Genomic DNA, 72,089 nt, shown 5'->3' on the forward strand with positions numbered 1-72,089 from the left:
TGCTGCCTTCGGCCTATTCGGAAATCGGTCCGCTACTGACGCCCTCTCACAGGCCAACGGTGCGCCCCACGCCGACTTTCAGCATTGTAGGATGGCCACACCAGTGCGGCAACTTGCTAGACACCACCTCGTTGCCATCCGGATCTTGGCGCGTTGCGCTGCCTTCGGCCTATTCGCACATCGGTCCGCTACTGACGCAATCTCACAGGCCAACGGTGTGCCCCACGCCGACTTTCAGCATTGTAGGATGGCCACACCAGTGCGGCAACTTGCTAGACACCACCTCGGTGCCATCCGGATCTTGGCGCGTTGTGCTGCCTTCGGCCTATTCGCACATCGGTCCGCTACTGACGCGAACTCACAGGCCAACGGGGCGCCCCACGCCGACTTTCAGCATTGTAGGATGGCCACACCAGTGCGGCAACTTGCTAGACACCACCTCGGTGCCATCCGGATCTTGGCGCGTTGTGCTGCCTTCGGCCTATTCGCACATCGGTCCGCTACTGACGCCGCCTCACGTGCCAACGGATTTTCTACGCTTTTTTATACCCTATGCCGCATAACAGGTCATGTGACTTCTTTATAAAACTTTTCATTGGTTCATTTCACTTTTGGTTTCCTAATGATGGAAGGCTTGATCATATGACCTAAAAATAAAACTTTTTTTTTCTCCCAAACGATGAAAGCCCCACCTTGTTTCTGGATGTTTCAGACTGAAGCTGGCGTCAGCATGAGAGCACCACCATCTCGTGGCTCCGTCGTGGTCATTCCGCGAGCAATCATGGCAGCCGCTTCCCACCGGAAGCCTGCAGGAGTCGGGGGCCCCCAAGACTTTTGTAGAATCCTCAAGGCTGAGGGGACGCTTTCGAGAATGGGGTCCAAGACCTAGCAGACAAGCGTCCGATTTCCAAGGTGTCCCAGGGCCATTTCAGTGGACCAGGCCCAAAAAGGAAAGAGCCTGCCGCCATTTTGAGAGTCCTGTGGCAGCCGCCTATCGCTGCACCGCAAGAGTGGGCGCAACTCAGCTGAATGGCGGATTTTGACACAGTGTACCAAAAGCGGGCGTAATGGCAACTGAAACAGTAAAGGGGCGCCCCACTACAGCAGACGAGCCTCCACATGGGGAGGCCCGTTCACGCCGCCTCACCCCCCCCCCCCCCCCGGGGCGCCCCACACCGTTATTCGGAGCAGCATTGTGGGATAACAAAACCAGTGCAGCAACTTACTTGACATCACCTGGGTGCCATCCACATCTCAGCGCGTTCTGCTGCCTTGGGACTATTCGCACAACAGACCGCTACTGACGAGCCACCCCCCGGGACGCCCCACGCCGTTATTCGGAGCAGCATTGTAGGATTCCCAAAACCAGTGCGGCACCCAGGCAACATCACCTGGGTGCCGTCCAGAACTCAGGACGTTGTGCTGCCTTGGGACTATTCGCACAACCGACCGCTACTGACCATTGTTCCTTTTTTCCTAAAAATATTTAAATGTTTTTACTGTTTTTGTTGCGTTGTTTATATTTATAAGTTATTAAAGTTTTATAATCCTACTACTTTGTTGGAGTGCTATATATTTTTAATGTGACACATAATTGTAAAAACTTTGATGTACAAAGAGGCATCCCTGGAATCTTCCGCTTCAGGCTCGGTCCCCTCCCCAATCACAATACAGGATGGTTTTCAGATAGTAGGAACGCGTGTGGTGTAACGGATCTCATCGGGTGGGGGCCTTGATCTACTGTAACTCCTTTGAAGAGGGGTGATTCTTTACAGCTGGGTCCATAAAGTACATCTGCAGGGCTACCTGATAGCCTGGGACCGGCCTGGACAATCGGACACAGAGGAAGAGGAGTGTCAGAGGGTGCGGTAGTGAATAGGGCGAAAGGGAGGTGTCGGGCGGGCACAGAGTGTGATTCTCAGGGAAGAACAGCGCAGATGGGGGGAGGTTTATTGCCCATGCATAAGACAGAGAGCGGGGGTGACCAGTGCCTGGGGGAGATGCTTGTGAGGGTGGGGAGCCATGCTAAGGATCGACAGCGTGCAGAGAGTGGGTCTGGTCAAGGCATCTAAAATGGCTGCCGTGCACGACAAAAGTGTGGCATTTGAAAAAAGGCAAGATGGCGCAGACAATTTTTTTCAACACTTCCTGATTTCCTTCGAATCGAACGTTAACAGACGTTATCTCTCTCACACTACCGGTCCCCCTGGGCTTAAACGCCGAGATGGTAGGGACTGCATCCCGTGGAGATAGGCCGAGACGTCACTCAGCAGAAAAAAAAGTTTTAAAAAAGTCTATAAACATACAATAAGTTAAAAGTCAATCATTCTTGTTTCCTTGTAGTACGCTCCCCAGTCCGCTTCCCGTTACGCTAACCGGGCGCACCCCACCAAAAAAAACGATTTTTTTTTTTTTTGTTGCCTCGCGGAGCCCTTTTAAAGCCTCCACATCAAACCTATGGGGTCAGGGAGGATCTACTATGCCCCCTTATGGTCATTTGCCCCTTCGCTTTGGCCTCCTCTTGTCTCTCGATCCTACCGAGAGACAAGATGGCGGCCGCTCCGTACTGTTTGGAATGTTTACAGACACCGGAGAGCCAATCAGCTTCGCTTTGCAAAGCTCCGTAACGCGAAAAGTACGCGACCCGGATCGCTACCCGGGACGCTGTCACAGATATATATATTTTTTTGAACGTTAATTTCTCAAAATCCACTGCAGCACATATATTGAGACCTAGCAAAGGCACATCGGGCTACCAGTCCCTACAATTTTGCCAAGTTTCGTGCAAATCCATTCAGTCGTTCGGGCTAAAAGTGAGGCCAACAGCCCAATGGAAATTAACATGGGAAAAACGCGTTTTGGGACCCCCCTTTTTTCTCGGCCCCCCCTTGACGAACCCCCCCAAATTTTCAGGGGCTGCTCAGAAACAAAATGTTCCATTTTCCTGAAAATTTCAGCCAATTCCGTCCACAAACGCCAAAGTTATTAGACATGGAATTTTCAAAAATCCCATAGAGAAAAAATCCTAACTATATATACCTACTGGCGACAGGGTCGCCGAAACGCGTCCGGTCTATGGCACTTCTGCTGCACTTTATGAAGAAAAGAAAATAAAGAGACACTGTTTACGCTACCCAAGGTTGTTGTCCGTTTTTCTCCGTGAGGGTGCTGTGTTCTGCGGTATCCTTTGGAGCGGTGGTTCATATATATATGTATATATATATATGTATATATACTTGAAGAAGAAGGATCACAAGAAAACAACAGCCAGCCAGGGCAAAAATCTGGATCCCAAAAGATACAATGAGTCACAAAGAAATAAAATATATAAGAAAGAAGTGACTCAAACAGATAGATTCACCAAAGAACAAAAATATATTTCCATTACAACGTTTCAGCTTCCGCCTTCCTCAGGTAGTTTCAAGATGGTAAGCTCAGTGGCTGCACAGATGACACAGCTGAATTTTCAAAAAGCATCATGAGTGAAGATTCCATTTGGAATGTGGAATAAATGCAGCCCTGAGAGTTCTTGAGATATGCATTAATCAGGTTGTATTGTCAGTAATGTTCAGTCCATCTGGATGCAATGATTTTAAACTGTACATCCAGAAGTTTTCCTTGGAGTCCAGTAGTTCTTCCTTTGAGACATGTTCTACGGGGAAAATCTTCAAATCTGATAGTGAATGATCCACAAGGTTAAAATGGTTGGCTACAGGCTGGTCAATTTTCTTATTAATTATTGCTGATTTGTGGTTCCTGAATCGTGTGCGGAGGTCATTCACTGTTTGGCATACATATTGTTTTTTACAGCTTTGCCGTTGGCACTGAATCACATAAATAATGCATGTTGAGCGACATGTTAGATGCTGCCTTATTGCATAGGTTCTTCTGGTAACATAACTAGTAACTGATGATGTTTGTAAAAGGTATTCACACGTGATGCATCTTTTAGAGTCACAGCAATGAACCCCTGCATTTGTTACAGCTTGCTTGATTTCAGCTCTCACAATAAGAGATCGTAAATTTGGAGCTCTGCGGTAAGCAATGACTGGCGGTTTTGGAAAAACCTTTTGCAATTTTTCACAAGTGGACAGTAAGGGAAATGTTTTTTGCATTATATTTCTGTAGTTGGGAGCTGATGGATGATAGTCAACTACAAATGGAGTTCTGTCACTTTTGTTTCTGGCGCTGGTATTCCAAATAAGTGCTTCTCTGGGTAACTGCAAAGACTTGTCAATTTGTTGCTGTATGATATGCAGAGGATAGCCTCGCCTTCTAAATAATGTAGCAAGCTCCTGTAGATGGTCTTTACAGGTTTCCTCATTGCTGCAGATGCGTCTTATTCTGAGTGCTTGGCTGTAGATGATGCTCAGTTTAGTGTGATGAGGGTGACATGAAGTCCAGTTTAGATACAAATGAGCATCTGTAGGCTTGTGGTACAGATCAGTTGTTATTTTGTGTTCATGAATGGTGACTAGCACATCCAGAAAAGGGAGATGATGCTTCTGTTTGGTATGGCTGCTGGTAAATTTGATGGTAGGATGGATATTGTTGATATTAGCTGTAAATTGTTCCAATGTTCTACTTCCTGCATTCCATATTATAAATATGTCATCAATGTATCTTAGCCATACCAGTGGTTTGATGCTAGAAGTAGCAAGTATACTGTTCTCTAGTTTGCCCATGAAGATATTTGCATAGGATGGAGCCATCCGAGTACCCATGGAAGTACCTTGTATCTGCAGATAGTGTTTTCCATTGAATGTAAAATTGTTGGATTTAAGGATGAGTCTAGCAAAGTTGGTGAGTACATTTGTTGATGGTTTTTTCACAGTTCTTTTATTAAGAGCTTCAGATAACGCCATAAGCCCATCCTCATGTGGTATATTGGTGTATAATGATGTAACATCAAATGTAGCCAGAAGAGTATCATCATCAAATGTGTAGGTTTGGTTTAATTTTTCAATAATCTGAAGGAAGTGACTGGTATCTTTAACAAATGATGGAAGTTCCTGTACAATGGGCTGGAGGTGCAGGTCAACAAATAAAGATAGTCTCTCAGTGGCGGTGTCATTGCCAGAGATGATGGGACGGCCAGGATTGTTTATTTTGTGAATTTTGGGAAGCATATAAAATCTCCCAGGTCTTGGTTGGGGATGAACAAGTTTATCTGCTGTTGTTTCATCAATGAGGTTTAAGCACCTGTACTTTACAATCATGTTTTTAATTTCTTTGTTCAAATCTTCAGTGGGATCCGTTTCTAAAGGTTTGTAAGTGTTGGTATCCATTAGTTGTCTCGTTCCTTCCTCAATATAATCACTTACTTTCATGGCAACCACTGCACCACCTTTGTCTGCCGGTTTTATAATGACATCCATTCTCTGTTGAAGGAGGTGGAGAGCTTTTCTTTCTTCTTTGCTAATGTTATCAAAAATCCTTTTAGGTGTTGATTCCTTGATGTGTTTGTTGATGGATAAAATATATGTATCAAGGACAGGATTTCTACCACATTGAGGAGTCCATGATTTGGGATGACGGAACTTCTTAAATGGATCTGGAAGGTAGCTTGGCTGACCAACATTAGAATTATTGTAAAAGTATTCTGCGAGTCTGCATCTTCTCTCAAAGGTTTTTAGGTCTCTCATCATGTTGGCTGCATTATGGTCCTTCGGTACAGGACAGAAATAGAGGGCTTTGCTCAAGAGGTTCAATTCACCTGGTGATAGGAGCCCTCCAGTCAAGTCAATAACTGAGTCAGATGTCTGGAAGGGTTGAAGTTGGCTGATGCTTTGCAGTCTTTTTTGTCTTATAAATCTTCTGTTCTTTTTATGCTGTTTATTCACAGGGTTTACACTGACAAGAAAATCTCCAAAAACAGAATGATTTACGAAGTGGTTAGTTGGAAGAGGAGGTATATGAAATCTTAACATATCTCTTTTTAGTTTTTCAGATTTAATTTTAATAGAATTCCTGGCAGTCATATTTTTTACTACTGCAATCCTCTGTAGTATGTGTGCCACTTCAGAGTCACTTTTTGTGTTCTTTAAAAGTTCCAGTTCTTTTTGTAGCTTGGCTTTAAGCATCTGCATTTTTTTAATGGTTATTTTAATAGATACCAATAGTAGGGCCATTGATGAGTTATGGAGTACAATATTCCATGTAGCGGACCATTCACAACTAGTTAGTTTAAAAGGTGGCTTAGACTTAATCTCTAACCCCATAGGATAGATGTTAAGTTTTTTATGGATTTGTAAATGTGCTATTGTAAATTGGCACTTACTGATTTTCTCCTGGATGAACAGCGCATATCTAGGATGTAGATTTGTTCTTGACAAATCCCAAAAATAGTATACTTGAAGATGAAGGATCACAAGAAAACAACAGCCAGCCAGGGCAAAAATCTGGATCCCAAAGGATACAATGAGTCACAAAGAAATAAAATATCTAAGAAAGAAGTGACTCAAACAGATAGATTCACCAAAGAACAAAAATATATTTCCACTACAACGTTTCAGCTTCCGCCTTCCTCAGGTAGTTTCAAGATGGTAAGCTCAGTGGCTGCACAGATGACACAGCTGAATTTTCAAAAAGCATCATGAGTGAAGATTCCATTTGGAATGTGGAATCAATGCAGCCCTGAGAGTTCTTGAGATATGCATGAATCAGGTTGTATTGTCAGTAATGTTCAGTCCATCTGGATGCAATGATTTTAAACGGTACATCCAGAAGTTTTCCTTGGAGTCCAGTAGTTCTTCCTTTGAGACATGTTCTACGGGGAAAATCTTCAAATCTGATAGTGAATGATCCACAAGGTTAAAATGATTGGCTACAGGCTGGTCAATTTTCTTATGAATTATTGCTGATTTGTGGTTCCTGAATCGTGTGCGGAGGTCATTCACTGTTTGGCCTACATATTGTTTTTTACAGCTTTGCCGTTGGCACTGAATCACATAAATAATGCATGTTGAGCGACATGTTAGATGCTGCCTTATTGCATAGGTTCTTCTGGTAACATAACTAGTAACTGATGATGTTTGTAAAAGGTATTCACACGTGATGCATCTTTTAGAGTCACAGCAATGAACCCCTGCATTTGTTACAGCTTGCTTGATTTCAGCTCTCACAATAAGAGATCGTAAATTTGGAGCTCTGCGGTAAGCAATGACTGGCGGTTTTGGAAAAACCTTTTGCAATTTTTCACAAGTGGACAGTAAGGGAAATGTTTTTTGCATTATATTTCTGTAGTTGGGAGCTGATGGATGATAGTCAACTACAAATGGAGCTCTGTCACTTTTGTTTCTGGCGCTGGTATTCCAAATAAGTGCTTCTCTGGGTAACTGCAAAGACTTGTCAATTTGTTGCTGTATGATATGCAGAGGATAGCCTTGCCTTCTAAATAATGTAGCAAGCTCCTGTAGATGGTCTTTACAGGTTTCCTCATTGCTGCAGATGCATCTTATTCGGAGTGCTTGGCTGTAGATGATGCTCAGTTTAGTGTGATGAGGGTGACATGAAGTCCAGTTTAGATACAAATGAGCATCTGTAGGCTTGTGGTACAGATCAGTTGTAATTTTGTGTGCATGAATGGTGACTAGCACATCCAGAAAAGGGAGATGATGCTTCTGTTTGGTATGGCTGCTGGTAAATTTGATGGTAGGATGGATATTGTTGATATTAGCTGTAAATTGTTCCAATGTTCTACTTCCTGCATTCCATATTATAAATATGTCATCAATGTATCTTAGCCATACCAGTGGTTTGATGCTAGAAGTGGCAAGTATACTGTTCTCTAGTTTGCCCATGAAGATATTTGCATAGGATGGAGCCATCCGAGTACCCGCGGAAGTACCTTGTATCTGCAGATAGTGTTTTCCATTGAATGTAAAATTGTTGGATTTAAGGATGACTCTAGCAAAGTTGGTGAGTACATTTGTTGATGGTTTTTTCACAGTTCTTTTATTAAGAGCTTCAGATAACGCCATAAGCCCATCCTCATGTGGTATATTGGTGTATAATGATGTAACATCAAATGTAGCCAGAAGAGTATCATCATCAAATGTGTAGGTTTGGTTTAATTTTTCAATAATCTGAAGGAAGTGACTGGTATCTTTAACAAATGATGGAAGTTCCTGTACAATGGGCTGGAGGTGCAGGTCAACAAATAAAGATAGTCTCTCAGTGGCGGTGTCATTGCCAGAGATGATGGGGCGGCCAGGATTGTTTATTTTGTGAATTTTGGGAAGCATATAAAATCTCCCAGGTCTTGGTTGGGGATGAACAAGTATATCTGCTGTTGTTTCATCAATGAGGTTTAAGCACCTGTACTTTACAATCATGTTTTTAATTTAATTTTAAAATGCCGTCCCATCATTCACTATCAGATTTGAAGATTTTCCCCGTAGAACATGTCTCAAAGGAAGAACTACTGGACTCCAAGGAAAACTTCTGGATGTACCGTTTAAAATCATTGCATCCAGATGGACTGAACATTACTGACAATACAACCTGATTAATGCATATCTCAAGAACTCTTTGGGCTGCATTGATTCCACATTCCAAATGGAATCTTCACTCATGATGCTTTTTGAAAATTCAGCTGTGTCATCTGTGCAGCCACTGAGCTTACCATCTTGAAACTACCTGAGGAAGGCGGAAGCTGAAACGTTGTAGTGGAAATATATTTTTGTTCTTTGGTGAATCTATCTGTTTGAGTCACTTCTTTCTTATATATATATGTATATATATATATATATATATATATATATATATATATATATATATATATATATATATATATATATATAAAATGTTGACTCAAAGGGGTAAAGGGGTTACTCAATAAGGTGTTTTGTGTGTTGCAAAGCTACAAAACCCTAATACATAGCTTAAAGGTTCAGTATCTGAAAGGGGCACCCTTAACACTCCCCTTTTAAATACTGAATCTGCAATTTTTCCCAAATCCAATTAGTGATTCAGTAAGATTCGGTAACATGTTACTGACTCTCTGTTTGGGTTTGATTAATACAAAAATGCCATTTTACGTTTGTAAAGGCTCTGATTTTCGGATTCGGTGCCTAACTAACCATAAAATGGTTTAGTACCTGAGGGCCTAAATTCCTTTTGATAATTATATAACCTGATATGATTTCCTCATGCCATTTTCAGAGAATAAAGTAAACTCTCTATTAATGGTATTGCTAAAACAAGAGCAAAAGAGGCCTCTATCCCTGGGGGTATTTTTACCCAGTATATTGAAAAGATTGCAAAATCACCCAACAAACAATAAGCCAATTAGTTTGATCAATATTCTACAAAAAAGCGTTGCTGAAACTATTGCCAACATGCTCCAATTTTGTCATCTCATGATCCAGTTGTGGATACTATTTCAGATGAAGTGTGCGGCCTTTAACCTTTTCATGTGTACAACTAATTAAAAATTACAACAAATTGAAGACCGCTGGATTGGTATGGAGCGTAAGATTCCTGAGAGGGAACGGCGGGTCAGTGATCTTCAGGACATGGCTACTAAAATAAAATGTTGAACAAGAAATTCAAAGTCTTAAACTACACACTGAAGAACTTGAAAACCGAAACAGAAGGAACAGCCTTCACCTTTATGGTCTTCCAGAGAACCATGAAGGTCCCGATGTTTTGTCCTTCCTGAAGGACTTTCTACCTGGCCTTCTTGGTCTTCAACCTGCACCATCTTTCAATATTTAATGAGCACATTATTTGGGCTGTCTTCACCCTCATTCCACTAAACGATATGGCATTATAATGCTCTTTTTGGAATTCACTGACTTGATGTGTGTTGCAAAGATTGCTAAGGAAAAACGTTTTCTGGTCTCGTCTGGCCATAACTTATTCATCTCTCAAAATATTTCTAACGAACCAATGCTCATCGGAAAGAATGTCTTGCCCTTTGACCCAAGGTGAGACAACTGAGCATTCTTTATGGTATTCTACACCCCTGCCTCTGTAAAATCACCCATGAAGGTGTTTCACAATCTTTTATGGTCCCAGATCAGCTAAAGACTTTTTTGCTAAATATTACAAGTCAGAATAGGGAGGCTGAAGCTTGATGTTGGTAAATATTCTTATCTTTACGTTTGGTCTTTCTTATCTTACTCTTTGAGTCTATATTTCTTTAAGACTATTGCAATTGTCCTTTTTTCATATTCTTGTGTCTTTTTCTCTGTTGTCATTCGTACTCTTGGCACTAACATGCCCTTTATTCATCTTTCATTCTCTTCACTTCAGGTCTCATTTTTTATCCTTGATCTGTCTTCTATTTTTCTTTTTCTTATTCGCTCTCTTTCTCTTATTTGGCATTTTCTCCCTTTTACTTGTTTCTTCCTCTTATTTCTCCTATAGTCAAATGAGTGTTTATTATATTTTTATTTGCACAAGGCTCTGCTGGGAACTGTGCACAAACAAACAACAGGACAACACTGTCAACCATTTTGTTTGCACAGGCACACTCCCTCACAGGGAAGCAGAGTCAAAAGGAAGGAAGTATGGGCATGCTGGGAAGGGGGTGTAGCCAAGAGCATGATGGGAGTTGCAGGCACAGACAATACTCACCCACCTACATGGCCCAGCAAGCTCACACTGAACCATGCTTACCTCACAGGGAGTGGAAATGGACTGACAAAATGTCTGACACTGGGATCTGTTGTGGGGAGCACTTGGCCCTGCTGGGAACTGTGCACCAACAAACAACAGGACAACACTGTGAGCCATCTTGTTAGCACAGGCACACTCCCTCAGAGGGAAGCAGAGTCAAAAGGAAGGAAGTATGGGTATGCTGGGTAGGGGGTGTAGCCAAGAGCATGATGAGAGTTGCAGTCACAGACAATACTCACCTTCCTACATGGCCCAGCAAGCTCACACTGAACCATGCTCACCTCACAGGGAGTGGAAATGGACTGACAAGATGTCTGAACTGTGCACCAACAAACAACAGGACAACACTGTCTGACATCCCGAAAGTTAACCTGCACCCACTGCAATGGTGGCATGTTTCATGGTGGGATTACTGGCGTGGGGGGAGAAGGAGGGCCTGATTTAAAACAAATACCACTGATGCCAGCCATAAACACACCTTCTCTGCTAAAACACGTTGCACACGTGGTACCATTCACTCACAAAGTAAATGCCCAGGCAAATGGCTGACACATGGGCCTGATAAATGATGTTGCTGCAAATCACACCGATGTACTGTCCAACCCAAACACGTTCGCATTCATGGCTATTATAACTATATGTTTAAACTCACTGTCTTGGGCTGCAGTGTCCAGGGGTTCCCCCTAGCCTGGCTGTGACGGTGTGTCTTGCAGATGACAAGTGTGGAGATCCAAATATAGTCCATAGCACAAAACGCATATGAACTCACACATACATCATTGACGGGAGACACCTGACAGTGAATGGAATGGACACACCAATATACCTGACAGTGTAGCATGGTCTCATTCACACTAGGTGCTGTTGTGAGCTGCATTCAACTCCTACATCATTCTTCAACATATGCATCCTTCACACAACACACCACTCACTGTCATAGACACTGTAGACACAGGGACTAACCTGAACTGCATTGGAGGAGACATGGTACTCACAGCAGCAAAACCATAACAAACACAACACTGGCTATCACTGTCATGAGCATGGAAAACCCAGAGAGTTGCTGTGCTCAATCCATATCACCATGGAGAACATTGACAAGATAAATCATTTTTGCACATACAAAATTCAGCACCAGCATCATTAGCTACGGGAACATCATCACTTATATGAAATGAGATGGGAACTAGGAACACAGAAAAAAAACTGATTCTCCCAAGAGATCTCAGGCATACCGGACTGTAACCATGTTGTACCGACAAACCAATGTGACACACAAAGACTAGCAAAAACTGCTACCACACATGCCCCAATCTTGCTATATATGTCCTAAGTGGAATTGCATATATGTCCTCGTTAAAGGTCAAATGTGGACAGAGATGACACACCTGTGTCAGCCATGTGATGACCCTTGAGTAGCAATGGCCATGTGCAGTCAAATCTATACATGAACTGGTCATGCACACACTTCGACATGCACATTGAAATGCATCATGTTGGCAGGACAATGTTCTACAACAATATCAATCTCCGTTTGTGACAACTTAGGACAATGCAGTGTACAGGCACGCATCCTGATGTACATTTGCAACTGTCATGTGTGTGAACCATTGATGCCTGTGGAAACATAACTTACATTGTGTGTCTCTTCCAAGCACAGGTGGTGCTGGGGACACAGCAGCAAACAAAGAGGAGTCCATGTCCCATACTCTGGTGGAGCCTGAGCTCTCTGGTGTGGATCAGTCTCGGTCCTCTTCGGATGATGAAGAACAACCTGGCACCTTTGGTGTGAGGCATCATGCAGCAACAGGAGTACAAACATCAGCACCCCCTGCACCCATGCCTCCAACATCTGGCAACAGACCGAGCACCCCCGCCAACACGGACAGACCAAGGACACAGAATTCCATCAGCACAGGGACACAGGCCGCCCAGGAAGCAACGGACAACACCACCAGTAACAACACCCAAGGGGGTCCAGGGTCACCTGTGGGTGCCACAGCAAGGTCCTGCCCATGTGGCTAGGGGTGGTAGCAGGGGTGGTAGGCAGAGGTCATGGCTTGCAGAGGGGTCTGGACTGCATGATGACCCCCAACTGGTATGCATCATAGAAGCGTACCAGGATGGCACTGGAGGATTTGGCCAGGTAGTGGGGATCCTTAAGGACATTCAACAGGAGCAGGATGCCCATCATGCTTGCATGGAGTCCAAGTGGGATGAACTTACTACTGTGTGTAGGAACATACTTACATGCCTCCACCAGATAAGCACCAACATGTCCACACCTCCCTGTGTGCCCACAACATCTATTGCCACAAGATCTGCAAATGCCACAGGGAGGGAGGATGACTCTGGTGGAGAGTCCTCAGTACCGCAGAAGCCTGCACCTGAGGACCCCCCCAGAAGAAGAAGAGGGGTCATCCGAAGAAGGACAAGTGAGATACAGATGGCCATGCACATCCCCCAGGAACACAAAACCTGTTCTGGAAATTGTTGTGTGCAAACCGTTCACCTTGTTGTATATAACCCAACTCGCCAACATTACATGGGGGGTTTATGTTGGTCTTATGTAGCAGATGACTGTGGACTTTACTCTGGACATTTCAGCTACCAACACTTCCAACTCATCTGTGAACCTAGGATTCCAAACCCAATGTACAGCACCCACCATCCTGTGTACTATCCTCACACATGTTTGTAAATAAAGTCACTATTACACCATACTTGCCTCTGTTGTGATTCCAACTTGGTATGTGTCATGGAGATGATGATTTGCTAACACAGTGCATGCTAATTACTACCGCAATGTGATCACCGTTATGAGTCAAGGTGATGTGACACATATGAGGTAGACACACCACCAGGGCACCATAGCATATACTCACCATGGCCATGTAACTCATCACCTACACTGACGTTGACCAGAAATAGAGTGGAATGCACATACACCACACCTATCCACAGTCAGTGGTAACAAGCCCACAGATGAGGTAAGCAAATGTCAGTCAGATGTGCAAAGACAGACAGCGCACATTACAAAGTAAAGCACAGGTTCATTACACATCAACAACATGTTTATTCCATAACAGTTGCAAGGTAGTTCCACGTGACCGTGGGCATATGGTCACCATGTGTCAAAGAATTGAAGTCCAGGGGTGTGTGGTACATCACTTGATGGGAATCAACAACTTCCCCCCTGGAATTGGATTCTGGGTGTTGGGGGTCAGAGTTGACCAAACAACAGGCAAAGTACCCTGGGAAGGACAGACATAAGACACAGTCAAAGGCACAGCAGAACAGGATGGAAATGCAAGACACATGCACAAAACATGTCACAAGAAGCTTACACAGAAACAAGTTAGTATGTTGACACTGTTGTGGAGTGCAGACTACCTGAAAGGACACATCACTGCACACATCCAGTCAAGTAGCACAATGACACACTCAATCAGCAACAGAGCAGCACCAACACATTTCAGGCTAACTCAATACATTAACATAACAACCCTGTAAACTCACATTCAGGTGAAGAAGTTGTTGATGAGCGGTGTGCGGACGTCACCACCTCATCATCATCACTGGCATCATGGCCCAGGCCAGGATCCTCCACAGGTTGCGGATGTTGGTCATCTTCATCCAGGATGAGAGGCAACTTCTTCCGTACTGCCATGTTGTGTAGCATGCAGCATACAATGAACATTTTGCACACCTTTGCAGGGTCATATATTTGAGGGCCCCTCTGGTCTTGTCCAGGCAGCGGAAGCGGCTTTTCAGAAGACCAAATGTCCGCTCGATCACTCTCCTGGTCCGACCATGTACCTCATTGTAGCGCATCTCGGCTGGTGTCACAGGGTTCCTGAGGGGTGTCAGCAACCACGGCATGTTGGGGTATCCGGAGTCGCCTACATACAAACAATTGCACATTAACTGAGTTTTGAAAGAGGGTAGAATACAACATTGACAAACTCACACAATGGTAAACAGTCAGTACACACCGACAAGCCAGGCACTCTAGTTTGGCATCTGTGAAATCATCATCGCAATGCGACTACTCCTCATGATGTAGGCATTGTGCACAGAACCGGGGTAACGTACACACACATGTGTGTTACACATGTCTGCTAGACATTCCACCAGAGCATTGATGGAATGGAAATGTTTCCTGTTCCTGTATGTTTGCTCTTGTGCCCGTGGGGGTACCAGGGCCACATGTGTACCATCAATAGATCCGCTGACGTTCGGCATCCTCCCCAGTGTATAAAAAGCAGCCTTTATGTCAGTGAGTTGACTGGGCTAGGAAACGTGATATACAGGTCAAGGAAATGCAACATCCCCTTCAAGACATCGCGAAGCCCACAACTGAACATCGTTTACAACATCCCACCAGCAGTAGCCACAGTGTACTGAAAGGTACTGGTAGCAAAGAAGTGCAGGGCTGCCATCACCTTCACCTTTGGGGTCAGTGCTGTAGGGTATGTCCAGCCAGGTAGCAGATGTGGAGCTAACTGCTCCGCCATCTCCTCAATCAGTGACCTGGTGAAGCGGTACCATCAGATGCAGTCATGTTCCACCATGGTTTCAAGGTCTGGGAATGGTCTATGGACAGCTGGTGCCCTGTAGTACAGAGATGGGCAAAGGAAGATTGTCCATTCATCCACCCATGTGGCTATGACAATGCAAAATATCACATGATACATCATGACAATACACAATGAACTGAGGTGTGTGCTGTTGGGTAGGGACACATATGTCATCTACATGCCCATCATCTCACATCTAAACTCAACATGTGTACATAAGTTCCATGTAGTGCAATGGCAAATCATTAGGCTGTGTCACAGTACCTATATACTGCTGTCACATTCTAAAAACACCTCAGTGACAAGTGAGGACTAATGTCTCCCAGGCATCACAGCTCTTTGACAGACAGATACCCAGGGTCCCTGCATGCCACATGGACACTGGCATGACATGGCGTATCATGTACATGCCACAAAACAGGCATGAGTCACACAGGTAGTGGCCCCTGTTGTCTCTGCAGGCCATACATGGACGTCTCTGAGACACACACACAAGATCATTGATGTGGAGACTGTCTCCCATTGGGAACATGGAATCAGAGACATCTGAGACACATCATGCACATAGACTGTGGGTCTACATCAGAATTGTGGCTATGGGTCTCGCTGTGACGTACATACCATCCCACCCAGGACTCAGGGTGTATGTGACATGTCATACACATATCCAACCTGCTACTGTGTCCAGGACTCATGCTCATGACTGAACAGTTGAACATCACAGTGGTAATGTGCACAACACACAAATGAATCTGTCCCAATGAACCCGTGCATAGCCTGGGAGTGGCTGCACCAAAGTGCCACATAACAAACCACACACACAGGTAATCCAGCCTTACATGCCTCGGGATACAATGTGGCACAGGCTGTGATGTTGCAGGTGTCCACCTGAGTCCCTGGCAAGTAATTGTGTGTGGAATCCGTTAGCAAGTCACACCAATGTTAACCAACGCGGGTGACTTTTTGCAGATGCGTTGTGCAGTTGTGGACTGAGCCGTGCACACGCCTTGGCCATTGACTGCAAAGCTAACCGACATGGGTGACTTTGTGCAGAAGCGTCATGCAGTTGTGGACCGAGCCGTGCACATGCCTTGGCCATTGACTGCAATGTTAACCGACGCGGGTGACTTTTATGCAGATGCATCGTACAAGCATGGAACGAGCCATGCGCACGCATAGCCCATTGAATCGTATGGAGACGGGTGCATGTGGATTTTCACAATACGCGTCGTACATTTAGTTCAGCGAGCCGTGAGCACTCCTTGGCTATAGACTGTCATGGAGACGGATGCGGATTCAACACTTGTACGAGTCGTGCGCCCGAAATTCAGTTGGCTGCTTACAACAATGTTGCAAATCCTAGGGTGTCATGAAGGTGACATTTTGAACAATGCGGAAGATGTGTACAAGTCATGCAATTCCATGGATTGGCCAGATTTATAGGATGCAACCGTGTTGGACCTATCACTTAGGACACATGGCACAGATTCTGCCTCTGCAGCACAGATATAAGGCTGGCTGGCCCAAAGAGAGCTCACTTGCCTGCACTACATGCTACAGGACCACATATTTGCTACCACTGCTGCTGTCTCTGCATCCTCTGGCTACTGGTATGGCATGTACTGTGGAGAGAGTCCCAGCCTTCACAGAGGAGGAGAACAAGGTCCTGCTGGACAGCCTCCTTCCACAGTACTGCAAGCTGAATGGGAAACCAGGGGAGCAGGTCACTGTGCAGTCCACTGCCTTCCTAATTGTGCATGTTGCCTGACTAGCAGTACAAAACATGTGTACACCAGTGGCAAGCATACTCACTGAGTAGTTTGAACCCCCAAAGTGTGAAGGTACATGTGATGAACAGGTGTTCTACAGCAGCAAAAGTGAATTTGTGCAAGCTTTTACTTCCCAGGCAATGTTACCATGTCAGGAATGCAGGACAACTGTCGATTTTTCATGGATGTGCTACCTGTGTACCTCATTTACCTTTGTGATGACTACATGTGTATCCAACTGTGTGCAGCACAAATATGTGGCATGTATGTAAATGGCCTTTTCACTTTGTCATCCTCACAGCTTCATGCCCACCAGAAGCAGGAGATCTGGCTGACCATTGCTCGGGCAGTTAGATCAGTTGAAGTCTACAAGCGCCGGATCCACAACTGCCAGAAGAGGTGGCAGGACCTTCAGGTCTGGACCCGGAGGATCGCAAGGGTCTAGCTGAAGCTGTCGCCTCCTCGCAGGAGTGGCAGACACCAGACCCTGACCCCCCACATGCTTGGGATACTGGTGGTGGTCTTCCCGGACCTGGATGGGCAGCTGAAGGCCAGACAGCAGCAAGGAGGGGGTACGTTCATGCCTAATCTGTGAACTATGTCTGACATGCTATTTGCAGTCTTTTGGCCTGGTTAAACTTCAACATTAAAGCTGTCTTGTAGTCTAGGGCTCATGTTCGTCAATTGTGTATTGCACTCTCCTCATCTGATCCACAGGTGTGGCCCTTACAGTCTGTGACTTGTTTTACTTGGGCACTGTGTCCTTGCAGTCAGTTATGCTTAAGGTTCCAGACAGCATCTGTTACCGGGACTCTGTAGTGTGCTTCGTGGGTGGGTCAATTGTTTACACAATGCCTGACATCTGACATGTGATCTGTGTGTGCCTTTGATATGTGTTCCAATTGCTGATCTGACTCGCCACATGTGCCTGGGGTATTTCAAACACACCCATGCAGTAGGTGAGACCAATTTTGGGGCCTCAGGAGTATGTATATCAAGTATGTCACACTTGCTTAGCCACCTGCCTACTGTCCAAGGCTATACACTATTTCACGTTGACCTGGACAGTCATGCCTACTCTAGGGCATTAAAACACTCTGTACTCCCACTCCTGTGTATCAACTTACAGATTGTGCTTAGAGAAATGTGCCCTCGGGTGTCTGCTCTGTGTCATTGTGGTGTGGCTTCCTTTTTAGGACAACTGGGTTGTTCATACGTTTGATGGTCAGCAGGCCATCTCAGATGTGACTATAGGAGACAAGACCTTTATGACATATTGGTGTGTGATCACTTCACTGTGCACAATGGTGTATGCAACTGTGAAATTCAGGCAGCTGTGTTTCATTCACAGCAGACTGTGAGATGCTCTTGTTCAGGGAGTTGTGTTCGCAGTCATTGTTATGTCTAATTCTTATGATGTGGGGTCATCAGATTCCAGAATATGTTGTTTGCAGGGGATGGACATGTGCACTTGTCAGCTGCAGAGCTTGCATTCCCCATTACCAATGATTGTGACACAGTAAAGGCTGTTGCTTTCTGGTTGCCCTGCCCCTGTGACAGGAGACAATGATGACTGACTTTCCAGGCATGCCTGTGCCATGGCATTGAACTTGCTAGGAGGCATCCTGCAGTGGAGTCAAATGTGTTCCATGCACCCTATTGTGGCATTGACAATCAGGACATGAGGACATCATTGTGTCTGGTGCTGGTATGCATTACAAGCATGTCAAATGAGACTCTGGCCATCCCTTAATCCTGAAACCTGTACTGAGTATGTGGCAAGAGATGTGATGTGTGTATAGTAACAAACTTCAACATGTTCACTTGGATGTCCAACAACTGTGTAGGTGGTGCATGTGTACACATTGGGGTATTAGCATCCAACATGCAACAGACATATGGGTGCAATGCATGGAGGGATCTGATTGCATTGGCTGATGGTCAGACTGACAATTGGCTTATTCAAAACAGTGTGATCACTTTGAGAAATGTTCAGCTGATGATGCCAGGGCTTGCCCTGTGATGTGCTGTACTCACTGTGGTGTGTGCGGTCAGTGCAGGTGACTAATGTTGCTCTGGTTTTTCTATCTCTATCCAGATAAATCCACGGCCACAGGAGGGGACAGCGCCATGGACCAGGAGGAGCCACAAAGCCAGACTGGGACAGCAACCGAGGAGTCGGAGGGACTTGAGGGATAAAAAATAGATTTCCCAGACATAAGGAGCATCGGACCTATATTATGTTAGCATGATGCATCTATACGCACCCTCTTTTGCTAAAACTATATGTATATATTTTATATGCGCTTGTAGGGGGAAACGTTTATTCGCTCCTTGCATTAACACTGCTAACAGAGTAGGCCGAGAACCATACAGACGCCATTTTCCGAACCTATGCTATAACACGGGCTGTAATCACGTGTTAGTCTCCGGCAGTTGTCAAGCCCCAGTTCATCTGAATTACTGGGAGAAGCTGAACTTAGGTTGTTTATTCGACTACCCTGAGACTCAAGGTCGTATCTGGCTTTGGGTGTGATAAGCGCATTCCAGGAGGCACTGTGCCTACACTCCCGGGCACCAAGACGAAAGGGAGTCACCCCTCCTGACCTTCCCAGTAATAAATAGTTAAGCTTTGAACTAATCATGTGTGCCATATATGGTCTTTTCCTGGAGCTTGAGGGCCAACTGGTGTTTTTCCTTTTACAGTGATTATATGTGTTGAACTGAAAAGTATATAACCTCATGTTTGAATGCGAGCCAACAGTCTTCTCCATGCACCTGATGGGTGAGGGTTGGAGAGGCTCCTCTATAGAGTATTTTTTGCTTAATAAATGATTGTACTTTCTTCACTGCAAACTGACTGATTATTTGGTAATGGGATTGGGCTATTGGTAGGTACAGCTCTTTATGTTATTTTTATGGTACTTCAGACCCAGTGGCAGGGAGGGTGAGGGGAACCATAGCGAGGAGTCCTTAGCACCATCCACCTCAGCTGAGGACCACAGCAGCTCGTAGGATGACTCCCTTGTGGAAGCGGGTGTCAGCAGCCACCAAACCCCAGTTAGTGAAGTTGTCTCCGTCACCACCACCACCCTCCCATCGGCTCCCATCCCAGAGGTTTGTGTAGGCTCCCGTATTCGGGAGCATGTCTCCTTAGTGCCTGGCACTGCACCCCCTTTCCCTGTGTCCCCTGCTGCCCTGAGTGTGGAGTCGGTGGACTTGCTTCAACAGATCCATGTAGTGCAGACATTAATGCTAAGTGTCCTCCGTGCACACACCAGTCTAGTGACACAACTGGTGTTGTTTATGGAGGGCATGTCATCAGGCATATCTGCCCTACAGAGGACCAATCAGTCCATGGTCTCCTCTTGATGGCAGCAGTGACCTCCTCCAACAGTCCCTCACCCCTCCTACCTCTGCCCCATCCACAATTCCTAGGACCCTACCTGTCCCAAGCACTCACACAGCAGCACATTCACGCAACCCCACAGACACGAGCAGCACACAAACACCCAAAGCAATGTCTAAACGTGCACGCAAGCAACCTCAGGGAACTGATACCGCACTCACTGGGGATGGTTTGCAAACTCACACACAGGCATCCACAACCACTCCGTAGTCCTCCGATATCTCTCCCTCCAAGACCCCATCCCTTGCTTCACCTGTAACCCCATCTTCCAAGCAGCTCTTCCTCTGTGACCTTGGCCTCTTCCCCACCAATCCTGCTGATCCAGCGTACAAGGGGAAGAGGAAGTCCCCACATACAGAAGGGAGTGCCCCTCACTCCCGGACACCCTCCCCCAGGTGCAGGCAGACTGAAGCCCCCACCGCAAGTCTCCCAGGCCTTAAAGAGCAGAACCACACCCCCCTACAGCTCCACAACACAGTCTCCATACTCCATCCCCCAGGCCACCACTCCACAGGTTGCCCCGCCACACCCTGCCCCAGCTTCCCCACCCACAGATACACCATCCCCAAAATGCTCAGGCCCTCACCCCCTAACACTTGCTCTTCTACCACCACCACCCCCAGTCAGCCTGTTTGTGACACTGGTGTGGGAGCGTGGCCCACCTCTGTCCTGCCGACCTCACCTGAACCGCATTCTGCTCCCATGGAGTTAGGCACTGCAGTGGAGTCCACGACCACTCCATCTGACTTGGACACTGCAGTGGGGTCCCAGTTCACTCCCTCTAACCTGCCTACTGCAGTTATGCCGGCACCCACCCCATCTGACTTGTGCACCACAGTTGTGACGGCACACACTATGTCAGACATCTCCACTGAGGTTGCCAGTGACTCTCCTGCACCCACCACCCCTTCACTGTCCCCTTCTGCTGAGCCCTGATCCTGTCCCTGTGGTGCCTGGCCTGCCCCATGTATGCCCCTACAAGTTGATGTCCCCTGTCCTTAGCAGTGCAGGCAGGCAGGCAACAGGTGACAGTTGTCACTCACACACTATTTGGACTATTACTATGGACTGGCCATTGGCCTTTATTTTTTCCGGAAGTTATATTTGACATTCCCATTTGCTCAATAAAGCATTTGTTGTTATCCTTGTGAATTTGATTTAGCTGTACATTATGTTGATGATGTTTACCATGACCTTGCTGTTATGTCGCTGGATTTTCAATGTTGAAAACTGAGATGTTGATGTGATGTACTCCATAATAATAATAATAATAAAGAGCTTATAGAGCGCACAGTAACGCCATCACGGCGTGTCCCCGCGCTAAGCTACCAGAGAGCCTGCCTAGAAGACCCAACACCTATGCAGTATATAGGTGGGTTTTGAGCAGAGCCCTAAAATGTAGTTCATTGTCCTCCAGTCGCAGCACAAGAGGTAGTTTATTCCAATTTTGCGCTGCTAGTAGCGCGAAGGAACGACCACCTATTCTCGCCTTCCTAATCCTGGGGACTGTCAGCAGACCGGTACCCTCTGAACGGAGGGTCCTGGTAGGCTCATATCGGCTGACTAGCTCCTTCAGATAAATTGGAGACTTGTCCCAGACAATACGGTGGCAAAACAGGAGGCACTTAAATAGCACACGCTTCTTCACCGGCAGCCAGTGAAGCGCATCCAGCGCCAATTTCGAGCTAGCTCTCCTGGGTCTTCTTAACACCAGTCTGGCAGAGGAATTCTGGATGACTTGTAGGCGACCTATGCTGCCCTCGGTTGCCCCCAAGAACAGAATGTTACCATAATCTAACCGCGAGGTCACCAGCGCCTGCGTTAGAGTTCTTCTGGCTGATAACGGCAGGAGGTCTAAGGTTTTGTTTAGGGTCTTTAGGACTCCAAAACATTTGCCCACAAGACGCCTTATGTGGCCTTCATATGAGAGCGAAGGATTCATCCAGATTCCCAGATTCTTAGCCTCCTGACATGGTATGGGGGTAGGGCCCAAGCAAGACGGCCACCACTCATCAGACCATTTCTCGCTTTTTCCCCCTACCACCAACACCTCTGTCTTGGAGCCATTAAGTTTTAAACACTGGGCATCCATCCACTCTGCTAGTGCCTGCATGCAGGATTTAAAATTTTTGGGGGTGTTGGAAGTATTCTGCGATAGGGAGATTAACAGCTGAGTATCGTCAGCGTACGACACTATTTCCACCCCGAAGGAGTGTACAACTTTCGCCAGGGAGGCCATGTATAAATTAAAAAGAGTGGGGCTCAAGGCAGAGCCCTGAGGCACTCCCTGGTCTAGTGACATCTCCCCTGAGCGGCATGTCCCCTGCTGAACCTGGAAACATCTGTCTGTAAGGAAGGATTGTAACCAGCCATGGGGTCCATGAGATATGTATCCTATTCTGGTCAATATCCATTTCATCCTTTGCAGCAAACTGGGTGTGTCATGATTGACACATTTTGCACAAAGATGTTAACATTTCATTTGCATGGTCACATCTGTGGCTTGCACACATGCACATATGATGTGCTTCCCATTGTCCAATTTGTATATTTCCCTGACTGTGGGCCCATCTCCACTGGACATGCATGTGTGGGTATCATTGCTGTAGGAGTCAACTGTGTCCTCTGTGCAAATTGCTAGACATATGTATTGAGTAAGTGCAAATGACTTAAGGGACACTCCTGTACTCAGGCTGATGTGACCAGAGCCTTCATTGTGTGGTAACTGATGGCTGACTGACTAAGTGTTCTGCTGACATGACTGAGACCTGCTGGAACTATGTTTGGCACAGCCGAGCTTCCACAGGAGTTGAGTCCCCTCAAGTAAGTGTGTTGTTCCGTGACATTACCTGGGCCCATTGTATGTGTTATGTGAGCATGTCTGTGCGTGTTCCCATCCCTTTTTCTACACAGGCTGTGTTCCCTTAATATGTTCCGGTTGGTGATGCTTGCGGAGTTGTCCTGTGTTCACCCCACATCTTTGTCCTGGGTTTCCATAAGTGTGGGTGCATGGCACACTACTGTTCATTTGTGTGTCATCATTAAGATTTGTCAGTTCTGAGTGGTGATAATGTGGTCCGACGCAGATGGGACACAGTCAGGGTACACCATGGCACTTGTTTTTCCCAATATCATGTAGTTGTCCCTAGGTGCTACCTTTCAGTGATTGAGACATGTGTGTGTGTGTGTGACTGCTACCGCTCGTCATGTTCAGAGGTGCAATGTTGACAGGTGCCAGCATGTGTGCCTTGTGGTTCTCCTTGACTTCTGCATTGTCTTGGGACTGTGGCAGGTATTCCGAAGGTTACTGGGAGCTTTGACGTCATGGCCATGTACCGCATACAGTGCAGTATGTCTGTCATTCTCCGTAGTTGTAGACTGTCCTTGTGTGATGAGTCTGTGAGATCCTCCCAACATTACTGTGTTTGTCATGGGTGCATGTGTGATGTCACCAGTCCATGTGGGCTTTACTGATGCACATTGGTGCAGTTCAGGGTGTGTGGTGTTGAGGGTGGGCAAATGTGAATGTTTGCATGGCTCGGCCCCAACCTCCCTTTTGTCCCCGGATGACAGGCCATGCTGAGTGATTTGTATTCATGTAGGTGTGATGTACGTTAGTGGCACAGGAAACATGTCTGAGTTTCCTAGTTTGAAGGACATCTACCTTTGTCATCACAGTGGATGTTTCATGAAGGCTTATGTCACCCCAATGTATGGTCCCTGGGGATAGTGCTATTGTGGGTCTGTCTCTTTCTGTTTTAGTTGCGGTTCATTCCAGCTTCTGTCACATGTGTCTGTTGGGATACCTCTCATCTTACAATGCCTGATTGCCCACTAACGGGTGCCCAATTCATGGGTTACTTTTTGTATGGCACTGTGTCCACATCTGCGTCATTGTAATTCAGCCTGGGGATACTGAGGCACACACAAACTCATGTTGTGTCAGATGTGCAGTGTGAGGTTGCCTGTTTGTGTTTGTGCATCTGCACAAGTGCATTGATATTGCTGTTGTGGGCCATTGGCTGGATGTTGTTTTAGTGATTTTCCCTGCTATCCCTGTAAGTCATATCTCATCATTCTGCACAATAATCCTGGTTCTTATGTTTCATTGCTGACATGGAATGGAAGTTTGTGACCTGACACCTACAGTCTACACAGGATGTATTGATTTTTGTGTCTTTTTTCGAAATGTGTGTATGCATTAGTATGGTCACTTCTGATTTTGTGCCATTGTACACTGTAAGCAATGTCAGTTCCCATGGGTGGTTTTGTCTGCAAATGGCCAAGAGTATGTTTTATTTTCACTGCACTGTTAGCCTCACCACATCTCTGTGGGTATGGGACACAACCACTACTTTGCCACAAAAGTGTTTCATGTTTTGGGACCAGGAATCATACATGCAGCTTTTACGATGATGACACTTACCCTTTGGTCACTGTGATGATGGGGGGTTTAGACCCCATTACCACAATGCTCAACATTTGCTGCAGTTTGGAACCCTACACTTGACTTTAGTTCTACAGAGTGATGGGGGTTTAGACCCCATTACCACAATGCTCAACATTTGCTGCAGTTTGGAACCCCACACTTGACTTTAGTTCTACACAGTGATGGAGGTTTAGACCCCATTACCACAATGCTCAAGATTTGCTGCAGTTTGTAACCCCACACTTTACTATTGTTCTACAGAGGGATGGGGGTTAGAGCACATTGGCACAGTGCTAATGTGATGCTTGACTTGTGTAGGCCACACTCAGTTTATGGTCACACATGTGATGTGAGTTACATTGTATGTTCGAAGTCGTATTCACTGTTTTGGGCATTTGTCACAGACAACACACTGTTGTCATGATGTTAGGGGGGATGTATTTTGCTGACATACCTAATGTTGGGGTATGATGGATGTGTGACACCTCACCCATTCTATGGGTGTGGGTGTTGACAGTGAGAGTCACACACACCCTATGAGTGGGGGTGGTAGTAGCGATGAGCAACATACCCCCTATGAGTGGGGATGGCAGTAGTGATAGGCAACATACCCCATTTGGGTGGGGGTGGTTGTAGTGATTGGCAACATACCCCATGTGAATGGGGATGGTAGTAATGATAGACACCATACTCCATATGGGTGGGGTGGTAGGAGTGATGAGCAACATAGCCCCTATGAGTGGGGATGGCCGTAGTGATAGGCAACATACCCATATGGGTGGGGGTGGTTGTAGTGATGGGCAACATACCCCATATGGGTAGGGGTGGTTGTAGTGATAGGCAACATACCCCCTGTGATTGGAGATGGTAGTAGTGATGAGCAACATACCCCACATGGGTGGGAGTGGTAGTAGTGATGAGCAACATACCCCCTATGAGTGGGGATGGCAGTAGTGATAGGCAACATACCCCATATTGGTGGGGTGGTACTAGTAGTGATGAACAACAAACTCCCTTTTGATGTGGGGATGGCAGTAGTGATAGGCAACATACCCCATGTGGGTGGAGGTGGTTGTAGTGATAGGCAACATACCACCTGTGAGTGGGTGATGGTAGTAGTGATGGACAACATACCCCATATGGGTGGGGGTCATTGTAGTGATAGGCAACATATCCCCTTTGAGTGGAGGTGGTAGTAGTGATAGACAACAAACCCATATGGGTGGGGGTGGTAGTAGTGCAAACCCTATAGTGGCCTGTTGCTAGTGGACAAGATATGGACCCCATGGGTGTGTGTGACATTTGTCATGTGTTTGTGTGGTGGGCGTCTGACTTACCATATGCGACGTCCACGTCTGTTCCTGATCAAGTCATAGATGTACAGTATTGGTATGACCTGCGCGATGGGATTCATGATGTGGTCATCTCGTACACGCTGCTTGTTGCTCCGCCTCGTACCCGTTGCTAGCTGGTCCATCTCGTAGCCGTGGATTGCGTTCTGGTGCGAATTGTACCTGATATGTAGCTTTCCTGGACGCTGTGACGTGCTGTACCTAGTGACCCGTTCGGCGAGTAGGAAGTACACATCGTACTTGACCGCCCGGAAAATGTTGTGAAAATGGTTCCGTGCGACTCGAATTGACGTTTACGGATGAGGCTCGTACGGAAATTGTGGATGGAGTCGGAGGGTACGTGTCGGTCAGGAATTTGGGACATTTCCATATTGTACTTCTTCGCCCGGACGGTCCAGCTCCTGGAACGATTTGGTTGTGAGGTAAGGCTACGGACAGCTCTTGGTGAGCTGTCCGACCGAGATCAGAATCGACCCCTATGTATTTTTTGTCATATTTATTTGTAGAAATGTGGTCTGAATATGACACATTTCATTTTGTACTGTATATTTTTAATTGCGTATTTGTTTTGTTATTTTATTGATACACATATCCAAAATCAACATCATTGATGGTGATGTTGAGGATGATTTCAAAAAGAGAATGTAACACCATTCATATCGATAAATAGCTTGTTGTGATTGTAGTGAATGTCTTTCTCCACTGCATATGATGTAAAACATTTCCCCCATAATGAAATTCCTTCGTCTACACCTTCACCAAGTTTGGAAGTGATCTAGCCCTCTGAGCTTCCTGAAAGTTCATCCCTTTAATGAAGCACATACCGAATTATGTAAAGGTTGGAGGAGTGCTAGATCCCAGTTTGAGAATACAACAAATTTATAATCTCATGGTTGTTCGCTAAGGAAACCATGCCTTGATATGCCCTTTTCCCCACACTTTGCATGCAATTTCCAATTCCAGATTACTTCTCATTTGTCACAGAGAAATCTGTGGTAGCAATACCATTTACAATTGTCAAGAATTATTTTGCTGAATTTCCATTATGCATAAATTGAGTCAACTTTTTCCGAAAATGTAACTTTATGGTCAAATATGCGTTTGTGAATCATGTTCAGTGGCTTTAATATGATAATAACATATAAATCAAGAAATTCCAAAGGTGAGTACCTGAATCCCAGGATAAATCCCAGCATTCAGTAGTGATGTGCAAAAGGGGATATGGTCATGTATTAGAAGAGCACCACGTTGCTGCTTGTTAAATCTCTTTGAGGGAACCTTTTGCACAAGAAATAAAATCAATAATGCCATTCTACTGTATGAAATGGCTTTGTTTCTCTTGTGTTCTTAATTGATAGGAGATGTTGGCTTAATGTATATTTATGTACCAAACTCGGTAAGTCGAAGAGATATTACCGAGTAAAATATTACATCTCTTTGTAAAAGTGACCTTAATATTACAGTATCCATATAAAAAATAAATTACGGGATCTCCCTTAATTTAACTTATTGGTAGGAAAATAAAACCATAGTTTATACATACCCACATTTTCTGTGTGTAAGTTAGGGTTCCTGGAGCTTGGTTACATAGTATGTTGCTATGTTTTTTCAGATTTATGTCCCTACTTCAGTATATGTTGTAGGCAGAGCAAAAGAGGTGGATCTGAGAAGGTCTCCTGTATTTTATTTTACACCATAGACACCACAATCAGCTGACCAAGATATTTACTTTTGTATGATGTTCACAATTGTATTCAATCAATCAACTCGGATTTGTAGAGCACTGCTAATCACCCACGAAGGTATCTAGGTTCGCCAACCAAAGTTTCCTGTGTGTTACATTTAAATTAAAACCTTTTCAGACATTTCAACTTCTGTCTGTGGACAGCTTTGTAAACCTCTGGCATCCAGTTAGGCATCTAGTTCTATCAAGGACCTTCAGACATGTTCTAAAATGAGCAGGAAGTTTTTGTATCTGCTCTTTGCAACTTCGAATTCCATCATTGGCAAGTGGCATAGTGTCTAATTTCTTGAAATTCCTTGTGATGATTCAATGCTGAAAAAGACCTGATTCATCAAGCATAGCCATATTTGTCTATTTTATTTCTTGCCTTATCCAGAAAAACTACTAGAGGAAGAGACTGCGTAACAACTTAAATAATATCTTCGATTATATTCAGTCTTAGTATTGTAGATTCTTTCCAAACATTTTTCATCTTGATCATAGTATCAAGGTTGTACTAGTCATTCCTGATGATCATAGCATGGAGGTAGATGATGGAGCAGTTGTGGTAATGATTTTGCTGAATCTTTAGCCACCTTTGACACCATAAATTGCTGCTTACTCCTCCACAGGCTTAAGAAGTAGGCACTTAGGGATCTGACGATGACTGCGTTGCTTGCTTTTGTCTGATAAGTATTAAAATATTTCAGTTTGAGTTGGTAGTTGAATTCATCTATTCACAACTGTGCCAGGCTCATATCTCCTATTGTTTACAGGTTTTCTCTGAGGTAACTTGTTAACTTATTCTTTGTCAACCGAGTATGATATTATTATTTATTCAAATATAATATGCAAATAACGTTAGACCTAAAAAAAGAATTAGACAAAGCCTCATCTCCACGTTTCTTCATTAATTCTGTAATTACTCGAAAGTCTAATTGAATAGGCTTCTTGTTGATAAAATAATATAATTGTTATGTCTCTCAACTGCAAATAAAGCCTTGTATGAACATGTCCTATTTAATTTGTAATAAGATTATGAAATACACAGGTTTCAAACCGTTAAACAGCTTGTGTTCAGTTGCTCAAAGTCTGTCCGTTTAACCATTACTATCTGAGCAGCTGCTCTTTTCATGTTTGAAGAAAAACAATAGAAATGCCAGTACTGACACTCAATGCAAATCAAGTGGAAAACGGCGCATGAACAATATCAATGACAGTCCCAACTAACAAATAGTATTTTTATTTTCAATCATTAACTCAATTGCAGTTCTTTTCTGTATACAAATCACAAAACAACACCAAAACATTAAATGGAAAATTATTTTGACAAAAATGCAACAATGACCAGCCGCCATCTGGGCTTATCTCACCACTCACACTAATCACCATTCAGACATACACCATACCACATTAAAAAATCAAGTTACATCCTACATTCGCTTCATTCACATATCACAACCTTGGTAATCAAAATCCTTATTTCTTTTTAATAAAAAAACCAAGAGCCCTACACGGAACAAAATATACCAACAAGAATAATTTCCTGTGCACAACACGTAGTGAAAATAGAATTTCAATATTAACACATGAGTTTATAGAGGTGCACATAACAAAAACACTTTTCTTAGCTACATTTGTTAGGCAATCCTAAAATAAGGTCTACGCGTTTCGAACTCACTTCATTCAGGGGTTCTCTTCAGGACCAAAATACACTGTGGGAGAAAGAAGAAAGAAAATACTCTTACTTATAAGAACTATTTCACAAACCCACGCTACCACCATGCTTGTTAGCCTCGATGAAAACTCTTACCGTTTCCTTAATCACAACAATGAATGGATTTCTCTGAAACAAAATTAAATAGAAAAACAGAGAGCGAAAGCAAAGACTGAGTCAGAAGAAGGCTTTACTTATCTAACAAGTTCACGTGTGGACAATATTAATGTGACTTACTGGGTTAACTCGTAGTCGAGTTTCTCAAAAATGGCTTGTATTGCAAGTGCAATTGATTGCAGATGCCAGTGGGAGGAGGCATATTTCTAATCCTCTAGAATTCTCAGTGGGTTAATTGACGAAGCATGTGGAGGCTGAAATGGTAAAGCGCGAGGCATTTAATATGCGTGCTTCGCGTTAGAATGTAACACATTGCCTCAGTGAAATAAACTTTCACGTCATACCTTTTAGCTACTTGACATTATTTGCACCTATCTTCAGCCAGGGAGTCGTGTTTCCTACCAGGTGCGGTGCGTCCATTGGGGCGGGGGGCGTTGCCCCCGCCTGCACCCGCAGCTCCCTCAACGTCTCTGAACTTAAGTAAACTGACTCAGTTTACTTAAGTTCAAAGACGCCGAGGGAGAACTGACCATCATGTCAGTCAGCATGACGTTGGACCGCCCACCCCCTTCAGAGTCTGAAGGGGGTGGGAGGTCAGGCGTCATGTTGAGTGACATGCAATGTCAGACCAGCCAGGGACAGGCAGCAGCACAAGTGCGCATGAGTAGGGAAGGTGAGCGATTTTTTTGCCCATGCCCAGTCATGCGCACTTGTGTTTCCACTGGCTTGTGCATGCCCATTAGGAGCCCCTCGATCTCCTAATAGGCAGGCGGTGGGAGAAAAATAACCATGCCCCTAAGCCAATCTTGGCGCTGCAGTAGCTCGAGTTCTGCGAGCCGCGACTGGGCCCATCACTAACCTTGGTTACTGAGGCTTTGCATGCTTTGACATCATTGTATTCATCTGGCCGGTTCCACAGAAAACAGACCATTTTGTACAAGCCGCCCTTGGCCTCTCTGCCTCAGTCGAAGCCTGCACCCCATGGCCTCTCCTCTGATCCCTAACATGTCTCACTTGGCCGAGGAATCTGCCCGTGAGTGCGGTATGGTTGGCGTATTGTGTGCGGTGTGATCAAAGTGGCAGTGGCACAAGTGCATATTATGGCCGGACTTACAGTGTACAGGTGCCCTGTCATCTCCCAGGTTAGAGTATACCTGTCTTTGGCATAAGTTTACCTCAACAGGGCAGTACTCGCTACTCAGAGGGGGTGTGTGTGTGCGTGCTTGTGTGTGTGAGACGAAGTGTAGTGTACTCGTGTTTGGGCAATCCATTCTGCAATGGTTCCATGTGCGGGGCGTCAACAAGGAAGAAAGCCAGCATACTGTCTAGTTCTTCCCCTAGTACCAAACATCTTTTTCCCACACACAATTTCTTCTGGAAATTAAGCAGCAAGATGCAATGTATTTTCCAGTGCCCTGGTTGGCAAGCCACATTTATTGTACATGGGCTGCAGCAGGTTTACCCATGACAGTACATTTTTGGCCTGTATTTCATTTTGAGGTGCATGTATTTATATTCGTCCTTAATTTATGTCAGCTGCCTCTTTTCTGCTATTGTATTTCTCGGCGACTGGGACCTTTCTGATGGCCACAGAAAGACAAAGTATGCCAGTACCATATAGACATATTAAAATAGGGACGTCTTTTATGCTCTGTTACCAGTGTTTGCATAGCCCACAACTGCTGTGGTATTTTTTTGTCACCTGTAGTCTAGATGTCTGTGGTTTGTAATAATTATTGCGCTCGAGCAGTCTGTGGAAGGTGTGGGCAGTTTGCCTGGTCGAGAACTCCATGAGGGCTCTAACAGACCACCAGGTGGTGCCATGTCTTGGAAAGCATTTTCTATTTCCAGCCTGCTGGATGTGTGTGCCTGTTGGCTGTGTTTCTGTCTGAGTGAAATGTGAGATGAGTCGGGGGTCTAGACCACGTGTTTAGCGTTCTTTAAGTATGATGCGGGTTGACGCTGCCTGGTGGAGCTGACTCAGTCTGCATACTGTCCGGAAGGCTGGTGATGGACTCTTAATTATTATATATGTGTCTCATGTATTGCAATGTGTCTCACTTATTGTAGTGTGTTAAGTTTTCTTACATCAGATGTGGACAATCCCAGTACTATCTGAGTAGTGTTTGCACTGTGATGGTTACATGAAATTGAGTCGAACACGTGTATGTTTTCATGTGAGGTGCTGTTCAAGAGCAGCCTTTTGCCATTTGCATGACTTTTGACCAATGGTTGCACAACAGTGTGGTGTTTGGGTTTTTGGCGCATTCGGCTGTACTTGCTGTTTTTGGAGTTGAAGCATAGGATGGGAGGAAAATCACCACAGGTTTCGCGGTTTTTTATTGTCAAAAGGCAGCTTTATTCAGAAGCAAGCTCGGCTGTATAAAATAATAATATACTCCAGCTTCTTGTCGCACGAACAAGCATGACATCACAATGCTCTAACTGTTCTAAACTAACTCCTTAAAACACCCAATGGCCTCTCTGCGTTGGTGGAGTGAAGACTGAGGCCTGACCATCCTGGGCCCAACATGATCTTGCTACTCGGTTTAATTTGAGCCAGAAGTTTCCGGTGCTTGGCACCAGCCCTTAATTGTCAGCACCAGTGCTTATCTTAGTCTGCCACATGTTGGCATTGTCTTCCAAATTTAGGTATGAGCACAACAAAAGCTGTTTATTCATTCAATATACACTAACAATGATTAATAGCTGCCGTCCTGCCACCCAAGCCACTCTTAAAGCTTTGGAGGCTTGGAATAGTATGAATTGTCACACTTGTAAGAGTGTGATGGTTAGTAGTCGTGCAGATACTGTCAATCAATCAAATAATTTGTAAATCGCACTACATACCCGCGAGGGTTTCAAGGCGCTGAAGGGAGGGGAGGAAGGGGGTGCTGTTGCTACTGGTCGAACAGCCAGGTCTTGAGTTGTCTCCTGAAGGATAGAAGGTCTTCGGTTTGTCGTAGGATGAGGGAGAGGACGTTCCAGGTCTTGGCGGCGCGGTGGGAGAAGGATTTGCCTCCGGCTGTGGTTTTACGGATGCGTGGGACGGTAGCCAGGGAGAGGTCTGCGGAGTTTTCTGTTGCGTACTTAGAAGGAGAGTCCGTTGTTGAGATATGCTGAGCCAGTCTTGTGGAGTGCCTTGTGTGTGTGGTTCAGGATCTTGAATGAGATTCTTTTGTCGACAGGGAGCCAGTGCAGGTTCCTCAGGTGGGGGGTGATATGGTCGCATCGCGGGACATCGAGGATCAGGCGTGCAGAGGCATTCTGGATTCTTTGCAGCCTGTTGATGAGCTTGGTCGGGTCTCCAGCATAGAGGGTGTTTCCATAGTCGAGTCTGCTGCTGACTAGGGCCTGGGTGACTGTTTTCCTTGTGTCTGTCGGGATCCATCTGTAAATCTTGCGTAGCATGCGGAGGGTGTTGAAACAAGTGGAGGAGACAGCGTTGACTTGTTTGGTCATGGTGAGTTTCGAGTCGAGGATGATTCCCAGATTGCCTGCATGGGTGGTGGGTGCGGGGGGTGTCCCGGTGATGCGGGCCACCAGGAGTCATCCCACCCTGAGGGTTTGGGCCCGAGGATGAGGATCTCCATCTTGTCTGCGTTCAGTTTGAGGCGGCCATCCATTCGGTGACGGCCTTCACTCCCTGGTGGAGGTTGGATTTGGCGGTGAGGGGGTCCTTGATGAGGGAGAGGATCAGTTGCGTGTCGTCAGCGTAGGAGATAATGTTGAGGTCATGCTGTCGTGTGATGCATGCGAGAGGCGCCATGTAGACATTGAACAGAGTCGGGCTGAGGGAGGATCCTTGCGGGACGCCGCAGATGATCTCGGAGGCTTTGGATCGGAACGGGGGAGGCGAACTCTCTGGGTTTTGCCGGAGAGGAAGGAGGAGGTCCAGTCCAGGGCCTTGTCTCGGATCCCTGCGTCGTGGAGTCGTGTGCGTAGTGTGCTGTGGCAGAGGGGGTCAAAGGCTTCGAAGAGGTCCAAAAGGACGAGGGCCGCCATCTCGCCATTATCCATTAGGGCCCTGATGTCGTATGTGGTGGCGATGAGGCCGTCTCGGTGCTGTGGTTGTTGCGGAAACCTCAGTGGGAGGGTTCCAGAAGGCTGTTGTTTTCGAGGTAGCGGGTGAGCTGGATGTTGACTATCTTCTCGATTACCTTAGCTGGGAACTTAAGCAGGGAGATGGGCCGGAGGTTTTTCAGTTCGCTTGGTTCCGCCTTGGGTTTCTTCAGTAGGGCGTTGATCTAGGCAGGTCACGGTCTCGAAGGAGAGGTTGATGATGATGCGTAGGTGGGGTGCGATGGAGCTGCTGGCTTTGTTAAAGATGAGGTGTGGAAAAGGGTCAAACGGTGATCCGGAGTGGATTGAGCCCATGGTCTTGATTGTGTCTTCGATGCTCACGTTGGCCCAGGTTGCCAGGGGGTCATAGTCGGTGGGGTGTGGTGGTTCCTGCGTGTTGGGGCCTGTAGGGGTCATCCGGGGGTTGAAGCTGTTGTGGATGTCAGTGATCTTGCGGTGGAAGAAGGTGGCGAGCAAGTCGCACAGGGCTTGCGACGGCGGGATGTTGTTGGTGTTGGAGCTGGGGTTGGAGAGTTCCTTCACGACGTTGAAGAGATCCTTGCTGTTGTGTTCTTTGTAGTTGAAGCGGTCTTTGAAGGAGGTCCTCTTGGCGGTACTGATGAGGTGGTGGTAGTTGCGGATGGCGTCTTTGAGGGCTGCCCGGCAGCCGAGCGACTTCTCGCTATGCCATATGTTCTCCAACTTCCGGCAGGTGCGCTTGGATGCTAGAAGTTTTGGGGTGAACCAGTTGGCTCTCTTGCTGGTGTCTTTGAGGGTTTGTTTTTTCAGTGTGGCTAAGGTGTTGGGCAGTCATTCGTCCATCGTCTGAGGGTGCGCGTGCCATCGTCGGGTTTGAAGGGGTTGGTCGGTGGGTTGAGTGCAAGGTTTGTCTGTAGTTCTACTTTTGTGATTCTACAGCAGCAGCGACGGGGGATCTGTAGGGTGGGTGATGTGCGACTGGTTTCCGGAAGGTGAAGTGGATGCAGTAGTGGTCGGTCCAGGTGGGTTTGGTGACGTGGCTGAAGGAGACGTGTGGGCTTGAGGAGAAAATGGTGTCCAGCGTCTGTCCAGAAATGTGGGCCGGCTACGTGACGAGCTGTTCCAGTCGGAGGCTGGCGAGGTTGCCTATCAGGGTGGAGGAGTTGCTGTCATTGTTGTTCTCCAGATGGAAGTTCAGATCTCCGAGGAGAATGCAGTTGGTGGAGGTCAGTGCGTGCGTGCTGATGATGTCGGCGATGGTGTCGCAGAATTGTGCTCGGGGTTTGGGTGGTCTGTAGATGAGGGTGCCTCCTAGGGTGGTTTTGGGGTCCGTGTGGATCTGGAAGTGCATGTGTTCGGCGGTGCTGAGTGTGTCGTCGGTGTTTATTGTGACCCTGATGGTCTTCTTGTGCACATTGGCCATTCCTCCTCTGACTCCGTTGGTGCGGTCTCTGCGGGCGATCATGTATCCGTCGGGGATGGTTACTGCGATGTCTGGGGAGGAGGCTGAGTTCATCCAGGTCTCAGTCAGGAAGGCGACGTCTGGAGATGCGGTGCCGAGTAGGTCCCAGAGCTCGACGGCGTGTTTGCATGCGGAGCGGGTGTTAATCAGGATGCAACGGAGCTGGTTGTGTTTTGTCGTGGCGGGTTTCTCTGCGTTTTCGATGCAGGAAAAGCTGAAGTTCTGCCAGGTGAAGGGACCGTGGGTGCGCTTCGGGGTGGCCCAGCAGCAGGTGGGGGTTCATCCTGGGCTGAGAGCGATGAGGGTGCTGGCGTAGTATCGGAGGCGGTCATCACGGCTGGTGCGGGGGCCAGGGGTTCTGGCACAGGGCACGGTCCAGGCGTGGACGGGCTTGCCTTAGGCTTGCCTTCGGTGCGCCAACAGCGCGGCCGCGCAGCAGGCGCCATTTTATGGGGAGGTGAGAGGGAGGAGCAGCTGGGAGGTGGGAGGCGGGTGGCAGGGGCGTGCGAATGGGCGCAGGGGCGGGGCCGCAGGGGAAGCAGTGGTGGGAACTGCAGTGGGGAACTGCAGGGAAAAAGAGCACCAAGGAGCAGCAGGCAATCGGGCACAGTGCACTGGCAGCACTAGCAGGGACAATGGATAGTCCAAGCTACAGTGTCCTCCTGACGAGGACCCTGGCACCTATATTTTTACAAATTAAGCACTTGCTGCCCCTTTGATTTTGCAATCATAGTGACTGACGATGCAGTGTCCGAATCTGCCACGAGACCTTAGGTACAGCGTGCTTAGGGTTCCTGAACTTGAGGTTTTGTTAACACAGCCCTAAGCAGCTTCCTGGATACCTTTATGGAGCTGAGAACTGAGGAGAAAATCGGGAGGTGCTTGTTTTCCGAGAAAAAACAATACCTCCCTTGCGCCAACTGCCTCCTGATCCTATTCTTCTCCTGCTTGCCCCGTTGCTGCTGCTCGTGCGATGGAAGCAGAGGTAAGTGGAGTGCTAGGTAGCCCGCGCTCTGGTTCTGTCAGGCAACTGATCTCATGCAACTCACCCAACAGGAGCTCTCAAGCTTCGTGGGTGCTTTCCTGAGTAGCTCATCTCGTCAAGTTTAGTTTCCATTCTGGAGCTTGAAAAGCTAACTATATACTAGGATGCATAGAAATGTAAGTGTCAGAATTCCCATGTGAGTTCCTCACTATGGACCATGGAAATTTGAGAGTGCTTCCTAAATGTCGCCCTGCTGACTCTATTGAGCAGAAGTTGGATGATCCTATTAAACTACTGGAGATAAGATAAACTATCTTAATAGGATACTGAAAATCTGTGGAGCTCTCTGGTTTCCTGTGTCATTGTGTGAGTGGGTCATCCGTTTTTTCTCTATGTATCCTGGTACTTGCAGTCGTGTTCATCCCAATATAAATGTAAACACCTCATGTTTTTTCCTTTTGAAGCTGAGGTGCTGGGTATTGTATGAGGAATCTTGGGAGTTTGTTTGAATTCTAAAAAGGGAATTTGCTTTTTAGAAGGGTGAATGTGAAATAAGAGCTACCCTCTTCTAATGTGTGACTTAGCAGGGATTTGCAAACAGCCCGAGCTCACCCATTGTATAAATGAGACAGTTTGAAACGTGAAGCCCTGGATTCGAAGATCTTCTGAGTTCAGACTAAGAGCAACACTAGCATCAGCACCCAGATTGGTCTGCAGGGTTTGTAGAAAAAGTTGAGGTTAGGAAAGGGAAGAGTAGAACACATGCCAAATGATCACTCCTGATATGGATATCCAAGACCTGCTACCCCCATTTGGAGCTATAATCTGACAATCTGTCAGGCTCAGCCAAGAAATGGACATGGCAGAGACCTAGGTGGCCTTGCTAATTCCACGGTCAATATCGTTTGACACCACTTCTGATAATAAAATAAAATCTCTGCATTTAAACTGCTCTCTTGCGTGCATCAGCAGCTTAATGTACTCTCTGCCCACATCTGCAGTATGTATGCAATACCTAAGCTGGTTGCCTGGACTAAATTCATGCATACAGTGTAGGACTACCTTAACTAAGTTTATAAGAGAGCAGGAGCAACTCTGTAGACTATTATGAAATGTGTGTGGTACATATTAGCTAGCAACAGTCTTTCACTGAGATAATATTTATGGAAATTTAAGCTACACAAAAAAAACCTTCAAGAGAAATTGTGAATTAACCCTTGTTTGCAGCAATAGCGGCACTGTCAACACAGAAAAGAAAACAAAAACACTGTGAAGAATCAGAGGTGGCTGGTTTTAGTCCAAGATCCTGTGTGCTTGGCTTGGGGGTCATTTTGCAAGCAGACCAGTTAGAGGATTGGGCACATTTTTGATATGTATCTAATATTTTCTTCTCACGTGTGCTTTAAAATACTATATTTGGACCCCATGTTTGCAACAATTTGCAGTAAATATGTTGGGTAAAAGCAACCATTTGAAAACATTTTTTGAAAAAAATTCTTGGGGGGGGGAAACCCCTGCACCCTCCTTTTGTAGTTCGGGCTCGCTCGCTTTCCTCGCTCGCTCATTATAGTATGATACTATCTCCCGTCACACCACTTTCGAAATCCGCCAGCCGCCCCTGGAGGGAGGGTGTTTAATTTTGTTTTTTGGGAAGCAGTGGTATACTTCACTCACCTCACCAGTTTCAAAGGTTAAAAAACCCTCTGATAATGGGGTAGACTAAAGTTTAAGCTTCTTTCAAAAAGAAAGAACAAAAAGAAATAAGAACAGAACTGCCATACCTGGATAAACTAAGGCTACGCTCATAGTAAGAACATGTTCTAATCTAAATCATACGGTGTTTCTCTACTTATTTTTCTGGAGTAGCACCTTAAAAGCAAAGCATAATTGCCAAGTCTTCAAAGTTTATTATCACATCCTAAAAAAGTGCATGCAGTACGGGCTGAAAGTATTACTGAATATAATAAAATCACAGTAAAGGTAAGCAGTGAATCCAGTTGAATCAAGAAATTATCTATACTACTATAATAAAGCAGAAACTTTCAGGCTTTGAGGCGGGTAAACTCGGGAACCACTGCGCCAATCTACACACCCGATACACCATTGAAATCGGCAGGGTGTGTAGATGGTTATAGGCCACATCAATTTAAAAAAAAAAGTTTTTTAAAATTTTAGATAAAAAAAAAAGTAGTCCCTCAAAAGTAGCACCGGCCGCGATGTGCGTGATCACGTTATGAGCACGGGGAGGAGCGGCGTCCGAGGAGCGGCGGACGTGGCGCGGGGGAGGAGCGGTGATGTCAGGAGCAGAGGACCGGCGGCGGAGAAGGAGCGGCGGACATGGCGCGGGGGAGGAGCGGTGGTGCGAGCGGACAGGCGGGAGCAGCGCCGGCGGAGCTAAGGGCACTCATGTAGGGGCAGGCGGGGGTCAGGGCAGGCGGGGGACGGGACGGGGTGGGCGGGGGACGGGGTGGGCGGGCGGCGGCCGGGAAGCCTGAGGACATGAAAGAGGAGGCAAACGGTGCACTATAAATGTCAGACAAACGGTGCATTACAGGAGAAAAAGGAGGAAAAAGTGATGTGTAGCCAGAGGGGTTTTAGATGCTGTAAACGTTTGAGCCACCTCGGCTTCCGTAGGATAATCCCATGCTCTTCTCAATGGGACTCTGTACTCCGCCGTTAACAAAGTGCGCAACGAAGGCCTACACACGGTCAGGAGAAAAACGGTACCCCCTCGAACAAGGCCACCTTCTGTCAAAAAGGGGAGAGTTTGCTCACATAACTGTCAGCGGTGAATATGTTATTGTTTAGATGTGTTTGCTTCACTATAGGAGATTATATATATATAGGAATATTTCCTTCACGAATACCTGCGTCCCTGGGTGGAGTGGAGGGAAGGGGGTGGATGACGTGTGCATGAGGAAAAAGTGACGTGTGCAGGTTACTAAAGTGGGGCGGGCGGGGGCCCTGAAGCAAAGTAAATTACAGGAGGAAAAAGTGACGTCTGCAGGTTACAAAAGCGGGGCGGGAGGGGGCCCTGAAGCCTAATTGCTCCCGGGCAATGTTGGGACGGGCTGCTAGTTCTCTTGTAAAACGAAAGCAAACACCAACCAAAGATTCCAAACTGTACATGAATATGATACAAATAACTTTGCTGAAAGGACCATTAACTCATAGAACGCATTGTATAAAACCAGCACTGGACTTACTTCGAAACATTGTAATAAGAAGCAGAGAGTTGAAATACTCCGACATTCATTTCTAAATTTGAAAAAACAGAGTGAACTTTATTGTTAATGAACTGCATAAGAGATATAGCGAGTTTATCTACAATGTAGTTATTTTAAATTAAAACTGAAAAGAAATTGGTGCCAATCACTTAATGTGCCTCTTTAACGTCAACAATCAGTCCTGTCTCAGTGCCTCATAACTCGCATGAAAGGTGACACCTACCCTGCCTGACTGGGCGTAAGGCACATGCTGAAACCAAAACTGGGACCTGTCAGGTGGAAAATGATGAACGTAGATAAATGAAATAAATGTGAAACCAAAACCTCTTGGAACACCTTGTTTCCTACTGCAAAGTCACATTATGGTGATAGTAAGAATGACAGCAGATACGTTAGAGCAAGCTATCCACACTGATCGCTCCTTCTATTTATTTATGTTGACTTCTCTGCTATAAGTTGTGCAGACAGTCATATTTCACTTTACAACTGGAGCTGAAATGCAATTGCTCATGCAGGTTTCCATTTTCAATTTCCTAGTTTGAGATTTACAGCCGTAGAACCAGCTTTCAAACAGGAACACAGTATAAAAAATCCATTCAAAGCATCATTTTGCGAGGAACAACTGGTTGGCAGAATGATTGTTCAGCAACTACCTAAAATCAAGAGGCCCAAACCAGAACGGTATTGTCTGAAAAGATCCAGTTCACCAGATCTAAATGATGGTGGAACTGCAAAGGATTGACCAGAGATGGGTGTGTGCACCTGTAACTATTTGCAGGGATCATCGTGTTAACAATGTGAGGCGGCTATGCTCTTTAATAAGCCAACAGGCCTTATAAAATGATCAGCAATGTGAATCCTGATCTATACTAGGGTGTACAGCGTCTAACCTTACAGCAGGTTTCATTTTACTGTCAGCCTTACCTGTGTTCGGGATGGAAACTACATCATGGTGGTGCTGAGCCTTTCTTGCCCACTGTAGAATGGAATAGCCCACTTGCAGAAATTAAAACACAGATTTGTATTATTACCGCTCTGATCTTCTTATCTTAGGACCTTGAGCAATGATTCTCTAGTTTAAGACTGTATTTTAATGCATCTCTTTTCCACACATCCAGTGATTACTATAATCCCTCGGTCTCTAGCAAAGGGTTTTTAGTGGCCAGGGATTGTAGGCGCTATGCTGTTTTAACGCAAATGTGCATATGTAAAATATCAAATGGTGCTACTAGGAGAGGGGATAAGCCCGATAACTCCTCAATTTTGTGTGGAGAATCCCTCACAATTTCTAAAATTCCATCTAAACCTAGGCACACATCAAAGTAATCCAACAGTATGTATATTAATACACAAACTTAAATATCATCGAAACAATGACCCATAATCATATAGATGCGGTGTTGCTTTGTCTTTAATTCAGTTTTCATTGAGCCAAAACAGAAACCAGCCAACACATGTTTCGACGCATATGGACAATAATTCCGCGACTTCCTCAGGGCTGAATGGTAAAGTAAGAATCTTTGTAATTGCGCTGCCGGTGATAATTCCAACCCGCCTGGGCTAAACAATTTCAGTGGCAGACATTCTCTGTAAAAACGCTGCGCTGCCGGTTAAGTTATTCTCCGGCTAGCCCAAACGAAATCCTGGAATAATTGACTCAAATGGTTAGAAACCCCGCTGCCAATAAAGGTTTTTCCCGGCTAGCCAAAATGAAGTCCTGGAGTGTTGGACTTTAATGTTAAGAAACCAAGGTATTGGTTACTTCTATGATGGAGGCGTCATGACGGAGATCTGTGTAAAACAGCGAGCGTATTCGGTGTAAGATCTGTAGCGTATGCGCTTAGGGCTCCTCACTGCAATTCGCTGTGTACCCGGAACACAGTGAATTGCAGTGAGGAGCTCAAAGCGCACACGCTACAGATCTTACACCGAATACGATCACCATTTACCCAGATCTCCCATACGGCGCCTCCATCATAGAAGTAACCAATACAACGGTTTCTTAACCTTCGAGTTCAGCACTCCAGGACTTCATTTTGGCTAGTCGGGGAATAACTTTACTGGCAGCGCCTATCTTGCCTGTTTACTCTGCCAGAGCACATTCTCCACAGTACGTGCTTGGAATCTGGTACACTCTATGTACGTGAAGCTATGACATCATCACGCGCCACCACACCTCCATTTTGGATTGGGTGGCGTTATAAATTTAAAGGAAAATGCTGATTTGGAGTTAAATTTGGATATTGTCTTGGAAGACATTTGGACATGATTAGGGCAACGCGTGCTTACGCCGATTCCGGGAGCAACTCATATTTATAATATTGAGGTAAATTTGATAAATTGCATGAAACCAGGGCAACAGTTTTATTTTTGAAATGTAATGATGGACAACAAAACAGTTTTCACACTAACTTGTACAGCTCCAACTGTGGTAGCGAGCAGTATGTCTCAGCCAACAGTCTTTCTTTCAGAGAAGGGAGATCCATATTTTCCTTGAAAGCACTGGAAACATCTTTTTTATTCCTATCTATTGGCAATTGGTGATGAGACATTTTCAGCAGCTAGAAAAAAAGGAATTCTGCTACATAATCTAAGTGTGGAAGGAAGGAACATTTATGGCAGTTTGGAAACCATGGCTATTGGTGACGCAGAAGGAGAGCTATCTATTAGATGTCCATTGTGATGTTGGCTAAACATTTTGATTCCATATTGAATATAGTTTTGGAAAGACACAAATTATTTGCAAGGACTCAAGATAAAACAGAGTGTCAGATATTACATTGCATGCTTCTGGATGTGGACACACACATATGATTTTAGTATCTTAATTAGAGACTAGGCCAGGGCAGAGTTTGCAGAGTTCTGCTATGCGGAACTCCACAAACTGAAAATAACCTCAGTGGAGTTCCGCAAAGGGCAAAGTGTGGCTCAAACTGCCATTCACGCTGATCTTCCTTCCGCTCGGGTAGAAATTCTACCCAAGCCTCAGCTCCCGGTCTCCAACTTATCGTTGGCAAGTGTGAGCGGGGAAAAACTCAGCTGTGCTACGTGGAGCGGAGCTTTATGCACTCCGAGAGCTCCGTGGAGCGAGGAGTGCAGGAAAATCCGCAATGTCCTTGAACGTAGCGGAGTTCACTTATCAGGCCTATTGTGGTGTTTGCAAGAAAAATGTGTTAGCAAAAAACACTAACCTAAGTGAAGCTGTTTCATAGTGGAAAGTATAAAAAGTACCAACAACTGGATATGGGTAGTGAGGGTAGTTTGCGTGATAGTTCAGTTGCAGAGGTTGCAAAGAGGATGACTGAAAGTGAGGCTGATCTCAAGCTGAATGTTGAAGGAAGAACATCCTTAGCCAAAGAAAATAAGGACTTTTAGGACTTTAAATTGATAAGTTATTGTTGTGGTAATCCGGGCCATTCTTCCAATAGCCCAAAAAGTAAATGGAAGTGTGGGAAAAAAGGCCACTATGCACGTTTCTGAAAGGGTGATAAGTTCCTTGGTGTGATTTCAGTATCTGATGGTGTGAGTAGGATAGTGTTCAATGTCAAACCTGATGCATGTGTAGTTGATGATCGCCTCAAAGAAATGCCTGAATGTAACATCAAATTTGATGATAAACCTATGAAGGTTCTAATGGATTCAGGTATCCCGTATACAATGGTTGGAGATAATGATTGGGAGAAAGAATTTGGGAACCGCAGGAGTATCCCATTTGCTGTGGAGGGATTAGGCAGCTTCCGGTGGCAGGGGCGGTTGGTGTTTTAGCGGCCCAGCCTTCCCCATTAAAACCGGGTGACATACAGGACGCGCAGCGGACATGCTAATGTAAGCACACACTGTCTTCCTAGTGGCATAATTTGCATTATTTGTACAGTCTTTTAAAATCGTTTTAGTTTGGATTTATTAGTAATGCAATGTGCTTTTAAAAATCATACACTTGCACTCACCTAGGGATTAGTTGCTGTTTCCCGGTCCACCGCAGGGGTATCCCGTTTGCTGTGGAGGGATTAGGCAGCTTCCGGTGGCAGGGGCGGTTGGTGTTTTAGCGGCCCAGCCTTCCCCCCTAAAAACCGGATGACATATAGCACGCGCAGCAGATGCACGAATGTAAGCACACACTGTCTTCCTAGAGGCATAATTTGCGTTATTTGCCCAGTCTTTTAAAATTGCTTTGGTTTGGATTTATTAGTAATACAATGTGCTTTTAAATTCATATACTTGTACTCACCTAGGGATTAGTTGCTGTTCCCTGGTCCACCGCGGGGGTATCCCGTTTGCTGTGGAGGGATTAGGTAGCTTCCGGTGGCAGGGGCGGTTGGTGTTTTAGCGGCCCAGCCTGCCCCCATAAAAACCGGATGACATACAGGACGCGCAGCAGATGCGGTAATGTAAGCACACACTGTCTTCCTAGTGGCATAATTTGCGTTATTTGCACAATCTTTTAAAATTGTTTTAGTTTGGATTTATTAGTAATGCAATGTGCTTTTAAAATCATATACTTGCACTCACCTAGGGATTGGTTGCTGTTCTCCGGTCCACAGTGGGAGTATCCCGTTCACTGTGAGGGATTAGGCAGCTTCCGGTGGGAGGGGTGGATGGTGTTTTAGCAGCCCAGCCTTCCCCCATAAAAACCGGATTACATACAAGACGTGCAGCAGACGCGCGAATGTAAGCACACACTGTCTTCCTAGTGGCATAATTTGCGTTATTTGCACAATCTTTTAAAATTGTTTTAGTTTGGATTTATTAGTAATGCAATGTGCTTTCAAAATCATATACTTGCACTCACCTAGGGATTAGTTGCTGTTCCCTGGTCCACCATGGGAGTATCCAGTTTGCTGTGGAGGGATTAGGCAGCTTCCGGTGGCAGGGGCGGTTGGTGTTTTAGCGGCCCAGCCTTCCACCATAAAAACCGGATGACATACAGGACGCGCAGCGGGCGCTCCGGCAGCGCGCCAAAGGCAAGCCCATCTGCGCTCGTCCGTGCCAGATCGGGCCCTGAGCCCAGAACCCCTGCCCTTTCTTCCTCCGCTCCCCTCCAATGCTCACATGACATACTCCTTCAGATTAGGAAAACCCTAACGTCCATTCCATCACCTTGGAGGAAAGACAACAGAAATGCTCCCACTGCCCATATGATTTATCACCAAGGGCAGGAAACCAATCGATGGGTGGGAATCAGCTTAACATGGCACTACTCAACTGTAGATCCATGCCAAAACATGCCACAGAAATCTCAATTTTATTACAAGATACCGCACTTGATGTGTTATTCGTCACAGAAACTTGGTTGGTACCTAGCTCTGACCCAGAAGTTGTCCAATCACTTCCCCCGGGTTATCTGATACAGTGTGTTGATAGAATAGGTAGCAAAGGGGGAGGGATAGCTATTATCTATAAAGACCACCTAGTTTGCAGCATTCTGGGTAGCCCCCTCTCAGACTGTGAAAATGCCCATTTCTCCATTGTGCTCACTGCCTCAATCACATTCCCCGATATTCTCCTCTATTGCCCCCCAGGAGCCCTGGGACAATTATGTAGTTCGCTGCTTGAATCTGTGGTAAACTTAGCCAGTACCTCATCTAATTTGAATCTTTTTGGAGACTTCAACCTGCATTTCAATAACCCCCAGGACATAATAGCCAATGATCTTGCCCATGACCTTGCAGCATATGACATGCTTCTAAAGGTACATCAAGGCACCCACACTAAAGGGCACCTCCTTGACCCGATTTTCTCAAATATTGCAGAACTAAAAGGAAAGAAGCCCGTTCCCCTCCCCTGGTCGGACTATTTCCTAATCCCTTTTGCAAGGCAGTCATCGTCCCCACTCCTGACTGTGCTAACCTCCCGCACTTAAGCCCGCCAATGGCCTAAATTAAGTATAGAGGAATGGACCAAGGAACTGCAATCAACCATACCTCTACATCACCCTGATCCCGTTATGGCTAGTGGCGAGTTCCACTCATGGATCGAGAACTCACTAGACACAGTACTATCCAGGAGATCCATAATACAAAAAGCTGGCTCAAAACAACTCACCCTGGTTCACACTCGAACTCCGCAAACTAAAACAGCGGTGCAAAAGATCAGAAAGAATATGGAGGAAAGTCTTCTCAACTGATAAAAAATCTGACTATAGGGCATTCATCATTTCCTACAATGCCGCACTTAAAACAGCACAGGCATCCTACTACGAAGAAAAAATATCATTCTCCTCCAACTCACCCAAACAAATATTCAGGATTGTAAAAAAACGTATGATAGTCCCAGATCCCCCCAAGGCTCCTGATTCTTCGGGACTCTGTTGTGAGGAGCTAGCGGATTGTTTATCCACCAAAATTCAGCTCACACTGAATTTCTTCCCACCGGTCAATAATGAGCACCTTTCCGTGCAGCTTGGAGTAGAAACCCAGAATAAGGCCCCCAAGATTGAATCCTTTGTTCCACTCACTAAGGAACTCCTTCCTCCTATCCTTAATATGATCAAGAGTGGTTCCCCGCTGGACCCGGCCCCATTTAATATTCTAAAGTCCGCCATGCCTATTATCATCCCTCCAATTGTCAATCTAATCAACGCCTCTCTAGAATCTGGTTTAGTCCCCCTGGACTGGAAGATTGCAATGGTGAAAGCATTATTGAAAAAACCCCATCTAGATTGCAGGGAGCTGGCCAATTACCGCCCCATTTCCCCTTCTCCCTGGTATTAGTAAGGTTGCGGAAAGATATGTGAACCACCAACTATCTGCAAATCTTGAAACCTTCAAACTACTCCATTGCTCCCAGACGGGCTTTCGTCCTGGCCAGGACTGCACTAATAGCGGTGGTGGAGAAGTCCAGAAAGATCTTGGACACCGGAGGGTCTGTAGCCATCATCCGCCTAGACCTTAGTGCAGTCTTCGATACAGTGAACCACCGTATCCTGGTACACTGGCTCAAAAAACAAAAAACGGGGAGTGACAGGCAGGGCCCTTTCCTGGCTGGAATCGTTCCTTGAAGGAAGATACTTCCAGGTGTTTGAAGGTAGCACCCATTCACGACCACTACCTCTGCAGTCGGGGGTTCCTCAGGGCTCTTCCCTGAGCCCCACACTTTTTAACGTGTATATGTCCCCATTGGCTGAGATAGTTGCACCTTTTGGAATTCAACTTATCAGCTATGCGGATGATACGCAGCTTATTGTGGCTCTGAACCAGGCATAGCAGGCTCCCATATACCTGAGCTCCTGTCTCAAAGAAGTCACCAGCTGGATGAGTTTGTCCCACCTTAAACTCAACGGCGACAAGACAGAACTCATGCTGCTGGGTAACCAAGCAATCTTCAACCCACATACTCTGTGGCCATCATGTTTGGGACCCGCCCCAATTCCTAAAAAGGAAATAAAGAGCCGCCTGGGCTTCTGTCTTGAGCACAAGCTCACTTTTAGAGCCCAAGCCAGAAAAACAGCTGCCATTTGCTTCGGCCTGTTGAGGTCAACACGCAAAATACTGCCCCTCCTACCTGAGAGCTAAAAAAAATTCTAATCCAAGCGCTCATTCTATCGAGGTTGGACTATGGAAACGCCCTTTATTTAGGAGCCCCCACCTCAGTTATCCACAAACTTCAGGTGGTCCAGAACTCGGCAGCAAGACTCCTTACAGGCACAAACAACTGTTCCTCAGCCAAACCGGCCCTAAAAACACTCCACTGGCTCCTGATGCAAGAGCGAATACACTTTAAAGCTCTATGCATCGCTCAAAAGGGCAAAGGTCCGCCTATCCTTAACAACCTTATCAAACCCTACAAAGCAACCATGAGTCTTCGCTCTAATGAACTACATCTGGCCGAGGTCCCCAGAATCAGGAAGTCCCGCACAGGAGGATGCCTTTTTTCCTACAACGCATCCAGGCTGTGGAACTCCTTGCCTCTTCCCATCCGTCAGGAAACCAACCATCTCTCGTTCCGCAGACAATTGAAGACATGGCTTTTCTCCTTAGCTCCTTAGCGCACGGACGCAGTGCTGGGATGCCTACGGGTAGCCATGCGCTATATAAGAGCATATTCAATTCAATTCAACAATGGAATTTCTCTGCCACCACCTCATATCAATCCAGTAAGTATTGGTGGTATGAAGATTGATGTTTTTGGATACACTGCTATGAGGATAGAGTTTCAAGGGAAAGAAACAATTGGCAAGATTTATGTTGCCAAGCAGGGTGACAACTTGTTGGGACGGCGACATCAATGTGACATGAATATTGTGCTAAACCAGAATGAACTTCACCAAGTCATGTTAGTGAGTAATGATTTTGAACATCAGGATATTTATGAGGAACTTTCTCCAGTTCTCAATGACACATTATGCCTTTTGAAGGAATTTGAACACAAAATCATAGTGAAAAATAATGCCACCCGTTCCTTTCCAAAGGTTAAGGTTCCCAATCTGATGTTGGAGCCACTCAAAGGGGGCTATACAAGCTGTTGGAGACAGGGTAATTGAGGAAATGAAGTCTTCGGAATGGTCGGCATCAGTAGTACTGGCTCCCAAGGATAGGATTAAAAAGATTAGGATGTGTTTGGATCTCAGGGATTTAAATAACCATATATTAGTGGATTGCAACTATTGCCTAACATTTCGGAGACCTTGTAGGGACTTAGCCGCATAATTCTTCCAGTCTCATAGACCTTTTAGCCAACTATCATCAGGTTATGTTGCATGAGAAGTCCAGGGATCTGACATCTTTCGTCATGCCACTGGGAGCCTATCATTTTTGAAGAATGCCATTTAGGTAAGCATTGGCAGCATCCTGCTTTCAGAGGGTTATGAAGAAAGTATTGTGTGGAATCTCACAAGTACTCTTCTATCAAGATTGTATACTTGTTTTCGGAAGTGACATGAAAGAAAACAACAACAATTTAAGAGAGGTGTTGAATAGATTGACTATGTATGGTCTTATGTTGAACAAGGAAACATGCAGATTTGGAGTTACCAGTCTCCGCCTTGGGGCATACCATTTCAGGGGGGTTATTAAACCCAATTTACTATTGGTTGACTCTATTGTTAGAGCCCCAAAATGACTGGACAAGGACCAAGTCATATTGTTCCTTGGATTGGCTGAATACTAATTCAAATTCATTGCCAATTTAGGGTGCAACCTGATCATTCATTATTCAAAAAAGGTGTTAGCTTTGATTGGATATGTGCATCTGCATTTTCATATGTGAACAAAACATCAGGAGCAAGCCCACGCTCAGTCACTTTGATGTTTTAAAAAAAAACAGTGTTAACAACTGATGCAAGTTTAAGTGGGTTAGGGTAGTTTTATCGCAAATCATTGATGGTGAGGAAAAGGGGATTGCCTTTGCCTCATGTACCCTTAAAGGTGCAGAGGAATATTATTCTGTCATTGAGAGAGAAGAATTGGTGTGTGCATAGGCAATAAAACACTTTACATTGTATTTATGGGTGTCTGCCTTCAATGGTTGAGACTGTTCATAGCCATCTTGTCTAAATGTTTTCCACCAGAAGGTGCAATGATATTATACCAATAATTTAAATACGGGTGGAATGTTTGACTGAATTCAATTTCCAAGTGTAATACATACCAGGGATCACGAATAAAGTGGCAGCTTTTCTTTCATGCTTGCCCATTGAAGGAGGAGATGAAGTTCCTGACATCAGTTTGGTTGGTTGGGTGCATGAAAAGGCAATCTCTGAAGAAGAGTGATAATTAGCAAGCGAGGAAGATGATGAAAGAAAAACCTCTGAAGATGCTGTTGTGAGAAGGTGGCTGGAGTACAAAAATACCCCTGATTTTTTCAAGGGATTCTGGACTGTGAGAGAAGAGTTGTATGTGATTGGTGAACAACTCTTCAGAGGGATGAGAGTGAGAGTTTGAGAGATAAAGTGATTACTTTGGGATACGAGGGCCATCTGGGCAGAAATCTCACAAAATGAGAGGTTAGAGAGACATACTGCTGGTCTGGATTAGACCTAGAGGTAGAGACTGTTGTTAAAGATTTTGATCTGTGTGCTCAAAATGATAAAAACAAAGTAGTATTAAAGACACCAATGTCATCTATTGAGATTCCTGAAACACCTTGAAAGAAATTTGGGTTGGATTTTATGGGACCTTTTGTGCTTTTACCTGCCAGTAAATGCAATGTAATGTTATTGGTGGATTACACCTCAAAGTGTGTGATGACGAAGTCTGTAGGGTCACTGGATACCAAGGTGGGGATTGAATTTATAAGGGTACAGTATTCACTGAAAGGCATCCCCAATCATCTTATCACAGACAATGAGGTTCAACTTACGTCCCAAGAAATGCAAGCATTTTTGAATGGGTATTCCATTGTCCATTGGAAAACAGTGTTGTTTTTGCCCTAAGCTAATGGCCTTGCAGAATGCATGAACAGAATGGTTCCATCTTGTGCTCAGAGGCCGTTTGAGAACAAGACACCTTTGACAGATGTGCTTTCAGAAATGTGGTGGGTACATAGTAATACTCCAAGTTCCATAACCTAGGTGTCCTCTTTTATGCTTTTGAGGGCAAAATTGGTTATACAAAGATGAATCCGGTATAGATGGATGTGCTCATTCAGAGCAAAGATCCTGGGTGGGACATGAATAACCTTTCTGTGTTAAGGAGAAGTTACCAGGATAAGTACAGATTAAGATATGACGACAAGAACAGCGCTACTAATCCACAATGGTGTGTGGGTAATAAAGTGCTGATCTCAAAACTGGGTCATGTAATGAAGGATAGGCCTAAATTCATGATACCTTTTGTGATTTGTATGGTCAAGAATAATGTTTTTGTTTTAGACAACGGTGATGTGTGGAGTAGTTCCAGGGTGCTGAGGTGGCATGATGTTACCAATGCTGACAACGCGATGGGTATTGTTCCTGCAAATAATGACCACATTTTTGACGTACCTTCTCATGATAACAGGAGAAACACACAGCATTGCAGGCCAGTATGGTGGAAAAATTATGGGCCAGATGTAGGTAGGCAAATACCGGTAGGTAACGGCTGAAATTCGGTAATTTCGGCTGTTACCGACCGGTATTTGGAAAATGAGATGTAGGTGGGCATTTTAGAATCAGTATTTTAGGGAAGCGGTAAATTACCGATTCCTTAAAATACCGAATCGGTAAATTACCGATTTTGCTATGTGGGGAGCACTCAAATGAGTGCTTTTCCCCTTTTAGCATTCGTTATTTACCACCAACTACAAGTTGGTGGTAAATAATGAAAACCTTGGAAAAAGCATTTTTTTTGCTTTTCCAACAGTTCCATGTTGCAGACATATATGCCCTTAGGGCATGTATTTCTGCAACATGTGCACCCATACACAATTGAGGGGTGCAGCAGGGTGTCAAAGTGACACCCTGCCACCCTTCAATGTTTCCCCCTTTTACCGAATCGGTAAATACCTATTCGGTAATTGGCATTCATTCCTCTGGGCCTCTAGGTATTTACCAATTCGGTAATTACCGGAACTTACCGATTCGGTAATTTTTCGGGAAAATTACCTACATCCCATTTGCCTGTTCTTAAATACCGAATCGGTATGATTCGGTATTTAAGAATCGGTAATCTGGGATCACCTACATCGGGTCCTCAGTTTCTTGAGGAGTTCATTCTGAAGTAGTGCAATTTTGTTTTGGTATAACTGACTTAGATGTTTAGTATATACTATTACATTTGCTGTTCAAATTTTTGTATTGTCTATTTGCTTTCTTGTATAGTGGCCAGGATGTTTTAGGGAAAATGATGTGTTGTGGATTCCTTTATACTATTGGATGTAGCTATTAGAATGGTAGTACGTAGAAGAAAACATTGAAATCAGGTGAGTTCTGTAGCGTCAGTTTGAACCTGCAGGCTGCCCTGGATGGTTGGTGTGGCTTATGGTGAATGAAACAACTGTGTTCATCAAGTAATGGATGGCATCTTGCTTTGCAACAACTTGATAATAACTAAGCAAAACCATTAGGACTTGGTGGAGAGCCTGAATTTGCAACAATAGTAATTTAGTCCATCATTTTTACAGTTATTAAATTTATCATTGAAAACACAAATAAGCAAGAAAACATTGAAATCAGGTGAGTTATGTAGCGTCAGTTTGAACCTTCAGGCTGCCCTGAATGGTTGGTGTGGCTTATGCTGAATGAAACAACTCTGTTCATCAAGTAATGGATGGCATCTTGCTTTGCAACAACTTGATAATAACTAAGCAAAACCATTGGGACTTGGTGGAGAGCCTGAATTAGAAACAATAGTAATTTAGTCCCTCATTTTTACAGTTATTAAATTTATCATTAAAAACACAAATAAGCATGGAAAAAATTAGGTTAATCCCTTGCGCACTGCGATAATTCTCCCACTGTACAGGGTTTGGACGACCCCCGGCCGTCCTTAGCTCACGCCCACCGTGAGAAATGATGGCCAGGGGCAGCCCTAAGCACCGAAGGGGTTAAGTTCAGTGAAATATCTGTAAGGGGCACAGTAAATGATAAAAGAGTGGACATGTATGTTATCAAAGTCATATAGCATTCCCACCAAAGGTAACATTGTATATTGAGAACACCCCCAAATACCCAAACATATACCCACTCAGCACTCAATGGAGTGAGGAACCTCAGTCCCCCTTTATTTTACTGGTAGCAGCCAAGCTACAGATAAATCAAAGCAAATAAGGTTAATTTCTGCATTTCATTTCAGGTAGAGATCCCCGCTGCAGTCCAATAATCAAAGAAAGTCCTTTGTGAATGTTGATGCCCTAAGCCTATTCTGAACAGGGCAACACCTCAGAGCAGTGTTAAGAAAACAGTGGCACAGAGAAAACCCTTTAGATAAAAAAATAAGATTGAGGTACTGGCCCTATAGCACACCCAGGGCCCATTCGTATCATCTGTATCACGCCCAATGGTCCAAGCGGTGAGGCTTCACCCCTGTATCGCACCCATGGGACAAGTGTACCAACTGTGTTAAGCCCAGCCTTCAAAGCGATTGTCTACCTTCACCTTGTGGAGTGTGTTGACTAAAGAAAAAAGGTGACCTCTGCAGGATTGTCTTCAAGGCCGATTTATGTCAGAGGCAGGGCGCTCAGGTTACGATTTTGCACTTATTCCTAGTTTGCTATATGCCAAATGCTGGGACTAGCGATCAGATATAGTCTTTTACCCACCGGTGACTACAAGACAGACCTCTGCCCTGCGGATTCAGCAGGGCTTTCAATCAATTATGTTGTCTTCTCACCTTCCTACGTGTGCAGAAGTGAAACTGTCTGGGTGGGGTCCTTTCCTCTGGCTGCAGTTGGGTTTGAAGAACCAATCTCTCCTATCTTGCTCACGAAAATGTTGCTCTAATGGGAGTTTACCTTGAAAAAACAGAGATAAGAGGCACTTGGCAAAACAGGAACAGATAATTTAATCAAACACTTTGGCTGGAAGAACAGTTGCAGAGCCGGGGTCTGAGGACTGTCTCAAAGAACAATAGATCTGAGCACCCTTACATACATTTCTTGGAGCATCATAAAACAATTCATAGATCCTTTTTCGGGCAAGGAATGTGGGCCTAGTCATGGAGTCATAAATTACCCCACCTGATAACAAATGTAAGTGGGTCTCTAACTTCCGTTGACATTGAGTAGCGTGTCTTGATGTCCTACATGGGAAGCATGTGATCACTGTGTGTGTTGTGTCCTGATGGGCTGAGAGTTTCTAACTTTATGTGGCATCTAACATTATGGTGTTTTGGGAATGTGCACCCATCCAGCCATGTGTACTTTATTGGGGCCTATCCCCCCAGACTATTGTGGTGTCACTGCCTATCTGTGAGATTAATCAGGGTTATTCCTGTTTGTTTGTGGACTCCTTCTGCTGGTTATTTGCCACCCCACCTGTGATCTGTCAAACAGTTGCCTGAGTCCTAGGTCACAAGTTCTGCCTGACCATGTATTTCTGAGTCCAGGTTGAAGGAGATGTCATATTGGAGAATATCAGCAACAGTAATTCGATTTTGTTTTTATAAATAAATGTATCATTGCGTACATCAACATTGACTATTTCAACATTAACGAAGTAAAATGTGCCAATTGGGTATAAGCCACGTTTACCATATTTAAAGGACAGAGCACAAGCATATTGGTGCTGGTCAGCAGGGGTAAGGTCCACAGAGTCCTAAAGCCAAAATAAATGAGATCAGCAAGAGGTGAGGATGAAAGCGAAACATTTGTGGGAAGACCCCCCCTAAGGCTGAAAGTTCTAGCAGCTGCAATTTGTGAATTTAGATTTGTATTAGATATTAAGGTAAAGTAACTTTTAGATAGTTATCATTTATCTGCATGAGCTTCCAGGAACCTAATTTGCATTAATTCTCCAGCTACTCACAGTCAGTGCTTAGCCTTGAATGAGGTGTGAATTTCCTTACAGGAATTCACAATAGGCTGACCTGAATGGGCAGGGGTGACTCCTCAGAGCTCAATAGAATATGCAGGGTTGTGGCTGTGCCCATCCTGTTGTCACCCAAGTGTCAAATTATGCATTACAGGTCTATCTAAAGCACATGTAAATGTTTTGTGCTCTGAAAACGGAGCTAACAGGATGCCAGGACAATTCTTGTGTACCACATGTCTAGGTACTAGAGTTTTCTGCTTTTGTCCTACCAGACTTCAGACTCTGGGTTTATTTATTGTTGTGGGTACAGTATCTGCTTCAAATTGGATGTTAGTGTTAGATGTTGGAGGACACTAGGTATTTACAAAGTATACTCCCCATACACACCCACAGGCCTCAGAGCTCACATTTAGTGTGACCAGAGGCGTTTGATATTTGAAAAGGTCCTGACAAACAGCATGTTGGGCCTCTTTGCATTAAATCAAAGAGGAATTACTGCAAATATAGGTAGGTCTGGACGTTGGAAACTTTACTCAATTGGTCAAGGGGAACTAGAGGTGTCTTAGGGTGTTGAACTCTACGAAGCTGGCTCATAACCCATCCATCCTCAGAACACTGCTAAGCCTACAAAAGGATACCAAGTGGACTGCACCTGCTGCACTTGGCGACTGTGTAAAATAACTGAGGATGTTGATGGTTGGTGCCCATCCATGTACAGAAAGACCATCCAAGATATAAGGCTGATCCCTTCTGCAGCTCACAACATAAAGCTGAAGAGGAGTTTCCTGTGAAGAATACCAGCTGACTATTTGCAACTGAACCTTGACTGGACATTGCTGTTGTCCTTTACCTGATACCCTGAGGGGCATTATTTACAAGGAGCTATCGCCAAATTAATGGCACTTAATCGCAGCCAAAGTCATGATAAATTTACCCCACCATTCACAAGCTGGTGCTAACAGCCCACAGCACCAGTTTTCCCGCGATAGCAGCTGCAAAAAGCATCGCCACAGAGGACCCCTGCAACTATCACTAATGAGATGCAAGGTGGCGTTCCCGTGCAAAAAGCCGTGACAACACCACACCTCAACCTTCACAATGACCAGCCAGATCTGTGATAAGAACACAAAACACGCTATAAGGCGCATTAGTAGCATGAAATTAACACCTGCTCTTACCTGGTGTAAAGTCAGATTGCACCACAAAAGGGAGCACAGCCAACAGCCACACTTGAAGACAAACAGATGCCACGGAGCAACTGAACATGCAGCACGGACACCCAAGAGGGCCACAACACCCACCAACACCACACCCAGGCGCGCAAAAAACCATCCGGGCCCACCCCTAACCTCGGACCAAGAAACTGCACACCAACACCACGAATCCCAAAACAAATATTCTGCCTGATGTCGCACAAGCATGAAAATCAACAAAGAAAATGGGTATTCAGTCATACAGCAATGCAATCACCAACACAAAACACCATACAAACAAATGCCAAAACAACCATTCGGATGAGACCTAGTGGTTCCTCACTGGACAATCCGTAGGACACAGCCTGGATCACTAAATCCAAGAGAAGAAGGTGTGCCATGCGCCCAACAAAGGAAAGAGAGGGAGAGAGCGAGGGATACAGACGGAGTGAAATTGCACAAGCAGCGCAAGGCCTTGCATGGCACCTGGCTCCACATGCCAACATGTGTGTGTGCATCACCATCCGTACACCATGAGCAAGGCCATGTCCCAATCCCAGCACCAAAGCCACATCACATTCTGAAAACGCAAGTAGAAGTCAGAAAAACATCAGAGATGAAAGCTCCATTGTGCCAATGCAGAAGGTGGGAAGACACCTGCACATCTGACCTTGGTCCAGAACGCGCCTGGAACACCCTGAGAGAGATGCCATTGCAGATGTGGATGACTCCCACACCACGCATAGCGCAAATAAACTACCTGAATCATCCACACCCCACACACAGTAGCCCCTGCCGGAGGTACCCCCACATGGGATGCCCTTTATGCTCACGGAGACAGCAACCCATTCAGCCTAACGTTGTGCACACATTTGAATCAGTGCTCAGAGCTGTGGCATATCCATTACACAACTGCCTCAGTTCAGAAGAGTGCTGGTTCCACGAGACGCACCAAGACAATGGCAGGCCATACCGGGCACATGCACAACCTCCGTCACGTGGAACACTACTGTGCACTTGTGCTGCATTTACTGGGCACAGGTCCACTGGCAGTGCTGCGGATCAGTTACAGGCTCAGTTTCCGCATTGCCTGTGTAACCTGCGTCCAGCCCTGGTTCCACTGCTGAACATGCACATTCGAGTGTACCATGGAAGTCTGCCTATCTAACACAACCGTAGATGACTTGGACTATGATTTGAGTGTGCGCCCCCTGTTGGAACACGAACAGGAATGTAACCGAGACAGCCGTGCATGGGATGCCTTCACATAATGCCTATGTATTGGCAGTAGTGCATGGAAGATTGCATAATTCCTTGTGTGCAGTGACCACATAGAGGCGCTCCCCTATTGGGCAGATTGGTGAAACCGCGTGGGCTGAGCACACCTGCCCAGACCAGTTAATGGATTGGCTCACCCTGGTGTTCCTTGAACACAACAATGACGTACTATTAGAACACATTGCACACGAAGCAGCGTGGGCATTCATGGATGGGTAACTACGTATCTGCAGCCACATCCGATTGTTACCCACAGCATATTTCCCAACAACTTGTTGCATCATGGGGATTGCTCACATATCCCACCTCAACCAAGGACACGTCTGCCATCGTCTGGACCCTGGATGCATGTGCGTGGCACAAGACGTGTGTACACACACCTCTGCAAGGTAAGGCAGGTCCATGATCGGAGCAACACAGCGTCATTTGGCAATGTTGCAATTTGGACACACTGCTGTGGGAGAGCACACACATGGCAATGTAGCACAACATGTGAATCTGTCGGACCCTTTCACCTGAACACTGTCAGCAGAGCAGACAATCGGAGCACTCCGGTGGCAGAGCACTATGCAGATCCCATGGGCAGTGAGTCGTGCCCCCTCACACGGGGCTATGGCCAGATGCCAAACAACACATGACTCATCCAGCAAGGAGCATTGCCATCCGTGATGACTGTGGTACATTTTTGCACCACCATTCCCTGAACCTCGACATGTACTCATGCTGCATGCAAGTTTCTGAAGCATATCCCTGACGGGTGTGGCCGTTGCCTCATCCACACTCACACGCACATCCCAATAAATTCTATGCCACCCCACAGGTGTCTAAGTGTGAGGTGTGTTGATTTGATTGTTCACTCGTGTGCCACAATGAGCATCGTCCCTACACAGTGAGGAACTGACTGACGCATGTGAATTGGGGGCGGGTCCCTTTTGCAAGTTTACCATCTGTGAGCCAGACATTGGTTTGGTATAGGTGCTGGTCGACATGTGCACTTTCGTGACTTCAGCAATGTGAGTATGGTGTCCAACCTCTGACCATGTGGAGCAATGTCATATATCATAACAGAATGTGTCCACACAGATGTGTGTAAGTAGATATGCGTCGTGAAGTTCTGTTGTCACATGTGATGTAGGACACCACTCCTGGCCTGCTAACAAATTAGTCACTCCTACATACAGCCCTTTTCAATACATGGATGTGTGCCTACGTTGGGGGTTTGTGAGATTGTTTTTGATGTGCAATGGGGCCACACTAGTACTCACCTTCACAGTCATCCAATTTGCCATGTGTCTCAGGGATACACATGCACATAGATGTCAGTTACCATGATGTACCTTCATGTGCAATCATTGTCCCTATATCCAGCCTTACTTCCATACGTGAGTAAACATAGTATTGACACATCTGTGTGATTCAGAATGTTTTATTTACATTCAGGTCTTTGACAGGGCTGGAGCTGTACATGGCCATCCAAGGCCACATCACATGGAAGCCCAGTGGTGGGCAAACCACAGTCCTTTTGGGATTGAGAAGTGATTAGGAGTTGGGAGGGTGCAGCCTGCAGCAGGATTGCTGTGTAATTGGTCAGCAGTGATGAAATGTGAGTCTGTGTCGGGGTCCGGGTGAATGTCGCTGAGTGTTCTGGGGGTCAGTAGGAGGTGATTCCCAGGGCATGATGCATAGGTCATCACCAAGCAGGGGCAGGGCATATGGCGGTGATAGATGCTACTGCCTCCTTCCTCACACAGTAATTCCCATCCCCTTCTTACTCCCCTGATATGGGTTCTGTGTCCGATGTGTCCAATGTGCGTGATGGGGTGATGGCTTCATCACTGTGTGCCACTGACACAACAGACTGCAAGGGTGAGGGGGCAGCATCACTGTGTGCCACGGACACATCAGGGGTCGGAGCATTATGTGTTGATGTTCCTGCTGCAGTCATCTGGGAGTGGCTCAGTGGCAGCAATTGCAAGATGAAGTACTGCAGGGCTATGAAGTTCCCAGATACTATTCGCTGGTGTCCAGCCGTGGGAGACATACTTCCAGCCTGCATCTGCTCCATGGTCTCCATTGGCCTCTGCATCTGTGCCAACTCTGTACTGTAATTGCTGGTGCCTGTCTGACCAGACAGTTCTTGTGGTAGATTCATGACCCCAGCGAGGTCAGCCATGGTCTGTGGTGGAGCATGGTGTGTACAAGGGGTGTCCGATCGGGACTGTACGTAGTCCCTGATAGGACTCAGACACCCACGTATGGCATTGAGTCTGGCTGCCACAAGTTCAAAACCCACCCGCAGCTGTTCAGCCAAGTCCACCTGGCAACTCCATACACATTGTTGGAACTCCATGTTTCGGTCGGGGGAGTGCTGGGAGACAGCTGTGGTGGTGGGTGTTTCCTGCTGTGTGGTCTGGGCAGGTGGTGGGCTCCCCTCTGGGCAGCTGGCCTGCCCTGCTCCAGGGGATGGGGCACGGAGGCTGTCCATTATCCTTTGGAGGGTGTCTTGACATAGGTGCAGGTTGTCCCCTTCATCATCAATGGTGTGAGGTGTGGTGTGCCCTGCAGGAGGTGTTTTTTGTCCCTCTGCAATGTGAAAGGGGAGATGCAGGTTAACAGAGTAACATATGTATGTTGAAAATGTGCAGAAGTTAATATTCAGACTGCAAGCCAATGTACATTGTCACCATTGTGGTGGAGCTAGCTATTTGATGACAGTCAGTGTGTTTTTCGACTACATGACAGATGTGTGGTAGTAACTGTGCATTATCATCACACGGTGTCAGGCAATGCCAGATGTGAGTGGACAGTTACTACACATGTGCGGGGCCTGTTGTGAGGCGTGACCTATGCTGTTGGTTTTGCACTTTGTACCACATTGCCGTCATTGCTAATGTTCTGTGATTGCTATGTGTGTGTGCTGTATTGTGGGGGAGTTGCCCCTGCAGCTCTGATTTCGTGTAGCCTTCTCCTATGAGGTGGAGTGCCTTTGAATTGTGTGTTTTTTGGGGTCTGATTTGTTTTTGACTTGGGTCATATTTGCTCTCTGACAGATTTTGTGGCCTTATGTATTGTTTATCTGCTGCGTGCATATCATGTTTTTGGGCTGCTGCCATGCTATCGGGCATGCAGTGCTACTTGCATAGTTTGTGTGGGTCACAGAGCTGCTGCTGTGTTGGATTCACCAAATGTGCATTGGTTGGTTGTGATATTGGTGATATGGAGGGGGCCCTTTAGTGCACATTGTGGACAGAGGCCTGCTTGGCGTATCTATGTGTGCTGCAGTGTGCCAAGGCTATCAGTGACATGTTCCACGATCATTGTGGGTGTGCAGTGTGCTACACATAATTGTGCTTGTGTTCCATTGTGCCCATCCCTCCCGTTCCCCCGTTCCTGGTCGTTACTCTGTTGTTGTTGGGTCCAGTCATATTGTGCTGTGTCCAGGCCCCCAATTCCTGCCACCGTCTCCACACTGCTGACTGTGGCCAACATTTTCTCCAGCTCATCAATCTCCTCCTGTGTTGTAGGACTCCCATCTCCAGTAGCCCTTGCTGCCTTCCTGTTGGAGGAGAGCTTCTCCTTGGTTTGGCTGTGCACTTCATGCCAGCGCCTCTTGCCCTCCTCCAGTGACCTCCTCGACACTCTGACTGCATTGACGTTGGTGACGATGGACTGTCATATTTCCATTTGGGTTGCCAGTGCCGCAGTGTAGGTGCCAAACAATTGTTGATGGTATCCTATGACCTCAATGACGATGTTCCAGTCTTCCTACAGACTGAACCCTGTCTTCCTCTTCTCCTTGCCCTTCCCCGAACACGTAGTTCCATGCTGGTCCTCCGTGGGGCTTGTGGGCTTGTCCTCTGCACTCGGTCCGGTTGCATCCATGGTGCTACGCAGTTATAATTGGTATTTTTATTTTATTTTTTATTTATTTTATAGTGCATTTTCCCACAAGACGCAAGTGATTTGCAGGCCTGTGGCTGGTTTTCTCTGATTTTTGTCCCGCGATTTGCCTCATTGTATGTTTTTTGCGTTCGCGTATTGCATTTTTGCGGCTTGGCATTGATTTTCACGTGGACATTTGCCATGTTATCTGGTGTCTATCACATGCTATTGCCTTGTTGTGAATTCCACGCTGACACTGGGTTATTTTCCCGCGATCGGCTGCGATTTTGAAAGTTGCATTATGCTACTCTTGCAGTAGTTATCACACATTCTTGTGAATATACCCCTAAGAGTCTAAATGCTTTCCTGAGCTCCTGATGGCATTAGAAGTATAATCATGGGGTTGTTTGGGCACCAAAAGCACTTTGGGAACATTTTGAAGACATTTGCTCCAGACCTTCAGGGGAAACTGATCACAAAAGGTATAGGACCAGCAATTTCACAACATCGGATTGGCCTCCAGTTTTGTCCTATATGGTAAAACCATTTTCCTTAGAGAAATGACAAAGTCCCAGATTGGTTTTTAGAAACTTGTTCAAACGTCCCTCCTTGCAGGCCCAAGCAGGGCCAATAAACTTGTTATGTCTGATTCACTCTCCATCATGATCAGCCTCAAATTGCGTCTAGGCCCCGGCCTACAAAGACTATTGACTACCATTGACCATTTGCACTTCTTGGTGCTATTTTCACATAATATTTAATACAGGAATATATATATGGTTACCTTTATTGGATTAGGTCAGTCCTATCAACAAACCACTTTCTCACACCAAGGTCCTGATTCACTTACACCTTTGTGCAACATTACTGCTTTTCAATATTCACTAAGTGCTGAGTTTTACTGCCCTCAGTATACTTATCTGTGCAGAGTTCTCCACACCTAGACACCTAGACACCTAGACACTCTGCATTTGGGGGGAGAACTCTGCACACAATAAGTATAGAGAATGCAGAGTCATAAAGCTCCACATATAGTTTGTTAATACTGGAAAGTAGTAAACTTACACAAAAGTGTAAGTTTACCTTTGTGAAACAGTCCTAAAGTTTGCAACAATAAAGAAAGAGTGTTTTATCAAACTGAGCTTGGTGTATGAATCAATTAATCAATTAAAAAGAAAAACGTCTTCCAATGATACTGCACACCACAAGAGAGTTTTATTAAACAGTGTAGGCTATGCCAGTAAGTCTAGCTTATTTTTGTTTGCTTTTATGCTAGACTGATTGATTGATTGATTGACTTCATCAATGTTACATGTTAGAGGCAAAAGGGCCACAAGGGGTAAGTGGCACAGTGTAAGACTGTAGGGTGCGGTTAAATATGGAGGGGAGCTTATGGTAACAGAGGGTTTGCAGCAGGCAGGTGGAAATATAGAAGTTGCGTGGCAAAGGAGGCACAATACACTGATGTCCTGCAGGAGGTACACTGGGAGCTGTAGAAGTGTCCAAAGGTACCCAGAAAGGTACTTAGAGCGCTTCAGGACAACACACAGAACGTATAGCGGGGTAGCATGCAGAAGAGCAGCAAGTTGATGGGGATGAGACAATGCATTGCAAAGAATGGCTGCAGCTGATTGGGGTGTAAGAGGGGGCACGCAGGGGTACAGAGGGGCACCAGGCACAAGGTAAGGCATCTGATGGGCTGAAATAGGCCTGGGAAATCAGGATTCCACACAACTAACATCATACACATGTCTACATAACCAAGACCCTCCTCATATGTAGACACAACTATCATCATGCACAATATACTCACCACCATACATCCACACAACCAACATTATATATCAACACTATACATTAGCATAACCAAAATGGTATGCCAACACACCAATCATCTATCTCAACAGAGCTAGCATTTGATGCCATTTGTCATATGTTAATACATATATCATCAAATGCCAGCAAAACCACTGTCATACATAAAAGCAACCAATATCATCCATCATCAGATGGTAACACAAGCAACAATATAGATCTACACAATCACAATCATAAGCATACCTCCACCCAAGCACCATGTTTAAAGATGAGACCAAAGGAAAAGGACCACTGATATCGAATTTTATCATTTTATCATTTGCAGCTTGGCGGTAATCGGTCGCAGCGTTTGCCGGCGGGCCAGGGTCGCAGAGGCCAGGTTCTGGAAGAGGGAGCAACCATGGCCCTGAATGGACACCTCTTTCTTTTTCCTGGCAACAGAGAGGATGGCTTCCTTCACTTTGAAGGAGTGGAGCTTGACCAAGACATCCCGTGGGTGTTTGCGTCTCCCTGCCTGTAGCGTGCCCTGTCCAGTTTGATTTTGAGTTGTTGAGGGGCGAGAAGTTCGGCAAAGAGGCCTATTACAAATGCCTCCAGATCAGGCCCCTCCGCCCCCTCCTCCAGGTTTCGGATCCGAATATTTTCCTTCCGGGTTCTACTCTCCAAGTTTTTGGCTTTAAGCATAACTTGCTGAAGCTGGGTTTGAAGGATCTGTTGTTTGTCTTGCATTTTGGCATGAGCCGCCCCCAAATCCTGCATTTTCCCCTCCACCTCCAGAATTCAGGTACCCACTGCATCCACATGTTGCCGCAGAGTGGTGAGTTTTCAGTAAAATCGGCTCTCAGTTGATCCACAAAGGATCTAAGGTCCTGTTTGAACTCTCGGCATAACTCAACCTTGAAATCGCAGAGGGTAGTGACTAAGTCGTCTTGTGTAAGCGCCATCTCTGGCAGATGAGTGGCATCCGCTAGGTTGGGGGTTTCTCAGAGGCCTTAAAGTACCGGGAGACTTTATTGGTGTTTTTCTTGGGAGGCATAGGTTCCCCTCCTCAGAAGTGCGCGCGTCACAATGATTCCCAGAGCCTCGCAGGGGCCTAAATATCGGAGGTCAGTATCTCAAGGAATGCTCTTCATGCCCAGGTAATTCAGACCCCTGTTGGCTGCACTGAACAAGTCCCACAGGGCAAGATGCGCTGCTGAGCCACCCAAGTGGAATTAAAGTCCTGTTGGTGCCCCCGCTGAAGTTAGGTATATGCGGGTCAGGTTCCCTACTAAATCCAATGTCGACCTCCCTCAGCAGGGCGGTCGCCTCACCCTCTCACCACAACACACCGGCTGCTGCACATTCAAGGCCTCACTCCCCTCGTCACCGCCACCATCTGTTCCAAACTCGCCGCCATCTTAAGGTCAGGCAGTCTCCTCCTGAGACATCACCTTGCAGAAATAAACTTCTTACCGGGCTGTACCTGGAATAAGATGAGGGGGCCCAGCCGCACTACATCACAAGGCCATGGGGCGCCCCCGCCGTTGTTCCGCTTTGTCTGTGCAGCCGCAGCGCGGCGCAAGGAAAATGGCGCAATCGCAGGAACGCCCGCTCGTCTTCCCGTAAGCGGCGCCAATCCACTCTCCAGCGCGTCTGCCCCACAGCGACCAGATAGTATGTCCTCCCGAGGTCAGAGGAGGCCCCCACTGCCCACACTGGCGCTCAGGATCGTTCACGGGATCCCCAGGTCAGGCACCCACAAAATGGCGCCCGGAGCCCAGGAACCCTGCTTTCTTGCCTCTCCACTCTTGTTTCACCGGACCCCCAGCGCGGCTAACATCTCCCACCGCCCACGCAGCTCCCAGGAGGCAGCGGATACTGGGGAGGTGAGTATCTCTCTCCCTAGACTCCCAAAAAGCCCATCACACGATTGGTGGGGTCCGGAGCTTAGCAAGTTCACGACTGCTCCGCCATCTTACTTGGCCATGCCCCCGAAAATCATTTTTTGATTGAGATAATATTCAAAAACATAGAAACAAAACAAAATGTTTTAAAATTAACACAAAAAAACTTAAATCATGATATAGGTGAGGAACACAAATCCCTTTTTACCATGAGTATTTGTGGCTCATGGAAATTTAGGAGCAAGTCAGGTCTAAACCTCATTAAGCATTACAAATCTTTGTGAATGGGCCCAAGAAAATGAGAATGTTCGAGAGTCCATGCACAGGTAAGCAGTATTTCAAACACCACCCCAAAAAGAACTTGCATCAGTGACCTCAGTGGCTTCTAAAAACTCATCATCATCATCAAGCCCTAAGAAATAAGTACAAATGGCAAATCAAAATGCGCATCAGAATTATGAGTTAACACAATAGAAATATGGTGAATATCATAAACTTCTTTTTTAAGTTATAGATCAACTGTGGTCACAGACTTCTATATTTCTTCTCATATCTGCGTACGGAGCTGGGAATTTTAAGTAACATACCGAGTCCCAAATGTAAGGGGAAAAAAACATTCTGTGGTGGGTGCACTACTAAATGTATCAACCAAGTTAATATTTATATTTTATATTCCAACCGAGACTTCCAATATGTGGTACACTTTCTTGTTTGGTGGAAGGAAAGAATCTACACTCTTAATATGTCAGCTCGCTTGATTGTATGGAACACACATTAAAGCAATCCTTCCCAGTTTCTGCAGGTTCTTCAGTTTTGAGATCTTAAAAGCCCCCCCGCTGAGAGCTCAATCTACCACAATGAGCAGTAAATATCTTCTTTACTGAGCCGCGTGCCAAAAAGCTTGGTAATTATATATTCAGAGCCAAGAACTCTGTGGTATGTACTTAACCAAAGCAGCATTTTGTTTAGTCATTTTAATGTTTCCTAATAACATACAGCTTCGTTAAGTGTACACCATGGAGTGCATGGCGCTGAACATATGATTGCTTTGATTGGAATGAAGTGCTTGCTTTGACTGAGTACCTTGAAGCATGTTTCCCAAAGAATTAGCTTGCACATTGAAGCAAGTCAGTGTTTCAAAGGAGGTTCAGGAAAAGCACAGATTTAGCTGAACTAATTTAAAGGACACATTATGGTACTGAAAATTTCGCACTGAAGGTTGATCCTCACTCAATGAACTATGGATTACCAAAGACACAACAGGCACCAGTTCTTTCTGTCGGTCTTTACTAAGTTAAAAACTCGGCTAAATGTGCTAATCCCGCTTCCAGCACAAACTCAGATTTGTGCTTGCAATATAATATAAATTAGGAACAGATGGTGGCCGACACAGGTGTTTGCCCTGTCAATTTGCAGCAGGAAAAACACGAAGGGCAAATTAGAACGAAAAAACAGGGACAAGTATTATGTTATCCCACATTCCATTTTCTGTAATTGCGGCAAAGAACAAATTACGCACTTGTTAATTATTACACTGCATGCAAACAGAAACTAGCGGCGTGGTATCTGCACCCGCAGTACGATCATAGCACCTCGATAAAGGCAGTAGCACCTGCATTTTAATTGGACGCTAAATTGGGAGTGGTAACCAGCTACCCAATCCAATTTGTGTTCTCAAATGTACCACAGGTAAATTCCAAATCATCTCATGGATTCTATCAAATAATGTACTGCTGTTTTGCAATGCGGCCATATTGAAACTCTGATGTGACAAATAATTCGAGAGAGATTTGTGCAGATATGGCTTTTTAAAATAGACTGGGGTGCATTTGAAAATTGTGCTTAATTATCATTAACTTAATTCCTTCTTCTCCTTTTCACAGCCCTTAATTCTGAGAGAAGCCGTTAGCCAAGAAGCAAGGGGCACTTTCCATACTATAGGAAATGAGGTAATTCCCACTGTTTCTTTAACTTTCATCAATTTATATTTTTTCATAAGAAGTGAAGAATGACCACGAAGTGCATAGTGTCCCAATATGATGGGGATGGGCACCCTTGTGCTTGAAATGCCCACAGTATGCAAAGGATGTTGAACATATGGCATTTCCATCATTGTGCTGCGGATGGGCAGCTAAAACGCCTATGATGCCCACACAATGCCACCAGGGGCAAGCATAATCACCTAGAATGCTCAAAATATTCCAAGGACAGCCACTATATGCAAGTGCCAACATTATACCTCGTATGGCCATCATAATACTTAGGATGACAGAGTACCAGTGAGGGCTACCTTATGCCATGGCTACATTCATGCACACAAAGAGGCAGGCACAGGAGCATACATATACAGATGCACATAGACACACATCTAGTTAAGCACACACACTCTCAACCAGACAAAGGCTGGTTTGGGCTTCAAGTGGCTTCTCACCCACAAATATTTTCCTAGGAGTAAGCATGTCTAACTCTTACAGATTCATGAGTAACTGAACCTGAGGCTGGAAAAAAGACACAAGACTTACAGAAGATGCTCTGTGGATTGAGGCTTTACACTCAGAGTAATTCACACCTAAATCAGAAGTAAAAGGTGTTTTAATACAGAACCCTATGTGAACCTAGTAAAACAAAATGCATTATTAATTAAATTCGTATTATAGTCAAGGGCACGTATTACAGCAGTTGTTCCGTGATAGCAACGTTTATAGGTTGAATTTATAAAGTCCATGGGGTGGAAGCGTGAAGAAGTTCAATAGCTTTATTTTCTACCAGCTGCAAACAAATATTTTAAGCACTGATATTAGAGCGCATAGTGGAAGGGCATGCATGTATGTTCTGTAGTGTAAAAAAGTATTTTTCGACATAAAGTTCATCAGACCATTTCTCATTGTGTCCGGCACACTGCAGCATATTGCAGAATGTAGAAGGAAATCAATATTGCAACATTCATCATAATAACTTTGACAAAGCGACCTTCTCGTGCACTTGTCATGTGTCATCAAGATCACTAAGGATGTTCAGTTCCAAGTTTTTCATGTGTGTCCAGTTTTTTTCCAAGTTGTTTATACATAGGAAGTGTTAAAAGATGCACACACTTGTCATCAATACAACACAAATGTAATTTGTTAATAGACAGCGCTGCAGTGAAATCATTCTAGAAATGTGTTGTATATTTTAGAGTGAATAAACTCAAAGACCCTTTTAGGTCTTACCTGAAGTACTATATGTAATGGATTAGCTTTTTAAAAACGTATGGCCAAAAGTCTATAACACTTGTATTAATGCACTACCTCAATGAAAGCAACAGAAAAAAACAATGGATCTAGGTCACAAAACGCTGGCAGAAGCTATTTCCGCGGGGTTACTTACACACTTGAAGTCGTTTTTAAACTTCTAATGGGTAATACAAAGAAACCTAGGTGTACTTCGAGGAAATCTGCGATAGTGGTAGATTTCTAGGAATCATCCGAAGTACAACATTTCCTCAACTTTCGAAGTTGAAAAATATGTTTACTAGGAACGCTTACATCCAATAATTGGATAATGAATCACAAAGACCACGACAGGGCACTGAAGACCTGAGCCACTTAACTAATCGGTGGATGAGGCCAGGTGTCTACTAGCGACAACACAGATTGGTCTCTTGCCCCGAACCTCAGAGAGTTACTATTTAGGAGGGACAAGGGCACCCAAGGCGCAATAAGCTAAGGACCATGGGTAGGTACTATATTATAAAGAACAAGGGTGCTTAGAGCAACAGAACAATGGAGAGAAAATAAATATAGACCAAATGGAAATATATTATATGGGGAATTGTCCAGCCGGACGATTTATTTCCCTGATACAAAAGTAATTCTAAAAACAATAGAACACTGAGTGTGATAGAAGCGGGACACCATCCGGTGTCCGACTAACACACTGAAAAGACAAACAACATACAAAATAACAGGCAATAGCAGGACATCTGATTAGAATAAAACATAAACCAGACTATCTAAAGTATACACATATGCAAGAAAAAAGTATAAACAATTTATGCATTTAGTGTAATGTGTCGACGACGTTTCGAACCATACTTAATAAAGGTTCATCCTCAGGACAGAGGGTAATTGCCTTAAAGTTACACATTTGCAAATATATCACTGGTAGGGATACCATGAAAACAGAAGGGAGACATAAAAAGATAAAGACATGTCATTAGAACATTGCCAAAACTGCGTGCATAAATTGCATGACTCATACCATGCCAAGGTGCAGCCGGCAACGGGGTGTAGTCCATGCTAAGTACAGGCAGTGGAAAACAACACGAGGAGCAAAACTAGAGGCGCCGAGTATCTATAGTCCATGGGAGTGACTATGGCTAGTGCATGCCAAAGTGCAAATGAATAGACACGTGTGAAGTGAAGCGGCAGCGAACTAACGTGCCAACAATACAGTGAACTGTGACATGGTGTGTCATTTGTGAGGAAGAGGAGTGGCTTACCAAATGTGTGGCACTCAGGTAAGGAAAATTCCTTGTACTTGTTAATTTAATTTGCTTAAGAGCAAAAAAACATAATGGATCTAATGGGAAGAGAAAGAGATTCAATGAAGTGGCGCAAATAAATTCCCAAAATGAAGGTCTAAAAGGGGAAAATCCTACCATTTAGGAGTGCCCTCGGTAACGGGGTCTGTGGAGGAAGGGGACGGAATTGTAATTGATTATACAATTAAGAGGTAGCATAGATAAAACGTGTTGCGGGGGGTTTTGCTTACCCGAAACACGATGGTCGCGGTACCCTGGTCTGGGGAAAAAGAATGAAATGAAACGGGCGGCGTAAATGCCAGTGGTTTCATTAACCTAATACATGAAAGGTATGCAGGATATCAGGGACGGATCTCACCTGGTATTACAGCTTGCAAGGCCTCGATCGGGATCCTTGCTGGCACCGGGAATCTGCGCGGCGCCCCCATGCAAAACGGGACGCGATGTAGTGAGTCGCGGAGTCACGTGGGGGGTGGGAAACCATTCGAACTGTGCGAAAGGGTGGTGGCCATTTTGGAATGGGAAAGTAAACCCACGGCGCGGTGTAGTGAGCCCAGCAGTCACGTGGGGTAAAAGACCCAGCTAGAGTGCGCCAAACGGATGTCGGCCATTTTAAAGTGGCAACAAGACCCATAGAAAGGTAGTGATATCGAAGTGAGTGATATTAAAATTACTCTGAGTGAGGGACGGGGAATTACATGCCAGTGGATCGCGCTCACTCTGGACATACCATCCTTTCATAATAAATGAATTTATTAGCACATTTCTTACATTTTTCCATTTTGAACAAGTGCACCAAGATGAGAAAAAAGTGTTTAACAATTTTTAACAGTTGTATTTCAGGCTTCAGTTAAAATCAATGCAAAGAAGGAACCAGTTTGTAATTGTCAAGTCAAGTTGTTAAATCTGAGAGGTCCAATCCTCAGTCCGATTCAGCCCAGTGTGAAGACTTTTAGTCTTCAAAATCCATCTCAGTTCCTCTTTGTTCATGAGTTGTTGCAGGTTACCGCCGCGGCTGGGGGGTTTTACCAGGCAAATGATGGTCCATTTGAAATCCATTTCTGTGTGGGCCTGTTCAATGAAATGCTGTACGAGGGGAGCATTCGCAGTTCTACAGCGTATCCTGCTCCGATGTTGGCACATCCTTGTTCGTGCCTTTTGTGTAGTTTGTCCGATATAGATCATAGAGCAAGGGCAAAAAATAGCATAGATCGCATTTGAGCTATTACAGTTTGAGAATTCTCTACGCTCGTATTTCATATCTCTGTAAATAAACTCTTTGCCTTCTATAGTGCTCTCACACATTGAACAAGTACCACATCTGACATGTCCAGTGAGTTTTGGCAGACCCCATAGTGTATCAATTGTGGTCATTTCTGCAGGGGCGGGTAGTGCTGCCCGCACCAAATGATCTTCTAAACCGAAAAAACCACAGAACCACAGAACCGTTTGGTGTGTGTTACAACCTTCTCTCCGATATCTAATTCACTCACTAAGAGCATTAAAAAACACTGGCCTGTGCTGAATGCTGACCAATTGCAATTAGAAAAACCCATGTTTGCCTTTAAGAAGGCCAAGAACTTAAAAGATCATTTGGTGCGGGCAGCACTACCCGCCCCTGCAGAAATGACCACAATTGATACACTATGGGGTCTGCCAAAACTCACTGGACATGTCAGATGTGGTACTTGTTCAATGTGTGAGAGCACTATAGAAGGCAAAGAGTTTATTTACAGAGATATGAAATACGAGCGTAGAGAATTCTCAAACTGTAATAGCTCAAATGCGATCTATGCTAATTTTTTGCCCTTGCTCTATGATCTATATCGGACAAACTACACAAAAGGCACGAACAAGGATGTGCCAACATCGGAGCAGGATACGCTGTAGAACTGCGAATGCTCCCCTCGTACAGCATTTCATTGAACAGGCCCACACAGAAATGGATTTCAAATGGACCATCATTTGCCTGGTAAAACCCCCCAGCCGCGGCGGTAACCTGCAACAACTCATGAACAAAGAGGAACTGAGATGGATTTTGAAGACTAAAAGTCTTCACACTGGGCTCAATCGGACTGAGGATTGGACCTCTCTGATTTAACAACTTGACTTGACAATTACAAACTGGTTCCTTCTTTGCATTGATTTTAACTGAAGCCTGAAATACAACTGTTAAAAATTGTTAAACACTTTTTTCTCATCTTGGTGCACTTGTTCAAAATGGAAAAATGTAAGAAATGTGCTAAAAAATTCATTTATTATGAAAGGATGGTATGTCCAGAGTGAGCGCGATCCACTGGCATGTAATTCCCCGTCCCTCACTCAGAGTAATTTTAATATCACTCACTTCGATATCACTACCTTTCTATGGGTCTTGTTGCCACTTTAAAATGGCCGACATCCGTTTGGCGCACTCTAGCTGGGTCTTTTACCCCACGTGACTGCCGGGCTCACTACACCGCGCCGTGGGTTTACTTTCCCATTCCAAAATGGCCGCCACCCTTTCGCACAGTTCGATTGGTTTCCCACCCCCCACGTGACTCCGCGACTCACTACATCGCGTCCCGTTTTGCATGGGGGCGCCGCGCAGATTCCCGGTGCCAGCAAGGATCCCGATCGAGGCCTTGCAAGCTGTAATACCAGGTGAGATCCGTCCCTGATATCCTGCATACCTTTCATGTATTAGGTTAATGAAACCACTGGCATTTACGCCGCCCGTTTCATTTCATTCTTTTTCCCCAGACCAGGGTACCGCGACCATCGTGTTTCGGGTAAGCAACACCCCCCGCAACACGTTTTATCTATGCTACCTCTTAATTGTATAATCAATTACAATTCCGTCCCCTTCCTCCACAGACCCCGTTACCGAGGGCACTCCTAAACGGTAGGATTTTCCCCTTTTAGACCTTCATTTTGGGAATTTATTTGCGCCACTTCATTGAATCTCTTTCTCTTCCCATTAGATCCATTATGTTTTTTTGCTCTTAAGCAAATTAAATTAACAAGTACAAGGAATTTTCCTTACCTGAGTGCCACACATTTGGTAAGCCACTCCTCTTCCTCACAAATGACACACCATGTCACAGTTCACTGTATTGTTGGCACGTTAGTTCGCTGCCGCTTCACTTCACACGTGTCTATTCATTTGCACTTTGGCATGCACTAGCCATAGTCACTCCCATGGACTATAGATACTCGGCGCCTCTAGTTTTGCTCCTCGTGTTGTTTTCCACTGCCTGTACTTAGCATGGACTACACCCCGTTGCCGGCTGCACCTTGGCATGGTATGAGTCATGCAATTTATGCACGCAGTTTTGGCAATGTTCTAATGACATGTCTTTATCTTTTTATGTCTCCCTTCTGTTTTCATGGTATCCCTACCAGTGATATATTTGCAAATGTGTAACTTTAAGGCAATTACCCTCTGTCCTGAGGATGAACCTTTATTAAGTATGGTTCGAAACGTCGTCGACACATTACACTAAATGCATAAATTGTTTATACTTTTTTCTTGCATATGTGTATACTTTAGATAGTCTGGTTTATGTTTTATTCTAATCAGATGTCCTGCTATTGCCTGTTATTTTGTATGTTGTTTGTCTTTTCAGTGTGTTAGTCGGACACCGGATGGTGTCCCGCTTCTATCACACTCAGTGTTCTATTGTTTTTAGAATTACTTTTGTATCAGGG

This window comes from Lissotriton helveticus, chromosome 4_1 (genome assembly GCF_964261635.1).
Source record: "Lissotriton helveticus chromosome 4_1, aLisHel1.1, whole genome shotgun sequence".
NCBI lineage: Eukaryota > Metazoa > Chordata > Amphibia > Caudata > Salamandridae > Lissotriton > Lissotriton helveticus.